Here is a 72089-nt window from a genome sequence, read left to right as displayed (position 1 = left end):
GCAACATGGGGAAAATCTGTTGGGGATGGGAGTTTGGATGAGGGATTTCAGTCTATATGAAATTGTACCACAAAATTCAAAAATTCAAAATAAAAATATAACAAAAAAAGACCTCCCCAAAGCTCTAATTTCTCTTCCCCATTTCCATGAAGAAATACAGAAAAAAAGACTGTAATAAGGTAAAGAAAAATTTTATTATTAGTACTATTACTCTTCATTTTCCCAATTACTTCAGATTTTGAAGTCAAATACAATCAAGGAGCTGAATTTATGTCAGACAGACAAGCTGTGGAGATTCTAACATGAAATACCACTTGCCTAGCCTGGTACGATCACAGACAAATTGTTTACCAACTCAGTGCTGAGCAGGGCTGCAATATCTATTAACTTAATATCTGTTATAGAAGATGTTTCAAAGCTGATGGAAGATGATTATTGAATGCAAGTTGAAAGCCTTACTGCTGCTACTAAAAAATAAATAAAGGAACCACTTCCCAGACACTGGACAGTCTGTAAATGGAGAGAAACTGTTGGCCCTTCGTGTTCATCCTTAATTCAGTTTTGTATGTGTTCATTAGGATGGGGCTAGGTCTCTAAATCTCAAATGAGGGAGGACTTTTTAGAGTTCAGCCATCTGAGACGAGTCAGAGTAGTCCAAATCAAATATGAACTATTTTTAAGACTTCCACAAAAGGTGATTTCATAGCAACTTTATGACAACTCACTTTCATGTCAAGCTATTATAGAAGAAAATAATTCATTTCCATTTTTTAAAAACTATTTGCAACAAAGTGAATTATTTTCACATTGTAAATAAGATCTGCCTGCTACCAACTGGAATATCTACAATCGACAAGATTTACAAATGAAAGTTAATAGTGCTGAAGAGTTTACTTATGTGTATTACAAAATTATATTAATCGTATCTCACACAACAAAGCCACTTTAAAGTAGATATTTTCCCATGCCACAGATAATTAAACTGAGTCACAAGGTTTATTTTTTTTCCCAAAGCTAACAAGTCAAGAAATACACAGATACTAACTTTTCGAAGTATTTTACTTTTCAGTATGTTATTATGTCCTAAGAAACACTTTGTCTCTTCTTTCTTCTGAAATCCTTCCTTGACATGGTTAAGGGTAAGACCAGTGCTCTACCTCACCCCAATTAACAACAAACTGCACAGTAATAAGTTTTTATTTTAAAGTTACAGTTTGAGAAGCAAGATTTCTGTCCTTTTTTAAAAAATTAAAGCTTAATTATCATTACTGATTTGAAAGGCAGAGATAAACACAGAGACAGAGATTTTTCTCCTCCTGGTTCCCTACCCATATGCCCACAAATGTGCCGGGCTGAGTCAGGCTAACACCATAAACCCAGAAACTAATTTGAGTTTCCCAGGTGAGTGACAAGGCCCCACGTGCTGCCATGTAGGATGTGCTGTAACAATAGGTGTGACATGAAGGGCAAGTAGGACTGGAATCCAGGTAAAATTCTCCAATATGAGATGCAAGTGGCACAAGCAGATTCTTAACCATGGAGCCTATGCCTGCGTCCTGGAAATAGGCATTCTTAAGAAAAACAGGTAGAGAAGCAGAGAGATATCAAAAAAGCAATAGGAGTGAAGAAGGAAACCCATCCAGTTATGAGTTGTTAAACTACTGCATAATTGCCCTGTATTCTCAAAGCTTCCCTTCCTTCCTTTTGCACATCCACATGTGTCAAGGTAACGTATTTAAAAGACAACTATGTTTGTGCACTTTTTTTGAAAATCTATATATACAGTCTTCAAAAAGTTTATAGAAGTGTACATTATGAGGCAGTATATATGTTTTAAAAATATTTTACACCAAAACTATCGTTTAAATTAGTTTTCCACAAGTCCTGACTGCTGCATTTCTGATCTCCCTCATAACTGCCTGTAAAAGCAGTGTAAGGATGGCTCACAATGTTGGACACCTGCACACATGTTGGTGACCCAGAAGTAGCTCCTGGCTCCCAGCTTTGGATCGACCTAACTCTGGCCAATGCAATTATTCAGAAGATAGCTCTTTTTCTCTTTCAGTTTCTCTCTCTCTCCCTGTAACTCTAATTTTGTACTAAAATAAATAAATCTTTAAAGGAGTAAGAAAGAGTCCAAAAAAATTAAAAATAAAAAAAAATAAAGTCCCCATGTATGTGGGAGGAAGGTCTAACTGCTGTTTTTTTTTTTAAAGATTTATTTATTTTTATTGCATAGGCAGATTTTAGAAAGAGAAGGGGAGACAAAGAGAGAGATCTTCCATCTTCTGGTTCACCACCCAAATGGCTGCAATGGCCAGAGCTGAGCTGATCCGAAGCCAAGAGCTAGATTTTTCTGGATCTCCCACAAATTTGCAGGGTCCCAAGGATGTGGGCATCATCTTCCGCCGCTTTCCCAGGCCATGAACAGGGAGCAGGATAGGAAAAGGAGCAGCCGGGACACAAACCAGTACCTATATGGGAAGGTGGCACTTGCAGGCTGAGAATTAGCCAACTGAGCCATCGTATTGACTCCATATTGTGCTTATTCAGTAGCAAAATGCCTTGGATCAAAAACTGGGTATGTCAAGTTTCACAACGTCCCCAAGTGCATCATTAGAAAAACCCTGACTGAGAAAAGGCTCTGGAGATGCCAAAACTCAGCACCTGTAGGAGCATCTGCACCACACCTAAGGCAGCCAAGTGTGGTGACTACACGTCATGGAAGACTGAAGGGGACAAAGATTAGGACAGGATGTTAACAGGTGGCTGATCAGGTCCATAGACAAGCTGACTTGAAACATTCCATAAAAACTGTCCATTGCAGGAGTCTATTCCTGTTGCTGTTCTACCAAGAGGAAGGATAGGTGAGCTTTCAACCTGAGGCTACATCATTTGATGATAAGTAGATAATGCTTTCTGAGAAGGGCCCGGCCACAATAGGCCTGACCATGACCAAGAGAAGTAGTACGCTACCCAGCTGGCCATTAATATTTTCAGGGGTATATTTGTATGCCATTAAAGTTAATGGATATGAAATAAACTTTCAGACACATACACAGAATGTCCATCAGAGACTCTACAAGAAGCATCTGATAGAGACAGAATATTACCTCCCACCACAGCTCAGACTCAGGGTTGATGGGTGTGAGTAGCTGCAAGACTAGCACTATGAGCTAATGATATCACAGCAAATGGACCACACCAGAATGAAGCAACATTGGAAAAAACTTTTTAAAAGTTCAATAGGCTAGAACATGTGAGATGATAACTCACTTCCATGTCAAACTACTTAAAAAATAATTCATTTCCATTTTAAAAGATAATTTACAACAGAGTGAACCACTTTTATGTTGTAAATAAGTCTGCCTGCTCCCAAAAGGAATTTCTACAACGAACAAGATTTTCAAGGATACATAATACAACCAACAAGATTTTCAAGTATACTTGGCAAACATAATCATAATTTCTAGTTTTTGAAAGTAAAAAATCCAGCTTAAACGGAGGCCGTAGGGCCCGGCGCGGTGGCGCAAGTGGTTAAGTCCTCGCCTTGCACGCCCAGGATCCCATATGGGCGCCAGTTCTATCCCGGCAGCCCCGCTTCCCTTCCAGCTCCCTGCCTATGGCCTGGGAAAGCAGTCGAGGACTGCCCAAAGCTTTGGGACCCTGCACCCGCGTGGGAGACCCAGAAAAGGGTCCTGGCTTTGGATAGGCATAGCATCGGCCATTGCGCTCACTTGGGGAGTGAATCATCGGACGGAAGATCTTCCTCTCTGTCTCTCCTCTCTGTATATCCGCCTTTCCAATAAAAACATAATAAAAAAATAAATCTTTAAAAACGGAGGCCGTATACTTCCAATGTTGAAAAACTGAATCAAACAAGGCTCACAAATGGCTCTGTAGCAATTGTTTCCAAATTTTCACATGCATCCAGATCACCCACAGTGTCCCTATACTACCTGATGACTGGGCTGCTCCCCAGAACTTCCAAGTTAGTGGAACTGGAGTGGAACCTAAACACCTGTGGAGACTTTAAAAATTTATTTGAAAGGCAGAAAAGAACAAGGGCTCAGGAAAGAGAGGGAGAAAGGGAAAGTGAAAGAAAGACAGAGACAGAGAGATCTTCCATCTGTTGGTTCACTTTTCAAATGTCCACAATGGCCAAGGCTGAGCAAGACCTAAGCCAGGAACCAGAAGTCCATCCAAGAATTCCAGGTGGGTGGTAGGGAACCAAGTATTTGGACCACCTTAAATGCTTTTCCACGTGCATTAGCAGGGAGCTGGATCAGAAAGAGAGCAACTAACACTTTAACAAGCACTCACAAGTAAGGCCAACATAACAGGCAGCTGCTTAACCGGCTACACCATGATGATTGTCCCAAGAATCTGCAATTCTGAATCAGCCCCATGTACACTGTATTACTAGTTATTGTGAACACTTGAGTAACTACTTCTGCGCAACCATCAGCTATGCTTTCAAAATTCCCAAGACTTCCTTTCCCTTCACTATCCTTACCGAAGCTCCCTATCGGTGAAAACACCAGGGAACATTGTTCTCATGCTTCCCTTGGGTTATTAAAATGTGGAAAAATAGTTCAGATTACTTCAAAGTCTATATATCATTATGTAAAATAACAAGAGCTTGAGTAAATCATGTAAAAATCAGGGAATCAAGTTACTGTCCTGCACTAACACTAATGACAACAGAAGCATTCTCAATGAGTCCATAGCTAGATTCAAAGCTTCACCCAGTTATGTTAGCTGAAGGCAGAGCCAACCAACACCTGGTACAGCTTTCAACACAAAACACTTTTGTCAAAATGAGTTCTGCAATTTCTTGGTGAATGTTCGCAGACTCTAAATGAATGAAAGCTGTAAAAGGAACTTACATCTTTACGTCTCATTTTATATATTTTTTAAAAATATTGTCTTTGCAAAATCAATGCTGATTTGGCTGCATAGAACAGAAGAATTAGTTTCAACTGTCAGCAAAAGTAGATCGTACTCAGAAGTACCAGACAAAGCAAAACCCATGGTAAAGGTTCACCCTCCCATCACAGAGCTCTGCTTGTGTACAATTCAGCAGAACTCTACTTCAAATGACTTGTCAGACATCAAAAATTTAGTGACCCAGAAATGATAATTAGTCATTACTGAGCATTAGCAGCACCTGGAAGTCTTATTTAAACAGTGAAATCCCCCAGGCCTGCCGCTACAAGGGCCCAGGAATGCGATTTTTCAGAAGCACCGCCATGCCTTCAGCCCCAACTGTCTGAAAGAAAAGGAATCGCCGTTTTTGCAACATAAAGGCAAAGCATCTCCTGATCAGAGTTTGGCCAGTAAACACCTAAGCAGAAGCGAATGGCTTCTTGTTAGTCAGCTGTGATGATATATTTAATCTCCCATTAGGACACTCAGATACACAAGCACTCAAAGTTGAATTCACAGGCATACTATTACACTTCATGCAACTCACTAAACTGAAGGAAATTACTTTGAACTTAGGGAGCAAAATGGGTGAATCAGAGAGGAGAATTTTTCTCTGTTTTTATTGAAAGGCACAGAGATTGAGGAAGAAACAAAGAGAAACATCAGTGCCATCTCCCAGATTGCATTAACAGGAAACGTCACCATTGAACTCAAGTGCTCAAATACAGAACACTGGCATGATAAATCACTAAACATCTACTTACATGCATATTCACATCATTGCTAGGAGCTTAAAAATAATAATCTCATTCCATTTATATAACACAGTCCTATTCAAAACAACAAACTTACTCATTGCCTTAGTTGCTGTTCAAGAAAATTAAGGGAAGCAGGTCATTCCTACATGGTTAATTCTATTGCGCTAAGGACAAAAACAGCTTAAAATGACATTTATAAGGTCGTGAATCAAAATCAGAGCTTACAGCCATTGTTTTTCAGTATGAGGTCTTCACCATTATAGAATAGAACTTTATAAAGTATACTAAAGAGTGCTGAAGTGTAAAAGGAAAAATGTAATAAAAGGAATCTGAAAGTCAAAAAGACCACACAGGACCCAGTGGAATGGCTCAGGCGCTAAATCCCCAAGTGGCCACCTGGGTAGTGAACCAGTGAGTGGAAGATGTTTCTGTCTCCTTCTCTCTGTAGATCTGACTTTCCAATAAAAATAAATAAATCTTTCCACAAAACAAACAAACAAAAACGACCTCCTAAGCCCACAGCAAAGTCTGGTGCCAAGAACAAAGGGAACTCATCTTAATTTTGCATCAGGATGCTCACCAAACTGATCACAAATTCAGACTTTATTTCCAATTTATACTTATTTTTATCTCCAATCATCCTGCATACTTGGAATCCTCACTTTTTATGTTGTCTGTTACATATAAGTTATGGTTCAAATGATCAATTATGATAGTCATGATTAACAAAAGATTTACAGGCATCCTTGTGGCCTCATTTTCTTTTTCCTCTGAATAACACTGCAAACAAAAGGCTTATTTCCTAGATAAATTGCCATTCCATACAACTAGTCTTAATCCAGAAATGTCAGCACACTTTACACTTGACATATTATGATTTATGCCTTAAGTCTGACTCCAATTATTGTTTAAATGAATCTATTACCATGTTAGTAGTTGCTTACTAAGGTGACTTAACAACATGAAATGTTTGCCTTGTCTGTTAACAAAGCACTGAGGCTCCACCAAACAGGTCTCTGCCCTATGATCCAGGAGACTATACCTGGAATCCACAGGCTCAATGCTTAAGACAAAAACAAATGCAGCAAATACAACACAATTATATTGACAATCCTAATGGTTTCACCCTAAAAACTCAGTACTACTATGATGGTGTTTAATGCTACTCATATTTTTTTAAGATTTATTTATTTTTATTGCAAAGTCAGATATACAGAGAGGAGGAGACAGAGAGAAAATCTTTCAGCCGGTGATTTCACTCCTCAAGTGACCACAAAGGCAGGAATTGAGCCCATTCAAACCCAGGAGCCAGGAGCTTCTTCCAGGTCTCCCACATGGATGCAGGAACTTTGTCCTGATTGCATTCTCAGGCCATAAGGAGGGAGCTGGGTGGGAAGCAGGGCTGCAGGGATTAGAACCAATGTCCATATGGGATCATGACACATTCAAGGTAAGGACTTCAGCCACTAGGCTACCGCACCAGGTAATGCTACTCATATTTTGAAATATGAGACATCTTCAGCAGAAATTTCTCCTAAAGAAAACAAATCTTAAATCACACGTAATGCTTTACACCATGAATGCTGAAAAATATAAAATCCTGAAGATGAAGTTTTCCTACCCTGTTAAGCATACATTCTTGCCAAGTTCTAAATTATGTTTTAAGAAATGTTTCAATTATGCAAATCAACATTTTGTTACATCTTAAGATGCAGAACCTTGTTCTCATGCTCATGTTTATGAAAATGTATTTAAATTTTCAAAAGCCTGACTGCCTTGCAATAGAAATCTCTCACTCTTCTCTCCCTGTCTTGCACTCTATCCCTCTCTGTCCCACCATTCGTTTATCGTTTTCTTCTCATCAAACTCTAGTGACAATCCATGATTAGTTTCAGTAATAGTCAGATATTCTGAAGAAAATGCTGCACATGTATTAGACTATGTGATATCAGCGAGAACTCGATCTCACGGCTCTCTTTCTTTCTGGCTCTTCTGTCCAGCCTGTTCCATCCGCTTGCTCAGACCTGGCTGCTGCTTTCCACACTATCTGCTCATCAACTTTTACACTTCCCTCCTCTGGTCCCAACTCCCCTGCCGCAGTGCTCTCAGGCTCGGGGCCCAAGGACAGGCCACAGATGGCCAGTGTTGAATCAGGGGGCTTTCTGCCAGACTCCAAAAGTCAAAGGACTTCTGACGGAGAAAAGCCAAAGACACTTACTGAAGGAAAAATGAGAATGAAAGTGCGTATCCATCAGCTTTGTGTCTACAAGCATATGAATACATTATTGCATTTTACTAGGAAAAAAGGTGACCAACTCTGAAAAGCATTCATTAATGAGCAGAAGGAAATAGAGTCTCACCTAAAAACCTTAGAGTGCTTAAAATTTGGTTCTATGTGAGCTAGGAAGACAGAATGTTTATCCTGTAAAACAAGTTTTCCTTCCTTATTATTGACCCAGGTTTGCTTGTATTTGCTGCCCCACAGCAACTACTTCGCATGTGGCAAGTTATAGGGAGAACTCAGAGTAAAGCTTATATGAGGGCACTTCAGAAAGCACACGGAAAATAAATTAAGATGTGTTTGTTCAGCATCATTTATTTTAAAAATATCCTTGCATAGAACAGGTCTTTAAAAGGTTTACTAAAATTATTTTCTGTGAAAAAACTATACACATTTCAAAAGATGCTTGCATCAATATAAAATTATGTTTTCCCTCCATTTCCATGTTCCTTTGCACAAGCTGATCACTGGTAATTCAGTTTATTTTCAATGAGAACATATACAGATTTAACAATTTTTAACACTTTAACTGGTTTCATAAATAAATATAGTTTTGAAAGCATAGATGTATATATTAGTATCACATAATGTGGTATTCAAGGCAAAGGTCATAAAATGAGGCCATGTGTTTTATAATTATTAAGAGGTATAATACAATAAAAGTAAATTTATATGTTGGTACTAAATAATACGGCAGTCACACTTTTTATGCTATTTATATACATACTCACACACACACACACACCAACGAGGAAACATGCTGTATTCATCTTTCTGAGTCTTGTTTATTTCACTTAAGACTGAGTATCTTCTTCTTCTACAACATTTTGTCATGTCTATCTGACTGAATTCTTTTAAATGGGTATTACTAATGTACAATGAATCCTATTAAATCAGAAGTCACAGACAATTCCAACAACAGTGAGAAACATCCCAGATGGGTTCCAGGGATCACTTGTGTGAGGCAGAATATCACCACAAGACTGTCTTCCATCCTTGTGATGGGGTTGAAACAAACGTTTTAAATGCAAGCATTGATATCCCACCAGTTTTTTGCACAAATAACCATGGAAGGAAATGGTCCCTCCGCTGCACAGAAAGAACAAGAGACCAGAGATCTATTTCAGCTAAAATACATTCAATTAGGCATAGTCGGAAAAAAGATTCACATTCACAAGTGAGGTCTGAGCACTCGGCTCAGTCGGTGATTGAAGAACAGGGAGTCTCCAGGCAATTATAAAATACATCTCCAAGAGGGATTTCCATCAGCACCTGGAGCGAGGCTGTGTGCAGCATGCCTGTTAGTGCTACAGCTATTAGGCAGGGCAATCCAAAGCAGAGGGCAATGTGCTGGTTTATTTCTTCCTGCTGGAAGAACATACATCAGGACAACACAGATGACAGATTTACATCACATCCTAGATCATTCTGTCTGGATAGTTTCTACAATCTGGACACCACCTAGGAACAATCAAAATCAATGCTGAAAGAAAGGGGAAAAGAAAAATTCACATTTTCTGAAGTCCCTTTGACATGCACTATCCAAATATCAACCAAATGAATACTTTCGCAGAATGCCAATCCTTCTTTCTTTCTCCCAAAGCTCATTGTCATCTGACAATTTAAAATTGGGGAATGATTAAAAACAGATGATGGGAGGGGGATATGTTAGCTCCCTGTCCTTCCCCGTGCAACCTTTTGCATTTTCACCTCTCACACAACATGGCTTTCACTGTTTCTCACTTAGCTGATCTATCTTTTGTGTTTAGAAGACTATCCCCAGACAGAAACTGAGTCCAGTGAAATTACACAAACCACAAGAATCAATGGTGTCACTCACAGAGAACCCAAACTAGTCTTAACGAATGCTTGGACCACAAAAGAAGGGTGTCAGAGTGCTGAGAAAAATGAAAACAAATACATCCTAGGTTGCCTCATATAAAGAGCACTGTCCTGAGAGCTACAGGGAATAAAGCAGCAAGCAAAGGCATCCTCGCTCAAAGGAGCATGAACTAGAACAAACACAGCAACAATCACTAACATTCTCAGCGCCAGGTGAGCACACTGCAGCTGATTCAATTAAAATAGAAGCAGTTCATAAGAAAGAAGAGTGAGCTGCCTGACCGGGGCTCTGAACATTCAAGGAGGCTACTGCGAGGTAGGATGTGACACTGGCTGTGTTATGTCCACAAAATAGAACTGTTAGGGCATTAGTCCAACTGACACAAGGCTGGAAGAGTTCTCAAAGTATGTTTGTGCCCATTCTTTAGCTCATGCACCAGCTCTGGGAAGTGGAAGGGGGAAACTTGCACTTTATAGCTTTGAATGCAAGTTAGCAGAGGTCTAACAAATAGCCATGATCATGCTCCTAGGAAGAGATGGGTGTCTTCTCACCAGGTAGCAAAACAAGCAGAGAGATGGCAGAACTCCTTCTTCAACCCAAGTAGCACACAAGAGCTAGCACAGAATACTGGGAGTTGTAGTATGGGCAAATTAGATAAGAGACAGCATATCAAAGAGGAAGGTGGCAATCCACCCAAGAGGTGAGATTAGGAAAGCCTATCAAACAAGCCTCACCGAGAGCCAAAGAGATCAGCTTGAAATGGGAAGGAATTTTATATATGATTTAAAATTAGTAACCTTGTATTAAACACACACACACACACACACACACACACGCGCACACAGGCCAACCAGTAAACTCTGGATCAACCTACTTCTCTGATGATGATTTGTATTGGTGGTTTAAATAAAAGTAGTCTCTGTGGTGATGTCCAAGAAGCAGGCAATCTTATGATAAGAATATTTACTTTTAAAATTACTTTCTCCTGTCACATTAAGGTAGCTTCATGTGAGCTGCTGAACCATGAAACCTATCTACTTTATGTAAGAAGGTGGCTTTCTTCATGCAGTTTCAGCCACGAAACAATAACAGTTAAGTTTAATCCCACATTAGCAATACAAATTTCACCAACCAGAAAAAACGAATGTGCAAAACACAATTTAGTTAAAAGTGAAAAACACAGCACTTGCAGTAATCAACAAGAAAATTTGGGGTGACAGGACTTTTAATGCTAGCCACCCAGAAGTACTATTTGACTGCCTAAACATTTTCCATAAAGGAAATGAGTTACATTTGGATGAAAACCAGATAACAAAAAGGGGGGTTTGGATTTGTACTTTCTGAATTTCTGATTTTACTTGCTGTACAAAAGATACCCATCGCCAGTCCTTGTCTTTTTTTTTTTTTAATAAGTGCAGGAGTAGCAACAGACCACCCACATCCACTGATTCACTTCCCAGATGGCTGGTAATGGCTGGGCTGGGCCAGGCTGCAAGCAGGCTGAGGCCGGGAGTTTGGGGCCCTATTTGGACTTCCCAAATAAGTACAGAAGCCCAAGCACATGGGTCATGTTCTGTTGCTTTCCTCCTGTGCACATTGACAGGGTGCTGGACTGGAAGTAGTGCAGCCAGGATTTGAACCATTGTCATTATGGGATACCAGCACTGCAGGCACAGGTGTAACTCCCCAAGTCATAAGGCTAGCCCTTTTGGTGATGCTTCTCTGTAGATCTCTGAATCAAGGCAAACAATGTTACTGAATTGTATATCTGAAGGTATTCACAGAAATCAATTTTGCGGGCCCGGCGCGGTGGCGCAATTGGTTAAGGTCCTCGACTTGCATGCCCGGGATCCCATATGGGCGCCAGTTCTATCCCGGCGGCCCGCTTCCCATCCAGCTCCCTGCCTGTGGCCTGGGAAAGCAGTCGAGGACTGCCCAAGGCTTTGGGACCCTACACCTGCGTGGGAGACCCAGAAGAGTCTCCTGGCTTTGGATAGGCATAGCATCGGCCGCTGCGCTCACTTGGGGAGTGAATCATCGGACGGAAGATCTTCCTCTCTGTCTCTCCTCTCTGTATATCCACCTTTCCAATAAAAAAAGAGAAAAATAAATAAATAAAAAGAAATCAATTTTGCAATCTTCTATGTTTGAATAAATCCTGGGAGCACAGAGGTAAACATGTTTGCCAAACAACCTGTTGTTCCATTAGATCATACAAATCTGGAATCAAATCCTTAAAAGTATTGGTTGCCAGTGGAAGGAAAAATGAATGGCTGAAAATAAACTTAATAATTTTATAAACATATGTGTTGATTGAATGAGTTCAGCTAGGCAACTTTTATTCTCTATGATATTGTCTGAAATCATCTCAATATCCAGTATTCCAGAATACCCAATATGATTTATTTATGTAGGTGACATTGTATGCTAGCTCTAGGCTAGAATAACAGATTAGCCGAGGATTTTAACAGATAGACAGGTCAGTTCACTTCATGTGACTCTCCATATTGTTTGTGCATTGTAACAGTGGGTTTCGGACTCAAGTGGAAGAAAAAGAAAGTTACAAGTGCTCCAATGGGCTCAAAGTCTGATAGCCTAGCCATTCTGGCTGCCATATTCAACAAGCCATAGCAAGTCACATGTTCCACCCAATCCTGGAAGAGGAGGAAAAGTAAGCTCCATTTGTGGATGAAGTCAGCTATAACAAGGCCAATCCCTATGCTGGAAAGCAGAGGGACCCCCAGATCTGAAGTACAGATAAAAGCAATGCATTTGGACATATTAAATCAATAAATTCCCTGAGACTGCTTACCTTAAACAAGTGGCTCAATTCAATAAGATTAGTGCCACTCTCCTGCATAAACATGAAGCAGAGGCCTCTGCCTTGCCAGATTACAGGTGCCCCCATCAGAATACAGCTCATAGCTCATCCAAGCTGCCAAATAGCTAGATCAGTAACAGTGTAATGCAGCTGGACAAGTACTGTGTCTACCAAGGGTCAGAAAGAGTCTGTATACTGAAATGGTTAAGGAACCTGACTAGTGGGCAAGGACAAGGTTAAGGCTCAAGGAAAACACTCAGAGTCCAAGATCAAATGGGAAAGAACACAATGTCCATGAATGGCCACCTTATTTATTTGGGGAAAATCACCCACAGTATATCATATAACTCCATATACAAGAATGTAGATGGAAGTGTCAATGTGTTGCTACGATGGCCATTGGAAACATGAAACAAGCAATGGCTCACAGCATGGAAGATAACTTAAAAATAATAATGATAGGTTCTGGCACGATGGTTCAATGGTTAAATCCTCACCTTCCAAGTGCAAAAGTTCCATATGGGCACCAGTCCATGTCCTGGTTGCTCCACTTCCCATCCTGCTCCCTGCTTGTGGCCTGGGAAAAAGTCAAGGACGGGCCAAAGCTTTGGGACCCTGCACCCGTGTGGGAGACCCAGAGGCAGTTTCTGGTTTCTGGCTTTGGATTGGCTCTGCTCCAGCTATTGTGGCCATCTGGGGCCTGAACTAGCAGATGAGAGATCTTTCTCACTGTCTCCCCCTCTCTCAACAAATCTGCCTTTCCAATAAAAATAAATAAATATTTAAAATAATTTAAAAGGTACAGAAAAGTAGGCATGAGAAAGGATGTATTCCAACATTTCTAAAGTCATAATACCTCTTATGTGGTCATGTTTCATTATCATGGAGAATATAACTTTTACAAAAATTATAAGAAACCCATAATTAGGCATAAACAACAGGGTAAATTGGAAGAAATGCTGTTATAAAAACTGTGTCCGATAGCAATGCTGTGTAAGTGTTTTTTTTATAATGATTTTTTTTATTTCATTAGAGAAGAGGAAAAATATCAAATTGTGATTTAACAATTGTTCTTAAGTAAGTCATATCAGAATTCCATTCTCTTTTCTTAAATCAAATTCACATCATTGCCACAGACTGAATACATAACGGTTGTAGAGTTTATGGGAAATGCCTGTTGATTAAACTATCCCACATTCTTTTAAATTAGCAAATTCACAAGAGGATCTTTGCATTGGACCCATTTTTAAAGGGACACCCAAGGAACTTCTACTATAATCAAAAAAGCCAAAACTTGCTCTCCCTGAGGATGTCATTAGCTGCCAGTCATCCCGGTAAATGTAATGAGTCTGAAGAGCTCAGAGAGTCAATAGAATTCTGTCCGCCAAGAGTGCCTTGAAGCCAATGTCTCAATACCTTAATATTGAATAATGTTGCTCTAAGAACCGATAGATTATACAATAACTCTTTTTTTAAAAGTTTGTTGCAAGAAATGCTTAGTGCAAAAAGGTAGGTGACAAACAGTATGTAAAACATGTATTCATTTTGGTATACAGAAAATGTTCTTGAATGTAGACTGAAAATTACTACAAATCCCCACAGAAGAAATGTAATGGCAGTCATCTCTGCAAGTGGATAAGATGGGATAAGTGAAGTTTCAGCTAGATATTCGTGTTTGACCTTTTTAAAACACACACACACACATACAAGTAAGCATTATTTTATAATTAAAAGAAGATTTAAAAATAAAGAAATAAAAGATTTGGCAAAGAAAAGGAAAATGTTCTAAGTGTGGTTTCTTCTAAAACAATCCCATAAGAGTTTAGTTAGATAATCATTTTAAGTTGACACAGGTGTCAATCAATGGCTATAATGCATAAAAAAAAGAATATAGAGTTTGGACCCACACAGATCTAGAATTAAATTCCAGCTGCACAATACTTCCAGATTTGTCCAGGTAATTTGAGATTTTTTTGAGATGCAGTTTTCACATCTGTCGAAATAGTCATACCTTCGTTACAGGCTCATTGTGAGGATCATTTTGTTGGCCAAAAAAAGGACTTGGTTTTTTGTCTGATGCCAAGCGGATAGTTAATATAGAATTGCTGCTATCGTGGTGTTTTGTACAAGCTGTATGCATTTGGGAAAGTCCCAACAACTCTCATCTTGATCTTCTGCATTTGTAAACAGGAAAAAATTAGTGCCCGTTGTAATGGCTATAAAGATCTGAACTCAGGAAATTGGCAAATGATATTTTTAATATTACTGCACATATTTCCTAAAGACATATATGGGAGTAACTTCAAACTCATGGAATACAGGGAAAAATATCAATTTCCATGAACTTCCCTACAAAAAGCAATTCTAGGTGACTGCCATTCTGACAATATTCTTATCTGTCTATGCATGTTGTTTTTTTGGTTGAGCTCTATACTGAAGACTGCTGACCTGCTCCCTGGGTGGTAACACAGTTTAAAGCCTAGCAAATGTACTTGGATCAGAATTCTCCCAATACTGTGTAACTGTTATCAAAAATAAAACACATAAAGTAAAACAGAATGGGAACTAGGGATTACTGACCCATAGAATAATAAAAAATAGTAAAACTGAGATTTCTTTGTGTGAAAGATAGATGGACAGCCAAAAGAAGTTCATTCAATTATTTCTGAATAAAAGATGTCTGGCCAGGGGCCTTATATTCGTATAAGACCAGTGACTCATTCGACCTGACCCTACCTAGGCAGCTGCAGCTGAGTAATACGTTTGATAAATCTATCAGAGAGCTTGTTTTATGTGGATAAACATAAGTGGCCCATGAATGGTGTCATAAATATCCAAAAGGCCCTTGGCAAGACAGGTTTCCCACCGCTAATACATGATTAAAATAGTGGTGACAGATAACCATGAAGTTTAAAATAGCTGCCACTGAATAATTTGAACCTGCACCAGTTTTTAGACTCCAGGCCCATTAATTAAAGAATCAATGTTTAATGAAGAGTGGTAAAAAAAAACTCAGGGTAAGCACATTTGTTACTAGTTTCTACAGACCTTCCTCAAAGGTGTCAGGTAGAAATACCCCACAGAGAGAGAGAGAAACACTCGGCAATATCCACTTCTATGAGAGTACAGTAGATCACAGAGTATGACATGCCTTGCCTGATTGGCAAGCAAGCTGATGAGGTAACGATTAGAAGATGGAAACAAGGAGTTCTGCAGAAGTGGAACCTAGAAAGAGCTATGGGAGTGAGCAAGAGGCAGGGCCAGCTTTGGATCACATGTTTAGCCCACCGGAGGCTTATGCAAGCAATCAGAATAACTGACTCAACTGCTTTCAGCCAGTCTAACACTGACCTCCAGTGCAGCGAACTGGACACAGAATAGACTGGCCATGGTACAGGAACAGTTGCTCTGTACAGATACAATATTATGTACTCTAGCACACCAAGACTGAAATACCTATAGTCCCAGACATACATAAAATTTGCCAGCAACAAAAATCATCACTGGCAATTCACTCCAGTGGCATACCTTAAGCAGAACAAGCAGACACCTGGCAAAGTGCAACTCAAATGCAGTCAATCCATATTCTATGTAAGTTTGCATTTGCTTCCCAAAAGAGATCAGCACCATTGTCTAGAAGCTTATGGTGAGTTTGTTCTACTGGAACAGAATCCAACAAGCATTATACGGGACCAGGGTGACAATTCATATCAATTCATATCAAATGAGGCAGGGAATTGGACACATGAATTTAGAATCAGCACAGGTCACACCACCTTCAAGTTGTTATTCTTACTCTGTGATTGAATGGTTTTTTTTTTTTTAAAGTTGCCATTAAGGTATCAATTTGGGGACAGCATCTGGCAAACATAGGATATCTTGTTTCTCAGTTGCAAAACCACATTGAATTGTGATCAGTGTTAGGGTGTGAGAATGACATTTTTGCCATTTTTCTCAAAGACTCCTGTGAAGAATGTATGCTATTGATACCTGTGTTGGTTCCAAAGGGCTGGAATTTTGTTTTCCAAGGGAAAAGCCTTCCACAGGAATTCCATCAAAGAAAAGTGACTTTCAGCTAAAATTCCACCTAAACATTCTTAGCTCCTTGCCTCAAGTGAACAGAAAATGAGGAGACAAGTTAAATTCTGGCATGATATCTGATTCTGACAGTCAAGAAGCAATACTGTGCCACACTATGGGTCAGTGAAGGATGTATTTGCCACTGGGGCAATCTTCGTGGAGCACTTGTGATATTCCCCTGCTCAAGGATGGTAGGTAATTGACTAGCTCCATGGCCCAAGAAGGCCTCAAACTCTTCAAACAGGAAGATCTGTATCACTCCATCAGAAATCGATCTGTACAAACAGGGATGCCAAATTTGGGGGGGGGGGGCGCACGGGAGAAGGAAAATCTAGAACTGGTAATAATGGAAAGAGATGATATTAGTGGTGATGCAGAAACACATTGCAGTCATTAGAACTTTACTCCACCAGTAAGCCCTTTGCTAATGCTCCAGAAAAAGAAATCAACCCAAATCCTGAAAGAACACTTGATGTTTGCCAACGATCCGGCAGCTGGACTACAGCAGATGCCAACAGCAAATCCCTGATGTCCCTTCAAGTTCAACCTTCTTGTCCAGGTGGGCCATAAAACACCGCAGTTTGGTGTGAGTTGTGATGAGGCCTTTGCTGCAACTTCACCTCAATCAAACTTTTTACAATGATTCCGCCCCTCCACAATGTCTCTACATGATGTGACCCGTGGGCTCCACAATACATTGCCAGCAGGTCTGTCTTCAGCCTCGTGGTGCCTTTGAGGAAAGGGAATGCTAAGTCAAGTCACAAGGACACACACAGTGTAATCACCTTTATATATCACCAAAACACAGAAAATATAACTTGTATACACGAGATAGATAGATAGATAGATAGATAGACAGACAGACAGATAGATATTCAAGGCAGAGAGGTTTCTTTTTTGCAAGAGAGGTCATAGATTCAAGGAGGGATAACAGGACTTCTGGAGAAAAAATAATGTTCTGATATTTCTCAAGGGGATACTGACATATATGTAAATACTGTAACAAAGTTTTGATCTAAGCAGTGAAAATTGAAGCAGTACTCCAATTATCTACATATATATACTATAGGAAAATGTGCTTTAAGAAGGCTACATACACAATTATTCTTGATAATTAAAAGAAGATTCCACTTTCGATGTGACACTTTTGAGGTGGCCTTTACAGCCACTTCGGGGTGAATCATCAGACGGAAGATCTTCCTCTCTGTCTCTCCTCCTCTCTGTATATCTGCCTTTCCAATAAAAAAAAATAAGTCTTTAAAAAAAAGATTCTACCATTTTATCCTTGAAACCATCCGGTTATTAGAACACATTCAGAGTGTCTTGTGAAAACACTTTTTATTTATTTATTTATTTATTTATTATTTTTGAACAGGGCAACTACCATGAAAAACTATGCCTAACAGTAATTCAAAAAATTCTTGAAAATTGAATTACAAGATGCTTCCTACATTGCCATAAAGTTTAAAGAACCCTTTCTGATTAAGAGAATGCAGACGGTGACAGAGAGCCCATCAGCTGGTTCACTTCCCAAATGCCCACAGGGGCCAGCCCTAGGACAGAACACAGCCAGGAGGGAGGACCTCCACCTCGGGACTTGAGCCATCACTCCATCTTCCACAGTGTGCCCTGGCAGGACACTGCTATCACTAACCAAGACAGTACTTGACACCAGTATTCTGCCATCCCGGTGGGCATTCCAAACAATATTTAAGCAGTGCTAACTGCCTATCCCATATTTAAATTTAAAGCATCAAGGCTAAGAATTTGTCATGACTTTTAATAATCCATCTTAAATGTGTATATTCACATAGACACAAATACATATATTAAAACACACATTTACATGTCACGACACGAGTGGAATAGATACTACTTGGGGAAACATAGGCACTGCTATCTTCCTTTCCAAGATTTTTATTTTTAAGTCCACTTCACTATCTTTGTCTCCAAACAGAAAGCATGACTAAAGCTTTTTCTTTCTGTATTATCATTGCCTTCAAGAATAGTCATTTAGCCAGACACAGTAGCCTAGCAGATGAAGTCCTCGCCTTATATGGGCCAAGATACCATAGGGCCACTGCTTCTAATGCCAGCAGCCCTGCTTCCTATCCAGCCTTCAGTAACACAGATTAACACCGACTGGTCCTTATAGGAATTTTGTTCTCACATGAGACTTATCACCCCGTTATGTGGCAATAGACACAGTGCCCGTGAGGGATGCTTGACCTGTCATGGCACCAGCTTGGTCCCCATGAATTCCTACTGTCTGTGAACCCTTCTCCATCTACCATTCCACATACACCCTCAGGCACGAATTAGCTCCTGGTGCGTCTTCTGAGTGGACCATTGGCAGGTTCAATAAATAACCTAAAAACTGCTATGGAAAGTTTAAAATTTTTATTAGAATTTTGTTCACACACAACTTCAATACAAATTGGAATTTCTTGAGTCTCTGGAAAGTGTGTCCCTCCTCCTGAGAGATCTTGTTCAACTGTCAGTTTTATAGTGTACTCTTTGCCTGCATTTTCTTTAAGAAGTTCTGTAGACAGTCTGCTAAATTGCAAACATTTTCCCGTAGTCAGTCAGTAAGCAACATGGTGATTTCTCTGTTTCTTTGAAGACAGAGAACTCTAAATGTGCTTTTACTCATCTTCTTCGAAATCCTCTTCAAGTGCTCTTACACTAAATTTTATGAGGGAACAATTATTTCCATATTTTCAACTTCACTAACACATTTAACTAGTATATCTTCAATTGAAAAATTGTTTTAGTTGACCACTCCACTCTTTTTTACTTGCTTCTTCTCTTAAAAACAAGTTGTACATCAGTTGTCATTCTCAATTTGTAAATTCCAAAACTGTAATAGATTAAAAATAATGTAAAAAATGTTGATAAATTTTCTGAGGGAAAAAAATTTCAATGAGTAACAACAAACAGGGAGCCTTATATAAAACTCAGCTGCCACAAATGTAGACAATTCTATCAGGCTTGTTAAGTGACAAAACAATCAAATTAGTGCTGACGGTCTCCATCTCAAAACTTTTGTTCTCTGAGTTGACTTTCAGGGTGCTTGGTTGTTTGGTGAGTCAAGGGGAGAGCAGTGCTGATGTTAAGCTGGGCTTCCCTACAGTGCTTTGGGAGCAGGTGTATTGTCAGCAGCACCCTGGGTGGCCATGGCCTCTGTGCCATTTAGTGTCCAAGGCTGTCTGGCCAGCTGCATGGGGAACAGCTGAGAGGCGGCTGCTGGCCTGGCATGTTTTCACCCTGATCTTGGCTCTGCACTTGATGCTTTTCTGCAGTTGGGCCCTGGGCAACTTTCATCCCTTCACCCAACAGTGGTTTGTTGGAATCCTGCTGGTAGGGTCTTGGTTGGTAGGAGGGCAGGAGCCTTGGGCAGCGTTGGGGCCAGCAAGGTTGGGCCTGGTTGTCATACATGCTGCCAGAGCTCTCAATGTGGCTCTGCATGATTTGGCGCTGAGGAGCCCTGCATCGTGGCAAGCAGTGGGAATGGCGCCACTGGGCCACATTTCTGCTGCCCCTCACTGCAGCTCCACTGGGGCCAGTGACGTTGGCCGCCTGTACATCCTTCTGGCCCTCCTCCACATCAAACGCCACAATTTCACCGTCTGCTAGGCTCGGCAGGTAATACCTGCCAGTGTAACTTCTAATAGCGGTGTGATGAACAAAGATGTCTTGTTGGATATCATGGCGCCTGATGAAGCCATATCTGGCCTTGACATTGAACCTCACCACGGTTCCCAGAACCTTGGTGGCGAGCAGCTTCTTGTGCCCTGTGGTGGAGAGATTGGGCTCAGCAGGCAGCAGCTTGGGTTCCACCTTGGCCTCAGCCTGGCCACTCAGGCTGGCAGTGCAGGTGGCCAGAGTAGGCAATGGCATCTGTGCTTCCCCACAGGGTGACTCGATCACAGGGCCAGCAGCACTGGGGGTGCTGCTCAGGGCGCTCAGGGAGCTGCTCTCTGCTCCTGCTTCTGATTGAACGGCAGCCTGTCCATCTTCCTCCTGCAGGGCTTCAGGCACCTGAGACTCTTGGGATTGTGCAAGATGCTGGTGGTCCCTCTCAGGCTCCTGGCTTAATTCGTCTTGTGAATGCTTCACTGCACTCTGCAGGGCCACTTCTTCAGGTGATCCTGTTCCATGGCCAGCAGCATTTCCTCTCTCTCCTGGGTGAACTCTGGGCTCTTCTTCAGCATGGACTCTGTGGCACTCAACAGCTGCTGGCATGTGTCTTCTTTCTTTATCAGCAGCTGTGCCCCAGAGGGGACTTCCTCCCTTAGTTCACAGGCAGCCACCTCCTTCTCTGGGAAGGACTTGGGCATCATCATGTTGGTGTCTTCGAATGCGTTCTTCTCTTCTTGAGCTCTTTCAAGGCTTTTCTCCTGTTCTTGTCGCAGTCTGGCTATATCCATCTGCAGTGTGGACACTGCTTCTTCTAATTTTCTCACGGATTGCTTTAAAAGGCTGTTCTCCTCCTCTTTCTTGAGAAGGGTGTCTTCCAGTGTGTGGACCTGGTGAGTTTTGGCTTTCACAACCAGCCCTTTTGCTTTCACGACTTTCTCTAGTGCATGTTGCTGCTTCTTCAGTTTTCTGAGTTCTGCAGACTTTTGGTCCTCCTCTGTCTCCAGGGGGATGTTCTCAGTGGCGGAGTGACAGAGTTTCCTCATGATTTTCTTCCAAGTGTTATTCTCTCTCTCTTTCTCTGCAAGCTGTTTGTTCAGAGAACATAATTGCCTATTTTTGGCACTCATGAAGACATCTTTGCCTTTTACTAATTTTTGCAGATGTGCCTGGTTCTTCTTCAGTTGTCTGATTTGTGAAGACATCTGCTGGTTTTGTGCCTCCAGTGTGGTGGTGTCAGGCTTTGAAGAAGGCATTCTGGGTATTTCTTCCTTGAGGAGCCTGGCTGTGCTTTCCTTGGTTACTACAGATGGTTCCAGTGTTTCTGTGGCTTCTTCAAGGCCTTTGGCAGGCTCCCCCAAGGGAACAGACTTTGTCAGCTCTGCTGACTCTTTTGTGAATCCTCCCTGATTGGAAGACTGTAGGAAATCTTTCAGGTGTTTTGGAAGATCTTCCTTGGTTGAGGAGAATTGTCCAAGATTTTCAAGGACTTGGGCAAACTCCTGTTTGAACATTGTGGATCTGATATCAGTCTCTTGGACATTTTGTGCCAAGTCGATGTCTTCTGACTCTTGGCCAATGTGGTTTCTGTCCATGTTGGGCTGTGTACCAATCTTTCTGAACGCATGTTCAAGACACACTGACTCGCGAAGCCTCTTTATGGTTTGCTTCAACGTCTTGTTCTCCTGCTGGATCTCTGTCAGATGACTCTGCAGGGAGCGTACCTGATGAATTTTCAGTGTGAGAAAGAGCTCTTTCCCTTCCATGAGCTTCTCTAGACGATCTTCCTTCTTCTTTATTTGCTTGAGTTCTAGGGACATGTCTTGATATTTTCTCTCCACTTTGGTTTTCTTTGCCATAGCATGAGATAGTGTCTCGATTCTGGCCTGGAGGAGCCGGATGGTTTCTTCTTTTGTTGCCAGTGATGATTTGAGCACTTCATTCTCTTGTAGGAGACGCTGAAGTGTCTCTCTCCAGGACTCAGGTTTTCTTTGATCAAGAAAGGCAAGATTATTAGAGGCCTCCAACACTCCCTTGAGCTCTCTGAGTAGATCTCCTTTGTTGGAAATCTCCCCAGTGGTTTCCAAGATGTGGTCAGCTCCCTTTACATACCTTCCAGCTTTTCCTTTGTTGTCTCTATCAGCCAAGTCTGTGTTGAACAATCCAGATTCATTCCTGATTTCATCCAGTGTTTTTGGTACCGTAGGTTGAATGGCAGTGTGCTGGTTGTTGTGCCACTCACATGCCTGACACCATGCTTCCAGGTCTCTGGTGAGACTGGTCAGCAGGTCACCTTGACCTCTTTGAATGTTGTTCTTCTGTACGCCTTCTGGTATATATTTGTAATAGCCACCAATGTCCTTTGCCAGTCCTAGGTAATGGCCTAGCCTGGAGCCTAGGCCAGGAATCCCCGAGGACATGGCTGTGGGTCACTTAACTGCCCTGGAGTGCTCAGAGAGCGCATCCAGTGTAGTCGGACAGTCCCACAAAGTGTCGCCAGAGCAAGGCATGCTGGGACTTATATAGGCAGCTAACAATGGCCGTTGGTTAGCAACAAGCTGTTGCCTGGAGATCCCGGAACTCAGGCATGGCCCTCTGATGCCCACTAGCCCCTTGGCCCTGCTGGCTTCTCTTCCCCATTGCCACACTGACTCCCACCATGCCCTGAACATTTCCACAATACAGTGTCCTTCCCCCAAAATGTATGAACAAGTATCAGTATGAAAAAAAAACGGGACGGCCATTCTTGATCCACAGCCAGGAACTCTCGATTTTGGTCAAACCAGTGAGAGGTCTGAGTCCTGGATCCCCTCCAGAGTCCATCATCCCACTCATGTGTGTTCTGAGAGGTGGCCAGTGAAGGCTCAACTGTCTGGACTCTTCCTAACTCGTTTGTTCGCAGTTTGGAGTTCTGATTCCTGGCTTCTGTGTGGCACTATTTGTGCTGTGTGCGTTTTGCAGAGTGACTCCTTAGCAGATACCAGCTTGTGTTCTCCTTACTGATTGTATCATATAATTTAAAATATTAAAGAAAATAGAGACACAAAGTTAAACGAATGAATTTGTGTATTTTGCAGACTCTATCTCAAAACTTATTTTATCACAGGTTATTAATTTGGTGTCTGACTCTTAAAAACTTATATTACTGAGGCTGAGTTAATTCAACACAGTGCAAAATGTTGTGCTTCTGTTCTAGTCAATGGACCTTAAAGTATTACTTGTAGAAGTATTTAGGCTAAAAAGACTCATGTTACATTTGGGTTTTTGTTAGGTATTTGATCCCAATTCTTTGTTGTCACAAATTTACTCATGTGTTTGAAAGACTTACTGAGACAAAGAGAGACAAAGAGAGAAATGAATTTTTTCTGCTAATTTATTTATTTTTAAAGATCTCTGTCTTTTTAAAGAATTATTTTGAATGAAACTTCCCATTTCTACAGATAGATGGAGAGACAGGGAGAAAGAGTTTTCATCTGCTGGTTCACTCCCCAGGTATCTACATTGGAAGCAGCTGAACCCATCCAGTGAGCCAGGAGCTTCTTCTGGGTGTCCTTTGCATGTGCAGGATCCCAAGGCTTTGAGCTACTCTCAACTGTTATTATTGTCCACAGGCAGGGACCTGCATTTGAGTAGAACAGCCAGGATACAAACTGGGGCACACATAAGATTATATTGCATGTAAGGCAAGATCTTCAGCTACTATGCTATTGTAGTGGAACGTCCTGAATAAACTTAAGCCCCAGTTGGCTGGATCACCAAAAAACTCCAACTGACTGTTGTGACTACTTTGCCAGAAGCAATGACACAGAGGTGGATTAGAAACTGGGTTCAGCATGGTAGTCAGGCAGCTAAAGTGCTTGCCTCACATGCACTAGAGGTTCATCTCCTGGCACCTGTACTTCTCATCTCGTTCCTTGAGTTTGGCCTGGGAAAACAGCTGAGCATGGCCCAAACCCACATGAGATACTGGAAGAACCTCCTGGCTGCTTATTTACAATCAACTCAGCTGTTGCAGCCATTTGGGGAATGAATCATCAAATAGAAGATCTTCCTTTCAATCCCTCTTCTACTCTGCATATCTCACTTTCCAACAAAAATTAATAAATTTTAAGGAAATAATTAGAGCAATTGGGATGTGGCCAGTGCTGTGTTATAGCTAAAAAAAAAAAAAAAAACCTACAAATTATGGCTCTGCCATCCATTACCTTCACCAATTCAAGTCCTGGCTACTCCAGTTCCCATCCAGCTACCTGCAAATGTGCCTGGAAATGCAGTGGAGCATGGTCCAACTGCTTGGGTCACTACAATGTCATGAAGGTCCACAAGAAGCTCCTCTTGGCTTCAGCCTGGCCCGATTGTGAATATTTAAAGAATAAACCAGTTCTCTCTCTGACTTTCCAATAAATACAATATGGCCTCAAAACAAAGGGTAGAACATTGAGACTTTAACCAGCAGCACTCCTAGGGAAGTCAGTACTATAGGTAACATATCACTCCACTGTAGCATGATTTCAGTCTCTTTGTAAACTCTCCCACATGAGGGTAGGGGCCAAGGCCTTGTGCTAACTTCAGCTGCTTTTCCAGGCACAGCACCAGGGAGCAGGATCAGATGTGGAACACACAGGACTCAAATCAGAGCCCAAGCTGGTTGCCAGCCCTTGGAGGTAGACCATTGCCCTGTTGAGCCATGGTGCCAGCCTCTGAATGTATTTCTGTAAGGATTACTCCAATTTATTAAAAGCATTACTCCAATGTATCTACATTTTTATACTATAAGAAAACGTGCTGTAAGAAGTCTACATTCACAATTATTCTTGACATTTAAAAGAAAATTCTACTTTTGAGGTGACACAAGCACATTCTGTTGCATCAGCCTCTGAATTTGAGTCTGTGTTCAAAGCCAAAGCTGAGGGTTCATCTCCATGTGAAGTTGGTCAAAGTTCCCTCACTGATAACTTAGTTCTTCATCGCTAATAGGAAGGAAGTAGTACCACATGGGATTGTTGAAATCACTAAATTTAAACATCTACTTAAACATATATAGTTGTATTATCACAGAATATATAAATTATTCAATAAAGTTAACTAATATGAAAATATAACATTAAATTTAAACTATAGGACATCTCCTGTAAAGTGCTGTCAAAATAAAGATGACGTCATGTTTTATTCATTTTTTTACTAAAGATTTCCTTATTTTTATTGGAAAGTCAGTTTTTCAGATAGAAGGAGAGATACAAAGATTTTCTATCGCATGGTCCTCTCCCTAAGTGGCCACAATGGCTGGATTACGCCGATCTGAAATCAGAAACTAGGAGCCTTCTCTCAGGTCTCCTATTCAGGTGCAGGACCCCAAGGCTTTGGGCCATCCAGCAGTGCTTTCCCAGGCCACAAGCAGGGAACAGGGTGGGAAGTGGAGCAGCTAGGACATGAACCGGCACCCATATGGGATCCTGGCTCATGCAAGGTGAGGACTTTTGCCATTAAGCTACCATGCCACGCCCCCATCTGTTTTATTTTGCCTATAAAAAGTAATGTTCCTTGATTTATGTACAAAGAGAAATTGTATCTACAAAATGTTTGGTATATAAATAACATTATTATGACATGCATATATTCTGTTATGGAATAACAAATATAATATACAGATGAAATTCTTAGCACAGTAAGAGTAGGTGCTCTCTTTGTGTGCCAAATGAACACATGTTATAAAACCTGATGTTCTCATGTTTGAATTTTGACTTTGCAAATTATTAACTGTGCTAGTTTGAAGAAGTTGTTTATCTTCAGATTCTATGGTCCTTTGCTTTCAAGGTACAGGATTTTCTGTGACAACATATGAAAATCATTGAGCTTGGCACATCTAATCAGCCAAAATACTAATTTCTATTCCTGGTTCAGGCCAAGGATACATTTATGTAACAGATTCCAATATTACAGAAATAATTTATAATCAATGAATAGTTTTCAAAGAGATTTTAAAACAATTCTTATGCATCTAGCATTGAGCCTTACGCAGTATGTTGCCAACGAGTGTTTTTCTTAGATAAGAAATGGATTGCAGATACACAGAATCCTCAGTTGAGAGCACAGTGTCATGCTCTGGACCACTTCTGTAATATATTACAATGTGAGTCATAGAACTGACTGAGCAAATGTGATCATAGGACCATGGTTCATAAACCAAACGCTTACACAACAGCCACACTTGTAATACTAAGATGGATTTTGTTACTCACACCATCAAACGAGCATTCAAAACAGAAAAAAAATAATAAAATACAAAGCTCACATGAGTCAAGTGGCAGGTGGGTAAAGCTTATTGAGACATATTTGTAAGGCTAAATTTTCTGTTGTCAAAGAATTGAACTGCAATTTATAAGGATAAACACTGCTTTTCTGCAAACGTGCCTCAATGATGTCTCACTGTTGCAAAAGTCAACTTGTACAAACGCACAAGGTGTGGAGTTCGACTGTAGCTGACCCAGGCTCACAATTCAGAGCTCTCATTTAGGAACTCTACCATGAGCTGAGTTTCCTACCTCTCTGAACCTCCACATACTTATCTGCAAAATAGGACTAACATCTACCTCACAGGGTAACCAAACAACAGAAAAAAAAAAAAACGGAAAAATAAAACACTGAGATAGAGTAGCAATTCAACAAAGGAGACTGCTTATGACAGTTGCCTTATGAATTATCGTGGTGTCTGGAAATTAATTTTGTTGTACTATTTATAGAACGTGGCAGGTCGCATTTTCTGTCTCCCGATTGTTTGGCAACTTTGTGGCTTCTCAGTAAAACATGAACCTGCAGTCCTATTCATTATAGTTTTTTGCTATTCCACAAACACATTATGGTGTATCAATTCTGGCACTAGTATCTTAACATGAAACTTGGCAAACATATATTTTGTGCTTCAGGACCTAAAAATGTAGTGATGTACCAATACACTGTAAAATTCTAGACTCAGTGGTTTGTTTTTTTTTTTAAAAAAAGTGGATGTTCACACTTCACTATACAGCATTGTCTACCTTATGTCATTTTTATGAGGAGTCATGGAAATCTTGCTCTTTATATAAACAACTTACAAGAATTTTAAAGATTATAGCTTCTAAGGTCAGGTAGTTAATGTGAACGGTGCTACAATGGAATGTCAAAATAGGTGCATTTTATGAATAACAAATTTCACATTTAAAGTTCATTTAGGAAGAAGAGTACAGTTTAAGCTCATTTTCACTGATAAAAAAACTAGAAAACTACAAGTTTAGATTGTTTTCTAATTCACCTATGTGATGTATGATGTGAACTTTCAGAAAGCACTATTATGCTTGGCCAATGTCTTAGAAACAGTAAGAAACCTATGTACTGACTGCATACACATTAACCCAGAAAATTCTAAATCCCCTAAGGCAACACTTAGTACCCATTATCTTCTGAACAACAACCTACAACTATCCAGGAGAAGATATTGCTATCAGTTGTTCAAAGACCAACAAAACGGGTCTTCAAAACGTTCAAAGGAAAGATTATAAAAAACTGCATAAATTTCATTTTTGCTCCAGAAGTTGTCATCTCTTAACTCCATTTTCCTTCAAAATTCCAGAAGTAGAATCAAATAAGATGCTCGAGAAAAGGGGTGTAAAACACAAAGTATACCTTTGTCTACCCGTTTTCTATCCATCAGAGCGAGCGAACACAGGCTCTGCTCCAAGCGTTATTAGTTCAACCGGTTGTAAGAACCAACTGTCTTTCTTTCACTCCTCTCTTGAGATCTACAAGGTGTTACATAACATACCAGGACTTACTATATATTCTTCCCTGGGAGAGCTGAAAGTTAGGGGCATAATTTCACTCAATTATTGCAGTTGTTCTATATTTATGGGTAGGATCGATTCCCATTTTGTTCAGAGGATCTGAAACAGCAAAACACTATTACGAATACTAAGACATCATTTCCACCTTTGCTTCCCTATTCTGTATGAGCCTAGAGTAGAATTACTCAGAGGTCATATGATAACTATGAAACACACACTGAACACAGAAATATGAGAGAGACCTGAGTACCAAAATGGGAACTGTCTTACACTGTCTATTCAGACACCAAACAGATATGAAAAATTATACCAACATCACTAAATATTTACAACTAAATACAGCTTATAAAGGAAATGTTTCATTTTCAAAAAATGTTATATAAACATGCAGTGGGTTTACTATCATAATTTTTATGACTCAATATATTTTAAAACGTATAAATTATGAGTTCTGGTATTCTGCACAGCAATAGATGTAACCTACAAAAACAAAATATCTTTGGGGCTTTCAATAAGGTTTACAAGTGTACAGCAATTCTATAACTGAAAGGTTTAATAAGTAATACCTTAGCGTAATGATTTAGAACAAAATTAAGAGTTGTGGATATTCAGGTTTTCACTCACGGATGAAGAAAGCTGACAAGAGATCACCTTCACTGTTATATAATGTTCCCAAACTCACAGTGAGATTACGTCCTGATAAATTCATTATCACTTGAAAACAAATGGCTACCCCAAACCAACCAGCCTAGACTACGTTTAGCATACTCAGAATTTTTTTGGCCTACAACTGGGCAAAATTATCTAACAAAAAAAATTCATAACGAAGCACAAACTGCCACATGTAATTTACTGAATACTGCTGAAAGTGAAAAACACAACGGAGGTGTAGGTGGGCCATGGCATTGTCAGGACATCCAGAAACGCTAAGTAAAACTATCTTAGTACAATAAGAAGCTACATAATTCAAAAATATTCACAAGTTTTCTTGAATTCGATAGCTAAGGTTGTGGGACCAAAAACTGGCCCCAAATTAAAGAAAGGCAGTTGACTGTACTGACACAGCGTGAGCCATGCCTGGCTTGAGACAGACATAAGCAGGTATCAGCAAGAAGGGTTCCACAAGTAAGTGGCAAAACACAGCCCAATAGTGAAGCAGCCAAAGTTAGAAGCCTATTGGGAGGCGTCAGAAAAATTGGAACATCCCACACCGCTCTCAGAAGATTTTCTCCATGAGTTCCAGGATGTGGTCACAAGAGTATAAGCAACATGAAACATGGGATGCTGGTTTGAGTAACACCTCCTACTGTAGAAGTACAGAACTTCACCTGAAACCTGCCCTGGAGTAAATGAAGGGCAAATCACAGCATCACCCTGGACTCTAGAAAACAAGTGTGCAACTAGGAGAAGAAAACAGAAATATGAGAAAACAAAGCACAAAACTTTCTGAAGAAAAAAAAAAGAATTGTATTCAAAATTAAAGAAACACACTGGAATGCAAATTAAAAAATGAATTCATCAGGTTTATCCAATTTAAAATTCTGAGAACAAAAGACAAACAAAATTTTCAAGTCAGCCAAAGAAACAGACACATTACATGTTCAGGAACAAATGCAAGAATTATAGTAGATTTCTTGCAACTAGAACATGAGAGTAATACAGTAAGAAATGCCAACACAGAACATATCCAGTGAAAATAGCCTTGAACACTGAGGGAGGAATAAAGGTAATCCCACGCAAAGAAAAACAGATAATTTATTCCCAGACCCATCCTACCCAAAGATTGTAAAGACATTCCTTGAAGTAAAAGGAATGAAATAGCAAACCAAAGTGCATATCTACATAAGGAAGTTAAAGATGCTAATAATGAAAACAATGAATGTAAAATAATCATTTCTTAATATAAACTTCTCTAAACTATAACTGCCTATAACCAAAATTGTTACACACTATTGTGTGAATGGATGAGATACAGAAATCAGTTTTACTTCACAAAAAAACAACAAGCGGTATTAGAACATCTGGCATAGTTACATTCAAACACTTACATTAGAAAATCATAAAGAAAATATTTAAAATAATAAAAATAATAATGTTAATAGGAGAAAAACAAAATAGTGAAATATATTCATTACAAAAAAAAAGAAAGAAAAGATGAAGAAAGAAACACAGATGCGACAAACAGAAAAGAGCTAACAGAGATGGTTTTAAAAAAAGACACTTGGGCCAGGTGCAATGACCTATGGGCTAAAGTCCTTGAACGCAGCAGGATCCCACATGGGCACAAATTCTAATCCCAGCAGCCCCACTGCCCATCCAGCTCCCTGCTTGTGGCCTGGGAAAGCAGTCAGGATGGCCCAAAGCTTTGGGACCCTGCACCCGTGTAGCAGACCTGGAAGTTCCTGGCTCCTGGCTCCTGGCTGCTAGCTTCGGATTGGCACAGCACCGGCCATTGCTACCACTTGGGGAGTGAATTATAATCAGACGGAAGACCTTCCTCTCTGTGTCTCCTACTCTCTGTATGTCTGACTTTGTAATAAAAGTAAAAGAAATCTTTAATAAAAAAAAAAGAAACTCAGGACCCAAATGTATGCTATTTATACAAAATGTAACTTCATTTGATCTTAGCCAATGACAGAAAAGCAATGTAAGGAATGTAGCTTAAAGATAAAAGTATCACTAGATACAAAGTAAACAGATGGAAGAAAATAAACTATGGGAACACTAACCCAGAGAAAGTTGGAGTATTTATACAAGTGGGAAATGAAGACTCCAAAAGAAATAACAGTGATAAAGATACACTATACCTCAGGGCTGGCACTGTGAAAAAAGATTATGCAGGAATTTGCAAGACAGCCACCTCTTATCAGAGCTGGTTCAAGTCTCACTTACTCCACTTCCAGTCTGACTTCTGCTAATATGTCTAGAGAAGTAACCAAAGATGGCACTCATGCTTAGGCCCCTGCTACCCATGTGGAAGACTGGCATGGAGTTCCACACTCATGGCATCAGCCTGGTCCAGATGTGGCTATTGCAACCATTCTTGGGTGAACGATCAGATGTAAGATCTCCCTCTCTGTCTCCCTCTCTGACATTCTGCCTTTAAAATAAAATAGTATAGACTTTTTTAAAGATTTATTTATTTTTGTTGGAAAGGCAGATATACAGAGAGGAGTAAAGACAAACAGAAAGATCTTCTGTCCAATGACTCACTCCACAAATGACTGCAATGACCGATACTGAGCCGATCTGAAGCCAGGAGCCAGGAGCTTCTTCCGGGTCTCCCACGTGGTTGCAGGGTCCCAATGCTTCAAGCTGTCCTTGTTTGCTTTCCCAGGGCATAAGCAGGGAGCTGGCTGGGAAGCAGGACTGCCAGGTTTAGAACCGGTGCCCATATGGGATCCCGGCACACTCAACTTGACCACTTTAGTCACTAGGCTAGGCCACTACACCTGGCTCTCTAGATATGTTTAAAAAAATGCGCTGATGAAATGATCAAGTCCTCAAAAAATAATACATGAATCTTATAACAGAGCCTACAAATATTAAACAAAAATGCCATAGAACCGTACACATAAAAACACCACTGTAGTTGGAGACGGTAACATTCTTATATTACAGAACAAGTTAATATGAATCAGTAAGGCTACAGCAGAGCTGGGTAACATCATTAGCCAACATGACATAAAAACTAAAAGGGTGTACAATGTCTCTGTACATTGTACGTTCTGCAACACAGAGCAAGAGAGATTATTTTCCATTGGCTGATTTATCTCCCCAAATGGACCCAGGCAGCTGGGCTGGCCTATGCTGAACGCAGGGGAAGAGCCTGAGACTCCATCAGACCCTCCCACAGAGGTGGGCTATGCCTCACTGCTCTCCCAGAAACAGGAGAATGAAACGAGCAGCCGAGACTCAAACCAACGTTCATATGCGATGCCAGCTTCTGGAAAATTGGCTCAATCCGATGTGCCAGGACTTCAACTCAAAAATATTGAATAGTTTAAAATGACAAAATATATTATCAAAATAATGTATGAATAAAAAAGAAATCTAAGAACATATTAAATAGTATGAATCAAAAATAAAAGAAACCATAGGATAACAAAATAGGTTTGATGGAGCTAAACAACAGTATTAAATTATTTTATTAGAAAAATAATACCTCTGAAGAACACTACTAATGTTCGACTTTGCCACATTCTGCAGCAAAATTTTGTCCCTGAGTCAAATCTTCTCAACTTGTCGATGGATTCAGTTCTTCGCTTACTATATAATGGTGATTATAACTCTTACTTCCTAAGAGCATTGTAACAATAAGATGCAATGGGAATCAAAATGGTGGACTAGGGTAAGGACACCAATAAACAGATGCAGAATCATTAACCAAAGATCAGAGAAAGCACATTCCGGAAATAGGAAAGGACAGGCCCACAGCAGAGGGCACCTGGACACTGGCAGACACAGGAAAGCAACAGAGACAAGGAGACAATGGTGTGGTGTGGCAAAAACCAAATACTCCAGTGGCAATCAGCAAGCAATGATCTCAGATCCATTAGCAGCCAGAGCTCCACCAGCAGCCAGGTGAGAAGGGGAGTTCACTGGGAGCTCAGGACGTAAAACCAAAGAACTGTCTGTCCTGCTGATTTGTTTGATTTGACCAGGAACAGAAACAGAGCAGCAGATCCCAAACAGGCAATACAGGAACAGGGTAGCTTTCACAGCACAGACCCCACAACAGAGTTGCATTGAGTGTCATTCTGTGTAGGCAAGCAAAGGCTATGAGACAGGACTGTGCACACCTTAAGCTGAGAACAAACTGATGCTTCCACCAAAAATAGGTCCAGTTGGACCCCAGGCCTAAAGGTTAGCACATTAAGGACTCCACTAGTAACACATGAGGCACAATTTAGAACAGTGTGGAAAAGGCTTTTGAAACTGGACGGACAAAAGTGAGCTGCGCATGCACTGAGCTGGAAGTGAACTCACTGAGCTCAGTAAATTGCACTAGTACGGCAGGGAAAATAATATCAGCCACCCTTCTGGAATCCCAGCAAGCTATAGACTGCCTGGGATAATATCAGGACTCGGGGCAGGCCTACATGGAGGCCCCAGTAGGCTTGGGCAGGCTGTCCTGGCCAGGAGAGCATGCCAGGTACCAAGTAACAAATAATGCCCAGCATGGTGGCCTGGCAGCTGGGGTCCATGCCTAGCAGGCATAGGACCCCATGTGAGCGCCCATTCTGATCCTGACTTGCCCTATTTCCATCCAACTCCCTGCTTGTGGCCAACGTGAGCAATTAAAGACTGCCCAAGGCCTTTAGATCCCACACCTGCATGGAGACCCGGAAGAGGTCCTGGCTCCCGGCTTTGGACTGGTTCAGCTTCAGCCATTGTAGACATTTGGGGAGTGAATGAGCACATTGAAGATCTTCCTCTCTATATCACCTGCTATTTGTGTATCTCACTTTTCAATAAAAATAAATAAATAAGTAAATAAATAAATAAATAAATATATCTTACAGGAAAGAAAGAAACAAACAAAAGCATGAGGAAGGCTTGGAGGCGGTCCTGCTCAACAGTGGGGAACCAGGGGGTCACACTCTTGCCTGGGCTCTGGAAGCCACAATAAATAAGACCCTTGGGACCTGGTAGGTCACTTTGGAAAAGCTCACAGCATCCTCCATGATGGAACCTGAAAGAGGAAGGGTAGAACTCGCAGTGTAACTGCCAGGTACGGATGCTGAGCGGTGCCCTCCCAGGCTCTGGGGCCTTGCAGAAGTCCCTTAGTCTCCTTCACTAGACCTGGGCCTCATTGACACCCTTAGGTGCAAGGAAAGACTGTGGCCACAAACAAAGCAGGAGTACTCTGGTGATGTCCATCCATACTTCTCAAGGTACAAAACTAGGTTGCTTGTTTTGTGATTTCCATTTCATCATCAAAGAAAACACTGAATGTATTGTTGACATTATCCTCAACTCGACTTACTTGAAAGGTAAAGTGAAAGGAAGGAAGTAGAATATAAGTCTTGCATTTGCCTGTTCACTCCCTCAATGCTAACAATTGTTGGGCCTGGTCCAGGACAAAGCCAAGGGCCAGGGAACTCTTCCAGGTGAAAGACAGGAACCCGGATGCTCAGGCCATCACCTGCTGCCTGTCTGGGCTCATTAGTGTGAAGCTGGATGGAAAGCAGAGGAGGTGGGACTTGAACTGGCACTCCAATGGGGGATAGCAGCATAACCTGTAGTGCCACAATGCCCACAACTGCTGCTGGCATGTAGAGGCAGGGGTCGTGGGTGCTGAATTTCCTGTGAGATATGTGACAGCTCCAAAGGAGGTGGAATGTCCAGCTCAAACTGTCAGTAACAGCTCTCCTGAAAGACATGGGCTTAAACACGTAATAATTCCTTGTTGCAAAGGTGTGTCCACCATGTTAGCGTATCACCCAAAACAAAATGCAGAATAGGAGAGCATGACTGTGGGGTAAGCAAAGAATAAAGTCTTCTGTATTAATCGTTTGTAAACGACAATTTGAAACATAAACATGTTGGTTAGTAAGTGCAGTTTGGCCCAGGAGGCTATTTCTTTGGATATAGATCCCTTCACTAGAGTTTATGTTCTTCTCAACAAATCACACTAGTATCAGTGAGTGGTCTTCAAAGTAAGATGTAGTAGAAGATTTGACATGGGAAAGCAAGCTGACAATCTGGATACAGAATCAATCTTACACTTCTGAATTATCTTGTGACCAATAAGAATTTTTTCCAAATGAGCTCTAGTTTTCACCAAAATAACTCTTGACACTCCCTCTATTGTTTTCCATTTTGGAAATCACACGATTACATTTTACAATTGAAACAATAGGCAAATTGTCATCAAGAGTTTACAAAGAAATCCAAAGTTAGCACTCAGGTGTGCATGTGCCCAAGTGTCTCACTGGCCATGACTTGCCTAGCTTGCTGCAGGCATTCACCTTGGTGTTTCACCCAGGAAAGGGTAACCACTGATCACTCTTCCCCAGTGTGACTGCTCTCTATGGAAATAAGTGATACTTAGAAAAAAAAAAAAAAGACCAATTTTTTAAAGGACAAACTGAGCTATTTAAACAAAGGATCTATTTTACCACATTTTCTCACTTCATTTTTCTGCTGTTCTGTTGCTGTAACTAGATTATATTAATGCAGACAGTTCTTAGGATCATATCATTTCAGAGCCCATCACGATAACACAGTGCTTAAAGTCCTCGCCTTACACGTGCCGGGATCCCATATGGGTGCTGGTTCTAAACGCAGAAGCCTGGCTTCCCATCCAGCTCCCTCTTCTGGTCTGGCAAAGCAGTAAGGATGGCCCAAAGCCTTGGGAATCTGCACCCATGTGGGAAACCCAGAAGAGCTACTTGCCCTGACTTCAGATTGGCTCAGCTCCAGCCTTTGCAGCCACTTGGGGAGTGAATCATCAGACGGAAGATCTTCCTCTCTGTCTCTCCTCCTCTCTATATACCTGCCTTTCCAATACAAATAAATAAGTCTTTTCAAAAAAGATTCTACCATTTTATCCTTGAAACCATCCGGTTATTAGAACACATTCAGAGTGTCTTGTGAAAACACTTTTTTTTTAATTAATTAATTTATTTATTTATTTATTTTTGAACAGTGGCAACTACCATGAAAAACTATGCCTAACAGTAATTCAAAAAATTCTTGAAAATTGAATTACAAGATGCTTCCTACATTGCCATTAAGTTTAAAGAACCCTTTCTGATTAAGAGAATGCAGACGGTGACAGAGAGCCCATCAGCTGGTTCACTTCCCAAATGCCCACAGGGGCCAGCCCTAGGACAGACCACAGCCAGGAGGGAGGACCTCCACCTCGGGACTTGAGCCATCACTCCATCTTCCACAGTGTGCCCTGGCAGGACACTGCTATCACTAACCAAGACAATACTTGACACCAGTATTCTGCCATCCCTGTGGGCATTCCAAACAATATTTAAGCAGTGCTAACTGCCTATCCCATATTTAAATTTAAAATATCAAGGCTAAGAATTTGTCATGACTTTTAATAATCCATCTTAAATGTGTATATTCACATAGACACAAATACATATATTAAAACACACATTTACATGTCACGACACGAGTGGAATAGATACTACTTGGGGAAACATAGGCACTGCTATCTTCCTTTCCAAGATTTTTATTTTTAAGTCCACTTCACTATCTTTGTCTCCAAACAAAAAGCATGACTAAAGCTTTTTCTTTCTGTATTATCATTGCCTTCAAGAATAGTCATTTAGCCAGACATAGTAGCCTAGCAGATGAAGTCCTCGCCTTATATGGGCCAAGATTCCATAGGGCCACTGCTTCTAATGCCAGCAGCCCTGCTTCCTACCCAGTCTCCAGTAACATAGATTAACACCGACTGGTCCTTATAGGAATTTTGGTCTCACATCAGACTTATCACCCCGTTATGTGGGAATAGACACAGTGCCCGTGAGGGATGCTTGACCTGTCATGGCACAAGCTTGGTCCCCATGAATTCCTACTGTCTGTGAACCCTTCTCCATCTACCATTCCACACCCACGCTCAGACAAGAATTAGCTCCTGGTGCGTCTTCTGAGTGGACCATTGGCAGGTTCAATAAATAACCTAAACACTGCGATGGAAAGTTTAAAATTTTTATTAGAACTTTGTGCACATGCAACTTCAATACAAATTGGAATTTCTTGAGTCTCTGGAAAGTGTGTCCCTCCTCCTGAGAGATCTTGTTCAACTGTCAGTTTTATAGTGTACTCTTTGTCTGCATTTTCTTTAAGAAGTTCTGTAGACACTCTTGGCTAAATTGCAAACATTTTCCCTTCATCAGTCAGTAAGCAACTTGGTTATTTCTCTGTTTCTTTGAAGGCAGAGAACTCTAAATGTGCTTTTACTCATCTTCTTTGAAATCCTCTTCAAGTGCTCTTACACTAAATTTTATGAGGGAACAATTATTTCCATATTTTCAAATTCACTAACACATTTAACTAGCATGTCTTCAATTGAAAAATTGTTTTAGTTGACCACTCTTTTTTACTTGCTTCTTCTCTTAAAAACAAGTTGTACATCAGTTGTCATTCTCAATTTGTAAATTCCAAAACTGTAATAGATTAAAAATAATGTAACAAACCTTGATAGATGTTCTGAGGGAACAAATTTCAATGAGTAACAACAAACAGGGAGCCTTATATAAAACTCAGCTGCCACAAATGTAGACAATTCTATCAGGCTTGTTAAGTGACAAAACAATCAAATAAGTGTTGACAATCTCCATCTCAAAACTTTTGTCCTGAGTTGACTTTCAGGGTGCTTGGTTGTTTGGTGAGTCAAGGGGAGAGCAGTGCTGATGTTAAGCCGGGCTTCCCTATAGTGCTTTGAGAGCAGCTATATTGTCAGCAGCACCCTGGGTGGCCATGGCCTCTGTGCCATTTAGTGTCCAAGGCTGTCTGGCCGGCTGCATGGGGAATACCTGAGAGGCAGTTGCTGCCCTGGCATGTTTTCACCCTGATCTTGCCTCTGCACTTGATGCTTTTCTGCAGTTGGGCCCTGGGCAACTTTCATCCCTTCACCCAACAGTGGTTTGTTGGAATCCTGCTGGTAGCGTCTTGGTTGGTAGGAAGGCAGGAGCCTTGGGCAGCGTTGGGGCCAGCAAGGTTGGGCCTGGTTGTCATACATGCTGCCAGAGCTCTCAATGTGGCTCTGCATGATTTGGCGCTGAGGAGCCCTGCATCGTGGCAAGCAGTGGGAACGGCGCCACTGGGCCACATTTCTGCTGCCCCTCACTGCAACTCCACTGGGGCCTGTGACGTTGCCCACCTGTACATTCTTCTGGCCCTCCTCCACATCAAACTCCACGATTTCACCGTCTGCTAGGCTCGGCAGGTAATACCTGCCAGTGTAACTTCTAATAGCTGTGTGATGAACAAAGATGTCTTGTTGGATATCATGGCGCCTGATGAAGCCATATCTGGCCTTGACATTGAACCACACCACGGTTCCCAGAACCTTGGTGGCAAGCAGCTTCTTGTGCCCTGTGGTGGAGAGACTGGGCTCAGCAGGCAGCAGCTTGGGTTCCACCTTGGTCTCAGCCTGGCCACTCAGGCTGGCAGTGCAGGTGGCCAGAGTAGGCAATGGCATCTGTGCTTCCCCACAGGGTGACTCGATCACAGGGCCAGCAGCACTGGGGGTGCTGCTCAGGGCGCTCAGGGAGCTGCTCTCTGCTCCTGCTTCTGATTAAATGGCAGCCTGTCCATCTTCTTCCTGCAGGGCTTCAGGCACCTGAGACTCTTGGGACTGTGCAAGATGCTGGTGGTCCCTCTCAGGCTCCTGGCTTAATTCGTTTTGTGAATGCTTCACTGCACTCTGCAGGGCCACTTCTTCAGGTGATCCTGTTCCGTGGCCAGCAGCATTTCCTCTCTCTCCTGGGTGAACTCTGGGCTCTTCTTCAGCATGGACTCTGTGGCACTCAATAGCTGCTGGCATGTGTCTTCTTTCTTTATCAGCAGCTGTGCCCCAGAGGGGACTTCCTCCCTTAGTTCACAGGCAGCCACCTCCTTCTCTGGGAAGGACTTGGGCATCATCATGTTGGTGTCTTCGAATGCGTTCTTCTCTTCTTGAGCTCTTTCAAGGCTTTTCTCCTGTTCTTGTTGCAGTCTGGCTATATCCATCTGCAGTGTGGACACTGCTTCTTCTAATTTTCTCACGGATTGCTTTAAAAGGCTGTTCTCCTCCTCTTTCTTGAGAAGGGTGTCTTCCAGTGTGTGGACCTGGTGAGTTTTGGCTTTCACAACCAGCCCCTTTGCTTTCACGACTTTCTCTAGTGCATGTTGCTGCTTCTTCAGTTTTCTGAGTTCTGCAGACTTTTGGTCCTCCTCTGTCTCCAGGGGGATGTTCTCAGTGGCGGAGTGACAGAGTTTCCTCATGATTTTCTTCCAAGTGTTATTCTCTCTCTCTTTCTCTGCAAGCTGTTTGTTCAGAGAACATAATTGCCTATTTTTGGCACTCATGAAGACATCTTTGCCTTTTACTAATTTTTGCAGATGTGCCTGGTTCTTCTTCAGTTGTCTGATTTGTGAAGACATCTGCTGGTTTTGTGCCTCCAGTGTGGTGGAGTCAGGCTTTGAAGAAGGCCTTCTGGGGATTTCTTCCTTGAGGAGCCTGGCTGTGCTTTCCTTGGTTACTAGAGATGGTTCCAGTGTTTTCATGGCTTCTTCAAGGCCTTCAGCAGGCTCCCCCAAGGAAACAGATGTTGTCAGCTCTGCTGACTCTTTTGTGAATCCTCCCTGATTGGAGGACTGTAGGAAATCTTTCAGGTGTTTTGGAAGATCTTCCTTGGTTGAGGAGAATTGTCCAAGATTTTCAAGGACTTGGGCCAACTCCTGTTTGAACACTGTGGCTCTGATATCAGTCTCTTGGACATTTTGTGCCAAGTCGATGTCTTCTGACTCTTGGCCAATGTGGTTTCTGTCCATGTTGGGCTGTGTACCAATCTTTCTGAACGCATGTTCAAGACACACTGACTCGCGAAGCCTCTTTATGGTTTGCTTCAACGTCTTGTTCTCCTCCTGGATCTCTGTCAGATGACTCTGCAGGGAGCGTACCTGATGAATTTTCAGTGTGAGAAAGAGCTCTTTCCCTTCCATGAGCTTCTCTAGACGATCTTCCTTCTTCTTTATTTGCTTGAGTTCTAGGGACATGTCTTGATATTTTCTCTCCACTTTGGTTTTCTTCAACATACCATGAGATAGTGTCTCGATTCTGGCCTGGAGGAGCCGGATGGTTTCTTCTTTTGTTGCCAGTGATGATTTGAGCACTTCATTCTCTTGTAGGACACGCTGAAGTGTCTCTCTCCAGGACTCAGGTTTTCTTTGATCCAGAAAGGCAAGATTATTAGAGGCCTCCAACACTCCCTTGAGCTCTCTGAGTAGATCTTCTTTGTTGGAAATCTCCCCAGTGGTTTCCAGGATGTGGTCAGCTCCCTTTACATACCTTCCAGCTTTTCCTTTGTTGTCTCCATCAGCCAAGTCTGTGTTGAGTAATCCAAATTCATTCCTGATTTCATCCAGTGTTTTTGGTACCGTAGGCTGAATGGCAGTGTGCTGGTTGTTGTGCCTCTCCCATGCCTGACACCATGCTTCCAGGTCTCTGGTGAGACTGGTCAGCAGGTCACCTTGACCTCTTTGAATGTTGTTCTTCTGTATGCCTTCTGGTATATATTTGTAATAGCCACCAATGTCCTTTGCCAGTCCTAGGTAATGGCCTAGCCAGAACCCAAGGCCAGGAATCCCTGAGGACATGGCTGTGGGTCACTTAACTGCCCTGGAGGGCTCAGAGAGCACATCCAGGTTAGTCGGACAGTCCCACAAAGTGTCGCCAGAGCAAGGCATGCTGGGACTTATATAGGCAGTTAACAATGGCCGTTGGTTAGCAACAAGCGGTTGCCTGGAGATTCTGGAACTCAGGCATGGCCCTCTGATGCCCACTAGCCCCTTGGCCCTGCTGGCTTCTCTTCCCCAGTGCCACACTGACTCCCACCATGCCCTGAACATTTCCACAATACAGTGTCCTTCTCCCAAAATGTATGAACAAGTATCAGTATGAAAAACACAGGGACGGCCATTCTTGATCCACACCCACGAACTCTCGATTTTGGTGATACCCAGTGAGAGGTCTGAGTCTTGGATCACCTCCGGTGTCCAACATGCCACTCGTGTGCTCTGAGGTGGCTAGCAAAGGCTCAACTGTCTGGACTCTTCCTAATTAGTTTGTTCGCAGGTTGGAGTTCTGATTCCTGGCTTCTATGTGGCACTATTTCAGTCTCTTTTGTAAACTCTCCCACATGAGGGCAGGGGCCAAGGCCTTGCGCTAACCTCAGCTGCTTTTCCAGGCACAGCACCAGGGAGCAGGATCAGATGTGGAACACACAGGACTCAAATCAGAGCCCAAGATGGTTGCCAGCCCTTGGAGGTAGACCACTGCCCTGTTGAGCCATGATGCCAGCCTCTGAATGTGTTTCTGTAAGCAATTTCACTCGATGAGGATTGAAGAAGTTTTAAGATCACTATTTCAAGAAGTAAACTGTTTAAGCTAATGTCTTTTTACTATAATGTTAGGCCTGAATAAACTCCATTTCAGGCTGTGTGTGATATTGAAAAATCTAAATCATAACCAAAGAAATGGGAAACAATTCCTAGGAAGTTAGCATTAAACTGCCCTCCCTTTTAATGTCATTGCTAAATGGAGCTACTCTTCTTTAAGCAATGTATTGTTTATCACACGCATAAAGGAAAGACTTGGGCAAATTGTGTATTTTAGTGTTTGTACTACAACGCACAATGGTACACATTTCAACGAGGTTAAAACTGATCATTCAGAAAAGTTTTTAGGTCCATTTGCTTAGGTCTTTGCTTATTGCCAGAATCTTGATCTGTTGGTAGAGTTTCCAAAGAACTCATTCTTTTTTTAAAGTGAGTTCAAAGGTGCCAAGAATCTTAGGACTCAATGCCAGTCTGGTATATTCCTTCATTCAGGAGTCATGATCCTGACTGGTTCAGATCTAGACACTTTTGTATCCCCAGACCTGAGCCAATCCAGAGTCAGGAACCTAGAGGTTCTTCTAGGTCCCCCCCTGGTGTGCAGGGACACAAAGACTGAAGCCATCTTCTGCTACTTTCCCAGGCCATAAGCAGGGAGCTGGATGGGAAGTGGAGCAGCCAGGATAAAAGGAACCCATATGGGATGCTGGCACTGCAAGGTGGAGAATTAGTCTGAGTCAACCCATGGTGCCAGGCTGGTTTTCTTTGTTTTTCGTTTTGTTTGTTTTCAGTATTCATTGTTTTAATGTATAAAGTTAATGAAATAAAGACAAACAGAGAGGGATCTTCCATATGTTCACTCACAAAAGGTTGCAATACCTAGAGGTTGGTTGTTCCAAAGTGCAAAGTTGAGAACTCCTTTCTGGTCTTCTACATTCATGCAAAGGCCCAAGGTTTTGTGCCATCCTCTGCTGTTTGCCCAGGCTATTAGCAGGGTGCTAGATCACAGCCAGGATTCTAACTAGGACACATATGGGTTGCATGAACCACAGGTGGAAGGTTGGCTTGCTCTGCCTCCTGGATGGCCCCTATATGAAGGCTTTAATTTCTCCATAGTCTTCCTAACTTTGTTCTGTATTTTACTCAGCTCTAGCTCCTGGGTTAGGACTAGCCCAGCCCTGGCCATTGCACCTGCTTTGGCCATAAACCAGCATAAGGAGATCTTTTTGTCTCTCACTTCTAAATAAATACAACTTTTAAAAAGCAGCAAAGAAAAAATATATATAGAGAGAGGGTAGGAGGAAGTACAAAGTGGTAAATAATTGAGGATTCCATCCTGGACACCTGTGATGAGCTGAGAATGTGAGGTACCCTCTGGGCTTATTATTCTTGCATTTAAGTTTCCCTTTTATTTTGTTTTGATTACAGAAATGATGACTCGGTACACTTAAGCCAAACCTCAAAGAGGCTTCTAAGAGCCTACGAATGACACAGCACTCCTTGCATGGGATGTGATGACAAGAATGGTCAAACCATGTAAACATTTCCTTTTGACTCATCATGGTGGTCTGCCACTTGACATTGCTACTGGCCTTTGGGCTTAAGAATCTGTTGGTACTCCCATGAATTGCTTCGTATTTTTCAATTAGGATAGTTGTTTTGAGCATCAAAGAACTTCTAGAGTACACACATTGTACATCCATGGTAGACACTCAAGGAGATGTTAAATTCATAAGGCAGGTCCATTTTCCATGCAACTGTTAACTATATCTTAACAATAGGATTCTGGATTCTGTCATTTTCCATGCCCACAATAATGGACTTATGACTGTTTATGAAAAACTATCCACTGTAAAAAATATAGGCAAAATCAGTGGTGGGAGGAAGGAACTTTGGGAGGGTTAAGGGAAATTCCAGAACCTAAAGAACTGTATCATAAAACAATAATAAAAAAAGAAAAAATAACTAGATGCAATGTATTTTGCAAACCCCTTGCCCTTAGCACAATGTTTAAGCAATGCTGAATTTTAGACGGCTTCCAATATTTGTTGGATATTTTGGCAACTGAAGGGAAGGATGACAAATAGGACTTACCTTCAAAAATCTCACAGGCTAATAGACAAAAAGATTTATAAAAATTACAACTTGAAATGAAACTGGGAACACATGGAAATGAGTCTTATACCAAATTAAATTATAAAGTGCTTTAACCAGTAGTTAGTTAAATGCTAGAGTTTTTTTATTATTATTATTATTATTATTATTATTATTATTATTATTGGAAAGTCAGATATACAGAAAGAAGAGACTGAGAGGAAGATCTTCCATCCACTGAATCACTCCTCAAGTGGCCACAATGGACAGAGCTGTGCCAATCCAAAGCCAGGAGCCAGGAGCCTCTTCAGGGTTTCCCACATGCATGCAGGTTACCAAGGCTTTGAGCCGTCCCTGACTGCATTCCCAGGACACAAGGACGGAGCTGAATGGGAAGTGGGGCTGCTGGGATTTGAACTAGCGCCTCTATGGGATCTGAGCGTGTGCAAGTCAAGGACTTCAGCCACAGGGTTACCATGACAGACCCAATGTTATAGTTTTAAGGAGACCCTGAAATGTTTGTAAAATTAATCCTCATATTGATACATACAGAAGTGGTGCTGCTTTTGGTAAGCATGAGTGGTTTTACAAGTAGAATAGAGACCCAAGCTAAAACATGTGTTAGGTTCCACCATGTGATGCCATCTATGCTGTTACGATGCAACAAGAAGACAGGTGTCAGATTGAAGTTGCACACTGTTAGACTTCTTGCCCCCACCACCACAGGCCAAATAACCCTCCAGATATGCTGTCTCCTGTATTATCTTACAGAGACAGAAGGAAGAACTAATACAAAGAAAAGTCCCTCCAGAAGAAAATGGTCAGTGAAGAGCAGGGAACTGTGAGGTCATGTGCAAAATTGGAAGCTGCACTTGGTACAAATGACAAAAAAAAATAAAAAAAGAAGTGGTATCAGAATGTCTGGGATAGTTATGTTCAAATACTTATATTTGAATACCATAACAAAAATATTTAAAATAATAAAAATAATAAATAATGTTAATAAGAGAATAACAAAATAGTGAAATATATTCATTACAAAACAAGTAAGTAAAAGATGAAGAAAGAAACACAGATGGGACGAATTGAAAAGAGCTAACAGATGGTTTTTAAAAAAAGACACTTGGGCCAGGTGCAATGGCCTATGGGCTAAAGTCCTTGAACGCAGCAGGATCCCACATGGGCACAAATTCTAATCCCAGCAGCCCCACTGCCCATCCAGCTCCCTGCTTGTGGCCTGGGAAAGCAGTCAGGACAGCCCAAACCTTTGGGACCCTGCACCCGTGTAGCAGACCTGGAAGTTCCTGGCTCCTGGCTCCTGGCTGCTAGCTTCGGATTGGCACAGCACCGGCCATTGCTACCACTTGGGGAGTGAATTATAATCAGACGGAAGACTTTCCTCTCTGTGTCTCTCTGTATATCTGACTTTGTAATAAAAGTAAAAGAAATCTTTAACAAAAAAAAAAAGAAACTCAGGACCCAAATGTATGCTATTTATACAAAATGTAACTTCATTTGATCTTAGCCAATGACAGAAAAGCAATGTAAGGAATGTAGCTTAAAGATAAAAGTTTCACTAGATACAAAGTAAACAGATGAAAGAAAATAAACTATGGGAACACTAACCCAGAGAAAGTTGGAGTATTTATACAAGTGGGAAATGAAGACTCCAAAAGAAATAACAGTGATAAAGATACACTATACCTCAGGGCTGGCACTGTGAAAAAAGATTATGCAGGAATTTGCAAGACAGCCACCTCTTATCAGAGCTGGTTCAAGTCTCACTTACTCCACTTCCAGTCTGACTTCTGCTAATATGTCTAGAGAAGTAACCAAAGATGGCACTCATGCTTAGGCCCCTGCTACCCATGTGGAAGACTGGCATGGAGTGCCACACTCATGGCATCAGCCTGGTCCAGATGTGGCTATTGCAATCATTCTTGGGTGAATGATCAGATGTAAGATCTCCCTCTCTGTCTCCCTCTCTGACATTCTGCCTTTAAAATAAAATAGTATAGACTTTTTTAAAGATTTATTTATTTTTGTTGGAAAGGCAGATATACAGAGAGGAGTAAAGACAGACAGAAAGATCTCTGTCCAATGACTCACTCCACAAATGACTGCAATGACCGATACTGAGCCGATCTGAAGCCAGGAGCCAGGAGCTTCTTCCGGGTCTCCCACGTGGTTGCAGGGTCCCAATGCTTCAAGCTGTCCTTGTTTGCTTTCCCAGGGCATAAGCAGGGAGCTGGCTGGGAAGCAGGACTGCCAGCTTTGGAACCGGTGCCCATATGGGATCCCGGCACACTCAACTTGACCACTTTAGTCACTAGGCTAGGCCACTACACCTGGCTCTCTAGATATGTTAAAAAAAAATGTGCTGATGAGATGATCAAGTCCTCAAAAAATAATACATGAATCTTATAACAGAGCCTACAAATATTAAACAAAAATGCCATAGAACCGTACACATAAAAATACCACTGTAGTTGGAGACGGTAACATTCTTATATTACAGAACAAGTTAATATGAATCAGTAAGGCTACAGCAGAGCTGGGTAACATCATTAGCCAACATGACATAAAAACTAAAAGGGTGTACAATGTCTCTGTACATTGTACGTTCTGCAACACAGAGCAAGAGAGATTATTTTCCATTGGCTGATTTATCTCCCCAAATGGACCCAGGCAGCTGGGGCTGGCCTATGCTGAACGCAGGGGAAGAGCCTGAGACTCCATCAGACCCTCCAACAGAGGTGGGCTATGCCTCACTGCTCTCCCAGAAACAGGAGAATGGAGCCAGACAAGTAAACGAGCAGCCGAGACTCAAACCGATGTTCACATGTGATGCCAGCCTCTGGAAAACTGGCTCAATCCGATGTGCCAGGACTTCAACTCAAAAATACTGAATAGTTTAAAATGACAAAATATATTATCAAAATAATGTATGAATAAAAAAGAAATCTAAGAACATATTAAATAGTATGAATCAAAAATAAAAGAAACCATAGGATAACAAAATAGGTTTGATGGAGCTAAACAACAGTATTAAATTATTTTATTAGAAAAATAATACCTCTGAAGAACACTACTAATGTTCGACTTTGCCACATTCTGCAGCAAAATTTTGTCCCTGAGTCAAATCTTCTCAACTTGTCGATGGATTCAGTTCTTCGCTTACTATATAATGGTGATTATAACTCTTACTTCCTAAGAGCATTGTAACAATAAGATGCAATGGGAATCAAAATGGTGGACTAGGGTAAGGACACCAATAAACAGATGCAGAATCATTAACCAAAGATCAGAGAAAGCACATTCCGGAAATAGGAAAGGACAGGCCCACAGCAGAGGGCACCTGGACACTGGCAGACACAGGAAAGCAACAGAGACAAGGAGACAATGGTGTGGTGTGGCAAAAACCAAATACTCCAGTGGCAATCAGCAAGCAATGATCTCAGATCCATTAGCAGCCAGAGCTCCACCAGCAGCCAGGTGAGAAGGGGAGTTCACTGGGAGCTCAGGACGTAAAACCAAAGAACTGTCTGTCCTGCTGATTTGTTTGATTTGACCAGGAACAGAAACAGAGCAGCAGATCCCAAACAGGCAATACAGGAACAGGGTAGCTTTCACAGCACAGACCCCACAACAGAGTTGCATTGAGTGTCATTCTGTGTAGGCAAGCAAAGGCTATGAGACAGGACTGTGCACACCTTAAGCTGAGAACAAACTGATGCTTCCACCAAAAATAGGTCCAGTTGGACCCCAGGCCTAAAGGTTAGCACATTAAGGACTCCACCAGTGACACATGAGGCACAATTTAGAACAGTGTGGAAAAGGCTTTTGAAACTGGACAGACAACAGTGAGCTGCGCATGCACTGAGCTGGAAGTGAACTCACTGAGCTCAGTAAATTGCACTAGTACGGCAGGGAAAATAATATCAGCCACCCTTCTGGAATCCCAGCAAGCTATAGACTGCCTGGGATAATATCAGGACTCGGGGCAGGCCTACATGGAGGCCCCAGTAGGCTTGGGCAGGCTGTCCTGGCCAGGAGAGCATGCCAGGTACCAAGTAACAAATAATGCCCAGCATGGTGGCCTGGCAGCTGGGGTCCATGCCTAGCAGGCATAGGACCCCATGTGAGCGCCCATTCTGATCCTGACTTGCCCTGTTTCCATCCAACTCCCTGCTTGTGGCCAACGTGAGCAATTAAAGACTGCCCAAGGCCTTTAGATCCCACACCTGCATGGAGACCCGGAAGAGGTCCTGGCTCCCGGCTTTGGACTGGTTCAGCTTCAGCCATTGTAGACATTTGGGGAGTGAATGAGCACATTGAAGATCTTCCTCTCTATATCACCTGCTATTTGTGTATCTCACTTTTCAATAAAAATAAATAAATAAGTAAATAAATAAATAAATAAATATATCTTACAGGAAAGAAAGAAACAAACAAAAGCATGAGGAAGGCTTGGAGGCGGTCCTGCTCAACAGTGGGGAACCAGGGGGTCACACTCTTGCCTGGGCTCTGGAAGCCACAATAAATAAGACCCTTGGGACCTGGTAGGTCACTTTGGAAAAGCTCACAGCATCCTCCATGATGGAACCTGAAAGAGGATGGGTAGAACTCGCAGTGTAACTGCCAGGTACGGATGCTGAGCGGTGCCCTCCCAGGCTCTGGGGCCTTGCAGAAGTCCCTTAGTCTCCTTCACTAGACCTGGGCCTCATTGACACCCTTAGGTGCAAGGAAAGACTGTGGCCACAAACAAAGCAGGAGTACTCTGGTGATGTCCATCCATACTTCTCAAGGTACAAAACTAGGTTGCTTGTTTTGTGATTTCCATTTCATCATCAAAGAAAACACTGAATGTATTGTTGACATTATCCTCAACTCGACTTACTTGAAAGGTAAAGTGAAAGGAAGGAAGTAGAATATAAGTCTTGCATTTGCCTGTTCACTCCCTCAATGCTAACAATTGTTGGGCCTGGTCCAGGACAAAGCCAAGGGCCAGGGAACTCTTTCCAGATGAAAGACAGGAACCAGATGCTCAGGCCATCACCTGCTGCCTGTCTGGGCTCATTAGTGTGAAGCTGGATGGAAAGCAGAGGAGGTGGGACTTGAACTGGCACTCCAATGGGGGATAGCAGCATAACCTGTAGTGCCACAATGCCCACAACTGCTGCTGGCATGTAGAGGCAGGGGTCGTGGGTGCTGAATTTCCTGTGAGATATGTGACAGCTCCAAAGGAGGTGGAATGTCCAGCTCAAACTGTCAGTAACAGCTCTCCTGAAAGACATGGGCTTAAACATGTAATAATTCCTTGTTGCAAAGGTGTGTCCACCATGTTAGCGTATCACCCAAAACAAAATGCAGAATAGGAGAGCATGACTGTGGGGTAAGCAAAGAATAAAGTCTTCTGTGTTACACACTTTTAAACGACAATTTGAAACATAAACATGTTGGTTAGTAAGTGCAGATTGGCCCAGGAGGCTATTTCTTTGGATATAGATCCCTTCACTAGAGTTTATGTTCTTCTCAACAAATCACACTAGTATCAGTGAGTGGTCTTCAAAGTAAGATGTAGTAGAAGATTTGACATGGGAAAGCAAGCTGACAATCTGGATACAGAATCAATCTTACACTTCTGAATTATCTTGTGACCAATAAGAATTTTTTCCAAATGAGCTCTAGTTTTCACCAAAATAACTCTTGACACTCCCTCTATTGTTTTCCATTTTGGTAATCACACGATTACATTTTACAATTGAAATAATAGGCAAATTGTCATCAAGAGTTTACAAAGAAATCCAAAGTTAGCACTCAGGTGTGCATGTGCCCAAGTGTCTCACTGGTCAACTTGCCTAGCTTGCTGCAGGCATTCACCTTGGTGTTTCACCCAGGAAAGGGTAACCACTGATCACTCTTCCCCAGAGTGACTGCTCTCTATGGATATAACTGGTACTTAGAAAAAAAAAAAAAGACCAATTTTTTAAAGGACAAACTGAGCTATTTAAACAAAGGATCCATTTTACCACATTTTCTCACTTCATTTTTCTGCCGTTCTGTTGCTGTAACTAGATTATATTAATGCAGACAGTTCTTAGGATCATATCATTTCAGAGCCCATCACGATAACACAGTGCTTAAAGTCCTCGCCTTACACGTGCCGGGATCCCATATGGGTGCTGGTTCTAAACGCAGAAGCCTGGCTTCCCATCCAGCTCCCTTCTTCTGGTCTGGCAAAGCAGTAAGGATGGCCCAAAGCCTTGGGACTCTGCACCCATGTGGGAAACCCGGAAGACATCCTTGCTCCTGACTTCAGATTGGCTCAGCTCCAGCCTTTGCAGCCACTTGGGGAGTGAATCATCAGACGGAAGATCTTCCTCTCTGTCTCTCCTCCTCTCTGTATACCTGCCTTTCCAATACAAATAAATAAGTCTTTTCAAAAAAGATTCTATCATTTTATGCTTGAAAACATCCGGTTATTAGAACACATTCAGAGTGTCTTGTGAAAACATTGTTATTTTATTTATTTATTTTTGAACAGGGCAACTACCATGAAAAACTATGCTTAACAGTAATTCAAAAAATTCTTGAAAATTGAATTACAAGATGCTTCCTACATTGCCAAAAACCTTAAAGAACCCTTTCTGAATAAGAGAATGCAGACGGTGACAGAGAGCCCATCAGCTGGTTCACTTCCCAAATGCCCACAGGGGCCAGCCCTAGGACAGACCACAGCCAGGAGGGAGGACCTCCACCTCGGGACTTGAGCCATCACTCCATCTTCCACAGTGTGCCCTGGCAGGACACTGCTATCACTAACCAAGACAGTACTTGACACCAGTATTCTGCCATCCCGGTGGGCATTCCAAACAATATTTAAGCAGTGCTAACTGCCTATCCCATATTTAAATTTAAAATATCAAGGCTAAGAATTTGGCATGGCTTTTAATGATCCATTTTAAATGTGTATATTCACATAGACAAAGACACATATATTAAAACACACATTTACATGTCAGGACACGAGTGGAATAGATACTACTTGGGGAAACATAGGCACTGCTATCTTCCTTTCCAAGATTTTTATTTTTAAGTCCACTTCACTAACTTTGTCTCCAAACAGAAAGCATAACTAAAGCTTTTTCTTTCTGTATTATCATTGCCTTCAAGAATAGTCATTTAGCCAGACATAATAGCCTAGCAGATGAAGTCCTTGCCTTATACGGGCCAAGATTCCATAGGGCCACTGCTTCTAATGCCAGCAGACCTGCTTCCAACCCAGCCTCCACTAACACAGATTAACACCGACTGGTCCTTATAGGAATTTTGGTCTCACATCACACTTATCACCCCATTATGTGGGAATAGACACAGTGCCCGTGAGGGATGCTTGACCTGTCATGGCACAAGCTTGGTCCCCATGAATTCCTACTGTCTGTGAACCCTTCTCCATCTACCATTCCACACCCACGCTCAGACAAGAATTAGCTCCTGGTGCGTCTTCTGAGTGGACCATTGGCAGGTTCAATAAATAACCTAAAAACTGCTATGGAAAGTTTAAAATTTTTATTAGAACTTTGTGCACATGCAACTTCAATACAAATTGGAATTTCTTGAGTCTCTGGAAAGTGTGTCCCTCCTCCTGAGAGATCTTGTTCAACTGTCAGTATTATGGTGTACTCTTTGTCTGCATTTTCTTTAAGAAGTTCTATAGACAGTCTTGGCTAAATTGCAAACATTTTCCCTTCATCAGTCAGTAAGCAACATGGTGATTTCTCTGTTTCTTTGAAGGCAGAGAACTCTAAATGTGCTTTTACTCATCTTCTTCGAAATCCTCTTCAAGTGCTCTTACACTAAATTTTATGAGGGAACAATTATTTCCATATTTTCAAATTCACTAACACATTTAACTGGCATGTCTTCAATTGAAAAATTGTTTTAGTTGACCACTCCACTCTTTTTTACTTGCTTCTTCTCTTAAAAACAAGTTGTACATCAGTTGTCATTCTCAATTTGTAAATTCCAAAACTGTAATAGATTAAAAATAATGTAAAAAATGTTGATAAATTTTCTGAGGGGAAAAAATTTCAATGAGTAACAACAAACAGGGAGCCTTATATAAAACTCAGCTGCCACAAATGTAGACAATTCTATCAGGCTTGTTAAGTGACAAAACAATCAAATAAGTGTTGACAATCTCCATCTCAAAACTTTTGTCCTGAGTTGACTTTCAGGGTGCTTGGTTGTTTGGTGAGTCAAGGGGAGAGCAGTGCTGATGTTAAGCCGGGCTTCCCTATAGTGCTTTGAGAGCAGCTATATTGTCAGCAGCACCCTGGGTGGCCATGGCCTCTGTGCCATTTAGTGTCCAAGGCTGTCTGGCCGGCTGCATGGGGAATACCTGAGAGGCAGTTGCTGCCCTGGCATGTTTTCACCCTGATCTTGCCTCTGCACTTGATGCTTTTCTGCAGTTGGGCCCTGGGCAACTTTCATCCCTTCACCCAACAGTGGTTTGTTGGAATCCTGCTGGTAGCGTCTTGGTTGGTAGGAGGGCAGGAGCCTTGGGCAGCGTTGGGGCCAGCAAGGTTGGGCCTGGTTGTCATACATGCTACCAGAACTCTCAATGTGGCTCTGCATGATTTGGCGCTGAGGAGCCCTGCATCGTGGCAAGCAGCGGGAACGGCGCCACTGGATAGTGCTTCTGCTGCCCCTCACTGCAGCTCCACTGGGGCCAGTGACGTTGGCTGCCTGTACACCCTTCTGGCCCTCCTCCACATCAAACTCCACGATTTCACCGTCTGCTAGGCTCGGCAGGTAATACTTGCCAGTGTAACTTCTAATAGCCGTGTGATGAACAAAGATGTCTTGTTGGATATCATGGCGCCTGATGAAGCCATATCTGGCCTTGACATTGAACCACACCACGGTTCCCAGAACCTTGGTGGTGAGCAGCTTCTTGTGCCCTGTGGTGGAGAGATTGGGCTCAGCAGGCAGCAGCTTGGGTTCCACCTTGGTCTCAGCCTGGCCACTCAGGCTGGCAGTGCAGATAGCCAGTGTAGGCAATGGCATCTGTGCTTCCCCACAGGGTGACTCGATCACAGGGCCAGCAGCACTGGGGGTGCTGCTCAGGGCGCTCAGGGAGCTGCTCTCTGCTCCTGCTTCTGATTGAACGGCAGCCTGTCCATCTGCTTCCTGCAGGGCTTCAGGCACCTGAGACTCTTGGAACTGTGCAAGATGCTGGTGGTCCCTCTCAGGCTCCTGGCTTAATTCGTTTTGTGAATGCTTCACTGCACTCTGCAGGGCCACTTCTTCAGGTGATCCTGTTCCATGGCCAGCAGCATTTCCTCTCTCTCCTGGGTGAACTCTGGGCTCTTCTTCAGCATGGACTCTGTGGCACTCAAGAGCTGCTGGCATGTGTCTTCTTTCTTTATCAGCAGCTGTGCCCCTGATGGGACTTCCTCCCTTGGTTCACAGGCAGCCACCTCCTTCTCTGGGAAGGACTTGGGCATCATCATGTTGGTGTCTTCGAATGCTTTCTTCTCTTCTTGAGCTCTTTCAAGGCTTTTCTCCTGTTCTTGTCGCAGTCTGGCTATATCCATCTGCAGTGTGGACACTGCTTCTTCTAATTTTCTCACGGATTGCTTTAAAAGGCTGTTCTCCTCCTCTTTCTTGAGAAGGGTGTCTTCCAGTGCCTGGACCTGGTGAGTTTTGGCTTTCACAACCAGCCCTTTTGCTTTCACGACTTTCTCTAGTGCATGTTGCTGCTTCTTCAGTTTTCTGAGTTCTGCAGACTTTTGGTCCTCCTCTGTCTCCAGGGGGATGTTCTCAGTGGCGGAGTGACAGAGTTTCCTCATGATTTTCTTCCAAGTGTTATTCTCTCTCTCTTTCTCTGCAAGCTGTTTGTTCAGAGAACATAATTGCCTATTTTTGGCACTCATGAAGACATCTTTGCCTTTTACTAATTTTTGCAGATGTGCCTGGTTCTTCTTCAGTTGTCTGATTTGTGAAGACATCTGCTGGTTTTGTGCCTCCAGTGTGGTGGAGTCAGGCTTTGAAGAAGGCCTTCTGGGGATTTCTTCCTTGAGGAGCCTGGCTGTGCTTTCCTTGGTTACTAGAGATGGTTCCAGTGTTTTCATGGCTTCTTCAAGGCCTTCAGCAGGCTCCCCCAAGGGAACAGACTTTGTCAGCTCTGCTGACTCTTTTGTGAATCCTCCCTGATTGGAGGACTGTAGGAAATCTTTCAGGTGTTTTGGAAGATCTTCCTTGGTTGAGGAGAATTGTCCAAGATTTTCAAGGACTTGGGCAAACTCCTGTTTGAACACTGTGGATCTGATGTCAGTCTCTTGGACATTTTGTGCCAAGTCGATGTCTTCTGACTCTTGGCCAATGTGGTTTCTGTCCATGTTGGGCTGTGTACCAATCTTTCTGAACGCATGTTCAAGACACACTGACTCGCGAAGCCTCTTTATGGTTTGCTTCAACGTCTTGTTCTCCTGCTGGATCTCTGTCAGATGACTCTGCAGGGAGCGTACCTGATGAATTTTCAGTGTGAGAAAGAGCTCTTTCCCTTCCATGAGCTTCTCTAGACGATCTTCCTTCTTCTTTATTTGCTTGAGTTCTAGGGACATGTCTTGATATTTTCTCTCCACTTTGGTTTTCTTCAACATACCATGAGATAGTGTCTCGATTCTGGCCTGGAGGAGCCGGATGGTTTCTTCTTTTGTTGCCAGTGATGATTTGAGCACTTCATTCTCTTGTAGGAGACACTGAAGTGTCTCTCTCCAGGACTCAGGTTTTCTTTGATCCAGAAAGGCAAGATTGCTAGAGGCCTCCAACACTCCCTTGAGCTCTCTGAGTAGATCTTCTTTGTCGGAAATCTCCCCAGTGGTTTCCAGGATGTGGTCAGCTCCCTTTACATACCTTCCAGCTTTTCCTTTGTTGTCTCTATCAGCCAAATCTGTGTTGAACAATCCAGATTCATTCCTGATTTCATCCAGTGTTTTTGGTACCGTAGGTTGAATGGCAGTGTGCTGGTTGTTGTGCCGCTCCCATGCCTGACACCATGCTTCCAGGTCTCTGGTGAGACTGGTCAGCCGGTCACCTTGACCTCTTTGAATGTTGTTCTTCTGTATGCCTTCTGGTATATATTTGTAATAGCCACCAATGTCCTTTGCCAGTCCTAGGTAATGGCCTAGCCAGAAGCCTAAGCCAGAAATCCCTGAGGACATGGCTGTGGGTCACTTAACTGCCCTGGAGGGCTCAGAGAGCGCATCCAGTGTAGTCGGACAGTCCCACAAAGTGTCGCCAGAGCAAGGCATGCTGGGACTTATATAGGCAGTTAACAATGGCCGTTGGTTAGCAACAAGCTGTTGCCTGGAGATTCTGGAACTCAGGCATGGCCCTCTGATGCCCACTAGCCCCTTGGCCCTGCTGGCTTCTCTTCCTCAGTGCCACACTGACTCCCACCATGCCCTGAACATTTCCACAATAAAGTGTCCTTCTCCCAAAATGTATGAACAAGTATCAGTATGAAAAACACAGGGACGGCCATTCTTGATCCACACCCACGAACTCTCGATTTTGGTGATACCCAGTGAGAGGTCTGAGTCTTGGATCACCTCCGGTGTCCAACATGCCACTCGTGTGCTCTGAGGTGGCTAGCAAAGGCTCAACTGTCTGGACTCTTCCTAATTAGTTTGTTCGCAGGTTGGAGTTCTGATTCCTGGCTTCTATGTGGCACTATTTCAGTCTCTTTTGTAAACTCTCCCACATGAGGGCAGGGGCCAAGGCCTTGCGCTAACCTCAGCTGCTTTTCCAGGCACAGCACCAGGGAGCAGGATCAGATGTGGAACACACAGGACTCAAATCAGAGCCCGAGCTGGTTGCCAGCCCTTGGAGGTAGACCACTGCCCTGTTGAGCCATGATGCCAGCCTCTGAATGTGTTTCTGTAAGCATTTTCACTCGATGAGGATTGAAGAAGTTTTAAGATCACTATTTCAAGAAGTAAACTGTTTAAGTAATGTCTTTTTACTATGATGTTAGGCCTGAATAAACTCCATTTCAGGCTGTGTGCGTATTGAAAAATCTAAATCATAACCAAAGAAATGGGAAACAATTCCTAGGAAGTTAGCATTAAACTGCCCTCCCTTTTAATGTCATTGCTAAATGGAGCTACTCTTCTTTAAGCAATGTATTGTTTATCACACGCATAAAGGAAAGACTTGGGCAAATTGTGTATTTTATTGTTTGTACTACAACGCACAATGGTACACATTTCAACGAGGTTAAAACTGATCATTCAGAAAAGTTTTTAGGTCCATTTGCTTAGGTCTTTGCTTATTGCCAGAATCTTGATCTGTTGGTAGAGTTTCCAAAGAACTCATTCTTTTTTTAAAGTGAGTTCGAAGGTGCCAAGAATCTTAGGACTCAATGCCAGTCTGGTATATTCCTTCATTCAGGAGTCATGATCCTGACTGGTTCAGATCTAGACACTTTTGTATTCCCAGACTTGAGCCAATCCAGAGTCAGGAACCTAGAGGTTCTTCTAGGTTCCCCCCTGGTGTGCAGGGACCCAAAGACTGAAGCCATCTTCTGCTGCTTTCCCAGGCCATAAGCAGGGAGCTGGATGGGAAGTGGAGCAGCCAGGATAAAAGGAACCCATATGGGATGCTGGCACTGCAAGGTGGAGAATTAGTCTGAGTCAAGCCATGGTGCCAGGCTGGTTTTCTTTGTTTTTCGTTTTGTTTGTTTTCAGTCTTCATTGTTTTAATGTATAGTCAGAAATAAATCAAATAAGTGATGAGCAACAATGAAGCAAAACAAAGTTATATGAATATGGTGCCTACTATACTGTATTCGCCCTTCTTTGGTAATATGGCAGCTCAGTCTGACTTTTGGTATTCACAAAATCTGGATCTAGCCTATATCACTCCATAATGGATCATATGAGGCCTAGGTTTTATATACACACAGACACACACAGATATACACCGTGCCTTGATACAAGGACATGATGTGTGGCGAGTAAAACTGATAATTCCTTATTTACTGACATGTAAGAGAATTTAAAATATGATCAAGTAAAAATAAGAGAAAGTGCTATGTATAATTTAAGTAACAAATCCAAACCAATATGGATAAATTTATCTCATGAACACTAAGAGTGATATAAAATAATTTGCCAACTCATGCTGAGCTATGGTTTTGTGTTTCGCTACAAAGTGAATTTACTAATACATTACCTTTTCTTCATAATGTATGCACCGATCCTATAACTTATGGACAGTTCAATGCTTGGCATTAAATTATCGAATGATTGATAAGGAATACTATGCATAAACAAACAAAGTGAGTTTAAAATCAAATACTTTTTTTGTAAATACTACAAAATCCAAATAGCAAAGAAGTTACAAACACTTAACTAAAATATCTTTTATTATGTCATAACAAATGCACAAAATTTTCTTGTTACTGAGTGTAACAAATATTCATTATTCAGGAAAAATCTGACCTATCCCTGAAAATACCCCTCCCAGGCCAGGTTAAAGCCCATTACACATGCCTGAGCAAGGGACCATCAATGATCACATCCACACAATCCTGGGCATTCAGTATGAAATTTAATTGATATTGGGAAAAGTCCTGATCTTATTAAGGTACCAGATTAGGCATGTTCTTGGCTGCAAAATCCATCTCTAAGGTTTACTGTCACTTACAGTTAACTCAGAATAATGGTCTTTTTTTATACTAATACAAAGTATATTTTGTAACTTAAACCTAAAACAAACTTGACTTCACCGGTTTTCTATTATTAAATGTAATATGCCAATTACTCCCAAGCAAATACATTTTCACTTGCTCTGTTACAGGCCATCTCATCTGGAAAATGGATTAATGGAAAATATCTTCTTTGAGCTTTATGTAGAAACATATATAACTCATCATAAAATGAGCACTGGAAATTGTACAGTGTCCTCTGGCAGAACATTCCCATTAACATTGAGGTGAGAAATAATGCAAAATGAATTTAAAAACAATGAACTGATGAAATGCTAATAACTTTTAAATACACATTAGGACTTTTTCTGTTTGCCTGGGAATTGCAAAGCATTTCATGTCAGCCCGCAAGAACAGCTTTTCCAAAAAGTCGCAGGCTGGAATCCTCAACCTTTTAAGAAAAAAATATTTGAAAGGCAATTACAGAGGGAAGAAGAGAAGTTCCATGTGCTGGCTCCCTCTCCAAATGGTTGCAATGCCTGGGGTTGAGACAAGCAGAAATCAGATGTGAGGAGCTGCATCTGGGTCCTCCACACTAAAAGCAGAGGTCCAAGCACTTGGGCCATCTTCTCCACATTTCCAGGCACATTAGCAGGGAGCTGAATCAGAAACAGCAGCCTGACTCAAACTGGTTCTAATATGGGATGCCAGCTCCACGGGCAGCAGATTCACCTGTTACTTGAGAAAAACAGACCTCCAAAATGCTGAACACTTCAAAACAAAGAACAGCAACTGGCCCAATTTTGGCAAATCATAGAGAATCAAACAGGGATTCTTCCAAATTCCGATTTTATCTACACAACCTGCATACACTCAGATGCTTTGTCCTTAAAAGGTCACGGTGTTTTATGAATGAACCTCTTATAACTCAGACTCTATCATAACAGAGCTGTGTATTTTCACAAGGCATAAAGGGTGGCTTTCCTAGAATACCACCAAGATAATAAGGGAACCAGAAAAAACAAAACAAGCACTTTTAGCAGGACCTGGGGAAGGAGAGAACAGAGACTCTGAAGTCACACAAGTTTCCTCGGCCCTTGGTGGAGGCGAGGTATGAGTCCTCAAAGAATGCAGGACCAAAAGAGCTCCAGCAAGCATCTTGTTCTTTCTAATTTTGCTTGATTCTAGATAAGCAACTGAATGAACAGCCTGTGATTGGCCCACATCTCAGGACCTCACCATTCCACACTCTGGTTTACAGAAAGCTTGAAGAGTTAACATTGCCTCCTTTGTTTCTGGTTGCTATGTCACCTGCTTTGTGTTATTATTCTGAAAATCTTTTCATATAATTTTAAGCTTAGGTACCATTTCCACAATTATAACAAAAGGTAACTAGAATCATGGAGATGGACGAACCATTAATATTGTCAAGAATAGCATTAGTCATTTACACTGCATTCTCTTAAAATTCGTTTTTCTTTAAACTATTTGGGAGTGCCTTCAAACTGTGACCAAATATTGAGCAAACTGTTCTCTGTGGGATTCTGATTTAATACATGGTAAATGTGAAAGTGCAGAGTTGTTAATCACAAATTGGAAGGGAAGAAAGCAGTAGTTCTGCTTAATTACTTATTTCTGAGAGGTGTTTTTCTTTTTTGTTTTTTTGGTTGGTTTGGTTTGGTGGTTCCTGGGAGATGGTAGCAGAAATGTGCAGATACAAGAAATGACAACATCAATTACTAAATCTGCAACTTATTCTTCATGTACTTTCCCCAAACCAATTTATTACTAGGTTTCATTAGCAGCATGCACCTAACATTCATTACCACTGTTCATTCTACTGGAAGAAACTTTTTAAAAATCTAAATACAAAAAGACTCTAAAATACAGCTATTTTTAGCTTTTACTCCAACATACATTTAATGCCCAGTTACACAAATGTGCAAGAATCCAGGCAAGGATATATAAAAACCACACATTCCTTATGGGGCTAAAATTTTCTTGACTTTTTAACATTATTTCTTCAAAACACAACATCTAGAAAAAATACTTTTGAATCAGAAAATTATTTCTTCTAAGGAAATTCAGAAACCATCAATAGAAGAGCTTGGTTTAATGAGATAAGAACAAATTTCTATACATTACTTTGAAATCCCATTGTAAAATTAAGCCTTTGGGCCCAGAACAGTAGACTAGTGGCTACAGTCCTCGCCTTGCACATTCCAGGATGCCATATGACACCAGTTCTAATCCAGGCAGCCTTGATTCCCATGCAGCTGCCTGCTTGTGGCCTGGGAAAGCAGTCGAGGAGGCCCAAACCCTGTGACCTTGCACCTACATGGGAGACCTGGAAGAAGCTCCTGGCTCCTGGCTTCTGTTAGGCACAAATCTATTCTGGCTGTTGCAGCCACTTGGAGAGTGAATCACCAGACAGAAGATCTTCCTCTCTGTCTCTCCTCCTCTCTGTATGTTTGACTTTCCATAATAAAATTAAGGCATTAATTTTAGACCATCAAATTGAAATTAACAGTGGTAGTTCAACATGCCCATACTCTTAGTACAGTCAGATTTTAGCCCAGCCTCCTACTATCTCACTGGTGATATAACGTGTAGGAAAGTGTCCAGTACACTTGGCAGCAATAAGCTCAGTGGGACAGCCACTGTGTCAGGATGCACTGAATATGACCCTGTGACCCATCACTACCCCTGAAAGACACAAAGTATAGTTTATTCTCTGGACAGATATGTGGCAATAAGGAAAGAAATATCATGTTATTTTTTCATCCCCCAAAGTCTCTATTAACTGATTTACAATAGTTGTACCCATCTACAAGGTGCAATGTGATATTTTGAAATAAATACACATTTTAATAATGAGGATAACTACAACACCATTTCTTTGTAGTTAAGATGTGAAAAATGCTCTCCACCAGCTACTTGGAAGTATAAATACAATATGCTTCCAGAATCACAGAGCAGTGCACCACAACACCGAACTTATTCATCTTACTGACTTACACGGAAGATTCCAAGAAACTCAGCACCAAAATGAGCTTCCTAAAAATTCCATTTTTCATGAACCTTCTGAAGCATCCTTGTGTAACATTCCAATGATCAACTTTTCCCCATCTCCCATGCTGTTACCCTCCCCAGCCTCCAGGAATCACCGTGGACTCTGACACATCAACTAGATTTTAGACTTCCCACATAAATGAAATCATGCAGCATTTGTTCTTCTGTGTCTGGCTTCTTTCATGAAGCATGATCTGCTCTTGGATGAGTCATGATAACATTTTATCTGTTTTTGGCTGAATAATATTCCACTGTGCCAGATTTCTCATGTCAGTATCATTTGTTGTGGGACCATGGACAATTCTTTACCTGTTTCCACATGCATACAAGGGGATATCAATTACAGGTTTTGTAAAAATTAAATGATAATACATAAAACACCTATCAAAGTATCACCTGCCTAGCATAAAAGTGAATATCAATAAATGTTGTACATTAAATATTATTTTCAATTTGCATATGAATTATTCCCTCAGTTATATCACAAATCATGTAGAACCAATAAAAACATATTGGACACCTTCAAGACTGCTACACAGAAATATTCAAAATTGAACTATAACTAAAGAAAATATATTTAATTATAAACAAGCACAAGGAATGAGTGTAGTTACAATGATTAATTGTGCAGATATGATGAGACTGTTAAAGTTGGAGAAGTTATAGAATTTGAATTGGTAGAAATACAGTGCTTTCTCAGCAGAGTCAGGAAACTAGTTTACTCAGGAATGTATGTGAGGACGCAGGAAAATAGAGACATCCATAATTTTTATCATCTTCTAAACGCAAAAGCAAGGTGAACCACAGATACAGCCGGAAATTATTCAAGCAAATAGAGCAGAGCCCTCTGTTCCCATGGCAGTGATTTCTCCATGAGCAGAGCTGCAAGCAGAAGGGATACATACAAGGCAACACCGCAACAAACAGATGGATTAAATCCACCTTGGGAAAAGTTTGGAGTTGGAGTGGGCAGGGGTGTTAGATAATAAACACAGCATGGAATCCGGAGGGATGACTTTGCTCTCCTGAATTTCTGAGTTTCAGATCTTCTGGAACACTGGCATCAGTCAGAGAATCCACATTGCCCCAGCTCTTCCTGAGAGTGCCAGGAAGGAATTTTAAATTGGTAGAATTTATTCTTTTGGAGTCTCTATAAATTGACTTGGGATTGGAAATTCTTACAGCTTGAAATTCGGATTGGGACATCTGTAGCCATTAAACAGAGTGACGCCCACCCAAGAAGAGTAAGGATAAAAGAAAATTCTCAAAGAAACCCTTGGACATGATCAGATTAGGAAAATTCATTGTTGCCACCCACTGTTTTGAGGTATGCTGGGATGGTTACAAATTTGAATTGTTCCCAAACTTTATTACTTTTATCTAACACTTTCTGATATCTCAGAGCTCAGATTTCTTATGGAGATTTCAATCTCTGAAGGGACTTGTTCCATGTTCAGAACTTTATTACCAATAATTTCATGATACAATTTTTACTGTCACACCTGATTGAAAACTGCTCATATATCTGATCAGACAAGGAGATATTTATTTTACATTTCACTCAACTTTGAGCATACACTGACTTCCTTTAACAAAAGATGCTCCATTTCTCCGAATTTATTCATCTAATTTTAGTAACAAATTTGGACAGCTACGCTGCACTCAATGTTTCAGATAAGAGTGGGAGAGGGTATTATTTAGGCTCCTACAATGTATTGGGATATTGAAATAGGAAATTAACATTACCACATAGAATCTCACAGACAGCAACCAATAAAATAATCCAGGAGAACCTCTGACACACCATAGAAATATGTAAATATCATACATATATATAATAAGCACGGCCAGGACACCTTTTAACAAGGGCCGAAAGAGTTTTTCAAATTGTGAAAATATCAAGGCAGTTCCAACAATTACAGTGTTATGACTTCTATAAACATTTGCCACCTCATCTATTTAGGTCAATGAATGATATCATCCTGAGTCATGGATACGTGTAAGCAATTTTCATTTTATCATATTCTCTTCCAGGATAACTTAAAACAGCAGGATAAAATAAATAATTGAATAAATTGGACTGTATTTAATTAATTCAAGATTACCATTAAATATTAACAAACATGAAGGTGTTATTGCTAAATTTAGTTAACAACCATCGCTCTGAATGTGTGAAAATATACCTCCAGTAACAAAAACATGAGATATTTTTTATGAAAATGTGACATATTTTCCTTAATCAATTTGTTTTACCTGAGTATTTTTAAGATGTCTTGATTTTTTTAATCCACTACTAGTATTGTACATTTATTTTGATGAGAAAAAAAATCAGATCTCATATGACTATGAAAATAACTTGTGAATATAAAGACCCCTGACTAACAAAAATTTGGAAGTCTGGGGACACTACGCAGCAAGAATTGAGAACACTGGGGACTCTTCCATACCACCTGTGGGAGTCTGAAATGGCACTAGCACTGTGCAAAACAGCTGGGTATTCTGTTGTCAAGATGACTTCCCAGGCCAGCCTCCAGCATGTATTCATCATGAGACATGCCTAACGATGTATGTAGCAACCAGTGGGCAACAGCCAAACAAGCTAACAAAACACAATTCTCAAACAATCCAAATGTTCAAAATTAAGAGATTGGATAAACAAACTGTGAAATGGTCCTATGTTACTATTGGCACAATATTTAAAATTATTAACTGTGTCCCTGAGCAGGAACAGAACTTCAAAGCATGGTTAAAAGCAAAACGTACAAGAAGAGAAACATTTTGCTATCATCGTGATAAATTCTAGGCACAAGCAAAAATCACAAAATAGACCACTAGGACTAATACACACATTAAGGTAAAGAAAAACAGAAATGTGAAATAACAAACATGTTATGTTCAGGAGAGATATCCGCTGCTGGAGGGTTGAGAAGTGGCTGAAGTTGGGAAGCAGGCATCACATGGGCATTCTAATGTTGCCAATGTTCTACATACAGACCGATGGTCTGTGCATACAGTATGTCTTAAATTTTTGTTTCCTATCACATCCTTCATTGAACTGGAAAAAAATGACACAAAGGTTCATCTGGAAACACAAAAAACCACAAATAGCTAGAACCATTCTGAAGAATGGGAACTTATCAGGGGGAATCACAGTTTCGGACCTCTGGACATACTACAGGGCAGTGGTTATCAAAATAGCCTGGTACTGGCACAAAGATAGAGAAGGGGATCAATGGAACAGAACAGAAACATAGATACAGCCAATTAATCTTTGACAAAAAGACGACAACCCAAGCAAATGGGAAGGTCTCTTCAAAAAATGCTATTGGGACAACTGGATGATAGCCTGTAGAAACAAGAAGATAGACCCATACCTCTCACCATACACTAAGATCAAATCTAAATGGATAAAAGACTTAAACCTACACCCAGAAACCTTCAAACTTTTGGAAGAAAATGTAGGAAACACACTACAAGATCTAGGTGTAGGCTCTGACTTTCTAAAAAGGACTCCAAAAGCAATAGCAATCAAGATCAAAATAAACAAATGGGACTTCAACAAACTAAGAAGCTTCTGTACAGCAAGGGAAACAATCAACAAAGTAAAACAGCAACCCACGGAATGGGAGAAGATCTTTGCACACTACATAGGTGATAGGGGGCTAATCTCCAGGATATACAAAGATCTCCAGAACAACCAAAACACTAAAAACAAACCACTCAAGAAATGGGCACAGGAAATGGGCAGATGTTTCACAAAAGAACAAATCCAAATGGCAAACAAACATATGAAAAAATGCTCAAGTTCCCTGGCAATAAGGGAAATCGAAATGAAGACAACAATGTACCACCTAACGCCAGCAAAGATGGCACACATACAAAAACCACCAACAACACTTGCTGGCGAGGATGTGGGGAAAAGGGAACCCTACTCCACTGCTGGTGGGACTGCAAACTTGTATAGCCTCTATGGAAATCAGTATGGAGGATACTCAAACAACTCAAAATCAGCAGACCATATGACCCAGCAATAGCACTCCTAGGAATATATCCAAAACACCTGTTTCACGACAAACCAACATGCACCCCTATGTTTATAGCAGCACAATCAGTAATCGCAAAGACTTGGAAGCAACTGAAATGCCCATCAACAGAAGAGTGGATAAGAAAGCTATGGTTCATCTACTCCATGGAATACTACTCAGCTATTAAAAAAAAACGAAATGCAGTTTTTCATGGCCAAATGGGCCAAACTGGAATCCAATATGCTAAGAGAAATGAACCAATCCCAAAAGGTTAAATACCACATGTTTGCCTTAATTTGAGATGAAAAGATGTCAATCTGGAAAATAGTACCTGTATATTGTGATATTATTGCAATCTCTGACAGCCTGTCAGCAAAATCATGATTCAACACTATAAACAGCTAAATACTAAAATGAAAATAGACACGAGACAGCTGAAAAGTAATCTATAGCCATTTTGAGGTGTATAGAACCTGGCTGAATATAAACCAAAATTGAAATGTCTATGAAGAACCTGCATTTTCCTATTAACATATTGGTTAATCAATACCATGTCAATTAATGCCGTAATGCTGTAAATTGTTGTTGATGTTATGTTGGGGCTTTTAATTGATTGGGATGATACTTTGCTGGCTTTACCTTCAGACCAGAGATGGTCTCACCAAGAAATCGCTGAACTCACTAGGATAATAAGATGATGGACATTGTAACTGGTAAATACTTCCAATGAAAGAACCTCAAGTGAATTTGAACTGTGGTAAATCAGCAAGGTGGAGAAATCTACCATGGGGAGAGGGTTTGGGGAGGGGTGGGGGGAATCCCAGTGCCTTTAACACTGTCACATAATGCAATAAAATTAATAAAAAAAAATGTTTGTTTCCTATCATAAGGAAACATCAGCTAAATTACTATTTAAATGCATCACCTTAAATTTCAATATTTCCTTTTAAGAATGTGCATTTCATAGTTGCAGAGTATTTCATTTTTTTTACCAAATCAGGAATTATGTTATCTAGTTTGATACAATCAGTAAGTTTTGTGACTTTGCAGAAATCACAAAATCTTTTCCAATGTAAAGATACGAGTCTCAGGGTGTGTGTGTGTGTGTACTTGAAATATTCTTTTCTGTTTGCCTTTTTGCTTGCTTGTATTCAACAGATAAACTTGGCAAATAAAAATTGCATGAATTTACGTGGGAGTATGAATTCTAGTAGTGCAGCCCTGGATGTGCTGTGGGAAGCTGACAGGACCATGTGTGGCAGGACTTTGCTTGAATTCTGGGCATACAACGGGATATAGGGCTGGTACTCACTCAGGCAAAGAGAACAGACACAAGGCGATTCCTTGAACAGGCTGAGCGACTGGAATTCAAACCAAGGCAGCAACTACAAGCCATCTGAAATTGTGACTCGCTTGCAGAATTATCTCGGGAAAAAGTTAGATATCACTATTCTGCATATACAATGGGGCTCCAATGTTTTGTGGAAATAGAATTAAAAGGATATGTTAATTTAGGTGCAATTTTTTGAACATCCACACAGTTTTTTCATACCTGTCATTTTGCTTGCTCTTTCTGAAGTCATAATGCCAAGACTGTTATAATGACTATTTCCTGGGTTGAGAGTTGGGGGTGGAGGGGGTAAGATCTGTATAACTTCACGCAGGGGTGACGTTGGACCTTGTTCCATTATTCCTGTCAAGTGCCCCAGTGTTCTTATAGCTGACCAAGATGACCAGGGCCAGGGTAAGCCGCAAAAGAAAAAAACAAAAATGCCAAGAAAACACAGACAAAGCTCGATAACTCAAAAAAGGACTAAAGCAATGAATGGCTCTTGGGCCATTGAGAAGTCTGAAGCTCCAGGGGGCTAAGACAGCAGCTGTGTTCAGATTCTATGGAAGCATAACTTGGTAGATGGAAGCTGACCAGGCGGGAGGATGACTTCAGCACTGACCTCTCGCTGGGGACGTTCACTCTCGGGTACATTCACTGTCATCAGCTGACAGTCACTGGAATTCAGCATTTTTCATAGTGCAAATTTTTCATACCTGACACATGCACTTACTGTTTTGTAGTTTGGGTTCTGAATGGACTACAGGAAAAAATGAATTTAGAATATCTATTAAAATAATGCCTGGAAACTGGATCTTATTCTGGACAAAGGCAACTACAAATGTAAAAATCAATTTTCCCTGAGGTAAGCAGTGTGGTTTGGGCTTATATAATGCTTATTAATTTATTAATTATTGCTTCCTTCTTGGAATAGAATTATTCTGCTTTTCTCAAAGCAAAATAATATTAATCAGGGAGTACTTATGCTTTCTATGATTTTTTTTCTGATATTAGACGTTGAGACAACTGATAATTATCAAGCCATTATATATTAGTTAATCTGAATTCTTTTTTAAAAAAATTTATTTATTTTTTTTAAATTTTATTGTTGTTTACATTGTATTATGTGGTACAGTTTTATAGGCGCTGGGGATTCCCCCCCACCCCTCCCATACCCCTCCCCCCATGATGGATTCCTCCACCTTGTTGCATAACCATAGTTCAAGTTCAGTTGAGATTCATTGCTTGCAAACACATGCCTAGCATAAAGTTCAGCGTCTTATTGTCCAGATAAGTTCAGTGGCCTCTTGGGGAGACCTTCTCTGGTCTGAAGGTAGGGCTAACAGAGTAAAGATCTGGTCAGTTAAAAGCCCCAACAAGACCTCAGTATCAATATACAACATTATGGAATTAATTGATTGACATAGTATTGGGTAAACAATATGTTAAAAAAAATGCAAGTTCCATTCTTCGAAACATCTGGGTTGAGACAGTATCAATGACAGGTTCCAAAAATAACAAACAACCAAACAAAAAAAAAAATTACAGGTTAAATCAAGGCAAACATGTGGTATCTAACCTTTTGGGATTCGCTCATTTCCCTTAGCATTATAGTTTCCAGTTGGGCCCATTTAGCCACAAAGAACTGCATTTTGTTTTTTTTAATAGCTGAGTAGTATTCCATGGAGTAGATGAACCAAAGCTTTCTTATCCAATCTTCTGCTGATGGGCATTTCGGTTGCTTCCATGTCTTTGCAATTACTGATTGTGCTGCTATGAACATAGGGATGTATGTTGGTTTGTCGTGAAACAGGTGTTTTGGATATATTCCTAGGAGTGCTATTGCTGGGTCATATGGTATGCAGATTTTGAGTTGTTTGAGTGTTCTCCATACTGATTTCCATAGAGGCTATACCAAGTTTGCAGTTCCACCAGCAGTGGAGTAGGGTTCCCTTTTCCCCACATCCTCGCCAGCAAGCGTCGTTGGTGTTCTTGTTTTTTTTTTTATTTTTTATCTCTTTATTTGAGAAAGTCAGATATACAGAGGAGAGGAGACAGAGAGGAAGATCTTCTGTCCACTGATTCATTCTCCAAATGGCAGCAATGACTGGAGCTGAGCTGATCCAAAGCCAGGAGCCCTGAGCCTCTTCTGGATCTCCCACAAGCGTACAGAGTCCCAAGGCTTTGGGCCGTCCTCCACTGCTTTCCCAGGCCACAGGTAAGGAACTGGATCAGAAGGGGGCCGCCAAGATACGAACCAGCTCCCACATGGGATCTTGGCGTGTGCAAGTTGAGGACCTTAGCCCCTAGGTTATAGTTATGGCCCCGGGCCCTAATCTGAATTCTTTATTTATTTATTTATTTTTGACTATCTTCACATGGTTAATTAGGGTACAAATGTTCAAAGGCTACCAAAAAGTGGGTAAGACTATTATTGCTTTTTTCCCATTCTCTCCTCTCTCTCTTTTTTCCTCTATCTGGGATAAAAGGGGAGAAAAAGAGAGGCCCCACCCAGCCTCCCACCTAATCTGAATTCTTAGAACTTATTTACTTATATATGTATCTAAGAGGCAAATTTCTGATCCAATTCCCTACTAATACATTTAGGAAAGCAGAGAAAATGGACTCTTGCACCCATATGGGAGACCCTGAGGAAGCTCTGGTCTTCTGGCTTTGCCTTGACACAATTGCAGCCATTGGAAGCTATCTGCGGAGTAAACCAGTGCATTTAAGATCTCTGCTCACACTTTCTCTCTCTTTCTCTGTGACTCTTGTCTTTCAAATAAAATAAATAAAATAAATGTTTCTTTAAAAGCCAAGCATTATGAAAAATGCCCAGCACAATAGCCTAGCAGCTAAAGTCCTCCTTGCATGTACCAGGATCCCACAGGGGCACCGGTTCTAATCCTGGCAGCCCTGCTTCCCATCCAGCTCTCTACCTGTGGCCTTGGCAAGTAGTTGAGGACAGTCCAAAGCCTTGGGACCCTGCACCTGCACGGGAGACCTAGAAGAGGCTCCTGGCTTTGGATTGGCTCAGCTCCAGCTGTTGCGGTCAGTTGGGGAATGATTCATCGGACAGAAGATCTTCCTCTCTGTCTCTCCTCTCTATATATCTGACTTTCCAATTAAAATAAAATAAATCATGAAACAAAAGTGACACAGTTAAAATGACTTGACAGAAAACTTGCTGATGATAAGGACGCTACTTTAGCTTTGTACTTCATTCTTGCTTATAACTTGTCTGGTACTGAGATCGCAAAATTTCTGATCAGACAAGGTTCAAGATGAAAATTAAATTTCCAGATTTGTTCAAAGGAATTTAAAATAATAATAATTAATACATACTTTGCAAATGGTAAAGATAAACTTACTAGCTAGAAAAAAATTGGGGTGGGGGGAGGCCATACCAGTAACTTAGGGGAACTTAAATTATTTCAAAATGAGAATGTGCTATCTTTAGAAGAAGGAACAGATTATTTTCTTCAGTTTAGTGGTGCAACTAGAATCTTTTACCATTAAGCAGGGATTTTCATTTGGTTAAGAATTTTATTCATTGTCAATACTTAGTAGCTTACTGGTGTTTTTCCAACCTGCAATAAGGAATTGTATGAAATTAAAACCTTGGAAATATAAACTAGATATTATAGAAATCAAATACTTTTTAGTTTAAAATTGCTTACAGTTACAGTGTACAATGTGCTGTTTTTATACACTGTGAGACAATTTCCACAATGAAATGTATTAACATTATCATTCACCTCCCTGCTATTTCTCTTGTGTATGAGAGAGACAGTGATGACATTTAACCCCTATTCTTTCAGAAATTTTCAAAGATAAAATACGTTATTACTGACTATATCTTTCTGTTGTATAACAGATCTTGACAAAATGCATTCATCCTGACTTAAATTGGTGTGCTCTGACCAGCCCCTCGCTACTGGACCCCTACAATCCAGTCCTAGAGAATATTCTTACATTTTTATGCAGCTCTGAGCCTTCTTTCTTCAAATTCAGTCTTCACGAATTCAATTCTCCTAGTACATTAAATGTACCATCAGTCCAGTCTTTCTTTAAAGCACCAAACTTGTAATCACACCACAACGTTAATTTTCTTCCCTTTTCTGCCACCCTACGATTTACTGTTCTCAGCAGGTCAACAGGGTAAGCTCTCCCTCTGGAAAGTCAGCAGAGCCAGATGAATACACAAGTGGCTTGCCGTGTTATACGTTAAGACCGGATGCTAGAATGCTATTCTTAACCTTGGATTCAACAACTGTAAACACGTGGGAGTGAACCAGTGGCTGCGAGTGCACACGCACTTTCTCTCACTCTCGCTCTCTCCTTCCCTATTTGTCTGTCTTTCTCCCCCCGACTACCTCTAAATAAGTAAATCCTTTTTGGAAAATTTTCTAATCCACTTATTCACCTCATAATAATATCGTACATACTGTTCACGGCAGAATCGAACAAACACTCTTGTCACAAACAAGACACGGGAACTTAGAGAAGATGGCTAAACGGTTGACAGCCAGGACCTGTTCTGCCACTTTGACCCACTTATTTTCTGACTTCATTACATAGCTTTAATATATCTTACCCATTAGAGCCATTTTCCTGCCCACATCTATTTAACACTCAAATATTCTTGCCATGGTCATTTCCAGAATATACTATTCCATTCTGTACGGTCTTCAACAAAAGTTCTACTTGAAAATCAAAATGATCTCCCATGTTGCATAATGAATAAGATTAAACTCTTTAGCTCTCTAAGTTACACATTGATCCACAGCTGGCCACACAGCCTATATTCTTCCCATCACAAATGATTCTTTGTGATCAAAACAGCTTAGTTCTTTCATTTATTTGCTCAGCCTTTGAGCGTGAGCCTGGGTACAAATTTGTCCTTAAAAACCCCTAACCCAGAGGAACCAAGCATTTAGCCTTTTATATAAAATGCAAAGTGACAACTCCACATCAGAGTGCCTGGGTTTCATTTGCAGTTCCAGCTGCTGACCCCATCTTCCCATCAGGGCAGACCCTGGAAGGCAAAACTGATGTCTCAAGAATTTCGGTTCCTGCCACCTACTCGGGAGACTTGGTCAGAATCTCTAGTCACCAACTCTAATATTAGTCAAGTCCTAGTCACTGTGGTCAGTTAGGAAGTAACTCAGTGGATAGAAACTCTCTGCTTCTCTCAAAAACAAAGCCAAAGTGTGTTTTTTATAAAGTCTTCTCCAACCAATCATCTATTTTATGAAGTAAAACCTGTTCCTTATTCCCAAAGCATCGCATCCCAACACAATAGCATTTTCCTAGCTGCTTTATATCATAAATTCTCATCTATATATGTTTTCCAAAATGAAAGCTACACCCAGTCTAAATTCTCCACCCACAGTATCTCCAAGTAAGATGAGATGACTGCTTTAGATCACCAACAATTATGATAATTGGTTAAGCAGTAAAATGTAATGTGTGCTGGGGCTGGTACAGTGGCACAGCCGGCTAATCCTCCACACTATAGAACCAGCAAACCATATGGGTGCCCGTTGGTGTCACAGCAGCTTCATTTCTGATCTAGCTTTCTGCTCATGGCCTGGGAAAGCAGTAGAGGACAACCTAGTACTTAGGACCCTGCAACCACACAGCAGACCCAGAAGATGTTCCTGGCTCTCAGCTTCAAATCAGCTCAACTTTGGCTATTGGGATCAACCAGCTGATGAAAGACCTTCTCTTTTTCTCTCTCTCTAGCTCTCCTTGCATCTACTCAAACTATAGTCCACGCAGCACTCTCTTTCTTGTGCTGCAAGGCCTCCATTACCCACATCCTTCTTGGTTCTAACATTATTCTCCAGTGTCCCCAACTCCTGTTCTCTGGAGAAGTAACACCTCTGCCCATTCTTTAAGTGCTTGCTCTTCTCAGGCCACTGAGATCAGCACAGGGTGGGAGTTGACAGGGAGAAGGGCAGACACATTTTGCAACATATCCTCATAAACACTGGAGATGAGGTGTTATGGAAATCTTCCCAGAGAAGCCGTGGGAGCCCATGAGCTGCCCTTGAAAAAGATTTAGAGATCTGCCATGTAGAAAAAGAAGTAAGGGCATCCCAACAAGGGGACGCAGCAGTGGCAAGACATACAGCGAGTGAGAAGCACAAAACGGGAATATTTAGAAAATGACAAAACAAAGCGGCCTGAAACACAAAACTACATGGCACAGAAGAGAGCTAAGTGTTTAACACAGGTCAAACTGAGTGTTCAGCTTATCAGGGTGAGCTGTGGCTTAGGGTGCCCACATCTTGCATCAGATGTCCTGGAGTCGCATCCTGCCTCTGCCTCCCATCCATCTCCCTGCTAATGGACCTGGGAGGAAACAGGAGATTGCTCAAATGCTTAGGTTAGTACCACAACAGTGGATGGCCCGATGGAGTCCCTGGCTCCTGCATGAGGTCTGGTCTAGCCACGATTGTTGTAGGTACTTGGGGAGTCAGTCAAGACTCAAGAGAGCAGATCTCTTCCTCTCTTTCTTTCTGCCTTTCAAGTAAATCAAACTTTTCAAAAATAATTAAGGCTAGAAAGTTATACTTGACAAAGTAGCAAGAGACCTCCGAA

General features: G+C 41.4%; 2 protein-coding genes across 2 annotated transcripts; both read right to left on the bottom strand.

The window, feature by feature from the left end:
* Positions 1-37634: 37634 nt before the first annotated feature.
* Positions 37635-38342, bottom strand: LOC121149923 (Y-box-binding protein 1-like). Its single transcript, XM_040970598.1, has one exon. It carries the CDS (start codon positions 38340-38342, stop codon positions 37635-37637), a length of 708 nt encoding a protein of 235 aa, XP_040826532.1.
* A 13355-nt stretch (positions 38343-51697) lies between these two features.
* On the bottom strand, positions 51698-52405 carry LOC121149922 (Y-box-binding protein 1-like). Its single transcript, XM_040970597.1, has one exon. The coding sequence runs from the start codon at positions 52403-52405 to the stop codon at positions 51698-51700; it is 708 nt and encodes a 235-aa protein (XP_040826531.1).
* Positions 52406-72089: the final 19684 nt, after the last annotated feature.

The sequence above is a fragment of the Ochotona curzoniae genome, unplaced genomic scaffold, assembly GCF_017591425.1.
Source record: "Ochotona curzoniae isolate NIBS_2020 unplaced genomic scaffold, NIBS_Ocur_1.0 scaffold_4812, whole genome shotgun sequence".
NCBI classification, from domain to species: Eukaryota; Metazoa; Chordata; class Mammalia; order Lagomorpha; family Ochotonidae; genus Ochotona; species Ochotona curzoniae.
This window is presented reverse-complemented; position numbering and strand designations above follow the sequence as displayed.

Coding starts and splice junctions, on each gene's coding strand:
- LOC121149923 (XM_040970598.1), bottom strand. CDS start 38,342: ATGCCATTGCCTACTCTGGCCACCTGCACTGCCAGCCTGAGTGGCCAG.
- LOC121149922 (XM_040970597.1), bottom strand. CDS start 52,405: ATGCCATTGCCTACACTGGCTATCTGCACTGCCAGCCTGAGTGGCCAG.